General features: G+C 39.7%; 1 protein-coding gene and 1 long non-coding RNA gene across 2 annotated transcripts; both read left to right on the top strand.

Moving 5' to 3' along the window:
* The first annotated feature begins 16,921 nt into the window (after positions 1–16,921).
* LOC110918817 lies at positions 16,922–44,310 on the top strand. Its single transcript, XR_002581562.2, has 2 exons — positions 16,922–17,284; positions 44,093–44,310. It is a non-coding gene; the product is annotated as an uncharacterized LOC110918817 (long non-coding RNA).
* Positions 18,438–20,224, top strand: LOC110918816 (phospholipase A1-Ibeta2, chloroplastic-like). Its single transcript, XM_022163098.2, has one exon. The coding sequence runs from the start codon at positions 18,569–18,571 to the stop codon at positions 20,141–20,143; it is 1,575 nt and encodes a 524-aa protein (XP_022018790.1). The 5' UTR covers positions 18,438–18,568; the 3' UTR covers positions 20,144–20,224.
* Positions 44,311–72,089: the final 27,779 nt, after the last annotated feature.

The raw sequence follows: 72,089 nt of genomic DNA, 5'->3' as shown, positions 1-72,089 counted from the left end.
ATCCATCCAAGGTAGATTCGATACGGAACTGGCCTGCACCGCGTACACCGACGGAAATACGCCAATTCTTGGGTTTGGCGGGATATTACAGGCGATTCATCAAAGACTTTTCGAAGATCGCACAGCCGCTTACTATGCTGACGCAGAAGGGTGTCACCTACCGTTGGGGAGATTCCCAGGAAACCGCTTTCAGTACTTGAAGGATAGGCTTTGCAGTGCACCTATTCTCTCATTGCCAGAGGGCACCGACGATTTCGTGGTCTATTGTGACGCATCGATACAGGGGCTTGGTTGTGTATTGATGCAGCGTGACAAAGTTATTGCCTACGCTTCGCGGCAACTCAAGGTTCATGAACGAAACTACACGACGCACGATTTAGAGCTGGGAGCTGTTGTTTTCGCGCTTAAGACATGGCGACACTACCTGTACGGTACCAGGTGCACGATTTACACCGATCACAGGAGTCTCGAGCATATTCTTAAGCAAAAGGATTTGAACAAGCGTCAACGGAGATGGGTTGAACTACTGAACGACTACGAATGCGCCATCAAGTATCATCCAGGCAAGGCCAATGTTGTGGCCGACGCCCTTAGTCGGAAAGACACCTTACCTAAGCGCGTGCGAGCGCTACAGCTTACTATCCAGTCCAGTCTTCCTACACAGATACGAGCTGCTCAGATAGAAGCTTTAAAACCCGAGAATGTCATGGCCGAAGCCTTACGCGGCTCAAGGCAACGCATGGAACAAAAGGAAGACGGTGCCTACTATGTAACGGGGCGTATTTGGGTCTCACTTTTTGGCGGTTTACGCGAGCTGGTAATGGACGAAGCTCACAAGTCCCGCTACTCGGTACATCCAGGTTCGGATAAAATGTACCACGACCTCAAAACAATATATTGGTGGCCTAGCATGAAAGCCCACATCGCGACTTACGTCGGCAAGTGTTTGACATGTGCAAAAGTCAAAGTGGAATATCAGAAACCCGCAGGTCTACTGCAACAACCCAGGATACCACAGTGGAAATGGGAAGAAATTTCCATGGATTTCGTCACAGGCCTACCTAGATCTCAGCGTGGGAACGATACAATATGGGTAATCGTGGATCGACTCACCAAGTCTGCACACTTCCTAGCTATAAAGGAAACGGATAAGTTCTCCACTCTCGCAGACGTCTATCTTAAAGAAGTTGTTTCGAGGCACGGGGTGCCCACCTCCATCATTTCGGATCGGGATGCACGATTCACGTCAGAGCTATGGCAAGCGATGCGCAAAGCGTTTGGCTCTCGTTTAGACATGAGCACAGTATATCACCCTCAGACGGATGGGCAGTCTGAGCGCACGATTCAAACTCTAGAAGACATGCTTCGAGCGTGTGTTATCGATTTCGGCAACGGCTAGGAAAAGCACCTCCCTTTAGTGGAGTTTTCATACAATAACAGTTACCACACCAGCATTCAAGCCGCTCCATTCGAGGCATTGTACGGACGTAAATGCCGGTCACCTCTCTGTTGGGCAGAGGTGGGGGATAGTCAGATTACGGGTCCAGAGATTGTAGTGGACGCCACGGAAAAGATTGCACAGATACGACAACGCATGGCGGCAGCACGCGACCGTCAGAAAGCCTACGCGGACAAGCGTAGCAAGCCTTTGGAATTTCAGGTCGGGGACCGGGTTTTATTAAAAGTCTCACCCTGGAAGGGTGTGGTTCGTTTTGGTAAACGAGGCAAACTCAATCCACGGTATGTTGGACCGTTCGAAATCACTGAAAGAATAGGCCCAGTAGCCTACAGACTGAATCTACCAGCTGAACTCGGTGCAGTTCACAATGTATTTCACGTGTCAAATCTAAAGAAGTGCCTGTCAGATGAGACCCTCATAGTTCCTTTTAAGGAACTCACTATCGACGAGCGGTTGCAGTTCGTCGAGGAACCAGTTGAAATCACGGACCGGGATGTTAAGGTCCTCAAACACAAGAGAATCCCTCTTGTTCGAGTTCGTTGGAACTCCCGACGTGGCCCAGAGAACACCTGGGAACGCGAAGACCAAATGAAAGAAAAGTACCCCCAGCTATTCGGAACCAATGCAACCACTACTGAGACTGAAGCTACTACTGCGGAATTTCGGGACGAAATTCCAAATCAACGGGGGGATGATGTGACACCCCAGGAAAACCAGGGAACGACATAACTTACCTAGCTTCCTCAGTAACCGCATGCTAAATTTCGGGACGAAATTTCTTTCAAGTTGGGGATAATGTGACAACTCGAATTCCCAAGATTCTATTTCGCATTTATTGCACGTTCTTGTCTTGTTTAGTTGATTAATTTGCACAATTGATTTCTATGGAATTGTATACGTTTTAATTCAACAAAGTGTATTGTGTGTTTATACAAGGTTATGTGTTAATTGTGATAGACCTGTCATATGCATAAATTTGATGGTGAAACTGTGAAACTATTTGAGATGGTGTACTATTGTAAAATATATTAGTTAAGGGTGTAGAGAGCCATTAGTGAACTTAAGCTATACTTAACCCTAAATCATTCACTAAACCTCTCACAAGAATCGAAACACGTACTTTCATTTCTTTGGCTCTCTAGCAATCATCACCATCATCATTGGCAAGCTATTCATCACTTTTGATTCCACATTTCTCTAGGATCATCACAAGGTAAATGATTATTGTTTGTTGATTTCTTGATTCTATCAAATGATTATTGTTTATTGATTTCTTGATTATGTGTTCATGGAAAACCCTAGTTTCTCATGTGATATTCTGTGATTTGATCTTGGATAGTTGAGATTATGACGATGATTAGATGCATGCTGGATAGATTATCATTGTGATGATTGTTGATGTTTAGCATCAGTCGAATAATTGTGATTTCTGCCGTCGAGATGATTGGATTTAGAGTTTTGCTTGAGCATAGGAACGTAACTGCTGAATGATATACGTAACTGTTTTAATCACAAAGGTTGTAGGATTGAAATGTTTGAGTTTTATTGATGCTTGTAGTCTGAGTTTTACAAATGAAAACGGGTCCGACTTTAAGATGTTAATGCAGCCCGAGTTTTATAAGATAATAAAGGGGTCCGAGTTCTTGACACATGAGTTACCCGAGTTTCAATTTAATTAAAAACTGGTCCGATGTATTCAAGGGGTTTTGGTCCGAGTTTATAAGGAATTGTTTGGTCCGAGTTTGTTAGCAAATGGGGTCCGATCTTTTAAACACACTCATGAGTCCGAGTTTCCAAATTATCATGCTATCCGAGTTTGAGAAGCTCACATGGTCCGAGTTTCTTGTTGTGCATGTTACCCGAGTTTGTTATAATGTCACATAGGTCCGAGTTTAGGGCCTAAGGCCAAGGTCCGACCTTCGTAACCCCCACCTAATCGGTCCGAGTTTCACTTTATCCCTGTTGTCCGAGCTTCAATAACCCTTCACCAGTCCGAGTTCTTGTGTTGTGGGTGTCCGACCTTAACCCTAAGACTTATGGACCGAGTTTTAGGGATATCACACCTATCACATTAGTTTAATCAAGGGCCCGGCCTTTCTAATGCATAATCATGTCCGAACCTTGAATGCTCATGGTGTATGATCTGATTGTTAGTGTATGATCTGATTGTTATTATCTGTCAAGCTGTAAAGTGTTCAACACTATCAGATTGTAAAATATTGTGTAGTATGTTAACGGAGTCAATCTATGCATGTTAGTTCTAATAATCCTGATCAACACTCTAACACAGTCAAGTTTACCGGACTGTTAACGAATAACTAAGTCAAAACAAACTGAGAAAAACTATTGATATAAGACTTGATTTGCATGAATGTGATTAGCTACTTATGTGTTATATGATGTTACTTGCGTATCGTTTCGAACATGAACTGATATTACACGTGCACACAATAGGACCTGATTGAATACTTGTGAGTGCATTACATAGCATACCGAGCAAACCAAGGTGAGTTCACACCCTTACTAAGGCATGGGATTCCCAAGGGCTTGGGAATGGGATTGAAGGAATAAGGTTGAATAGATTCGCACTGACACTAATACTAGACTACCATACCACTGTCCTCGGTTGTGCAGGACACATACTTGTGCTATTCACTGTCCTCGGTTGTGCAGGACACATACTTGTGCTATTTACTGTCCTCGGTTGTGCAGGACACATACTTACAATCTACGTAGACTTATACTTACTACTATCCTCGGTTGTGAAGGATACTTATACTTACTACTATCCTCGGTTGTGAAGGATACTTATACTTACTACTATCCTCGGTTGTGAAGGATACTTATACTTACTACTATCCTCGGTTGTGAAGGATACTTATACATACTACTATCCTCGGTTGTGAAGGATACTTATACTAAATTACTATCCTCGGATGTGAAGGATACTTATACTTATTACTATCCTCGGTTGTGAAGGATACTTATGGTTACGAACAGTCTAGTGGTTATACAACATGGGAAGCCCCCACAAATAGAACGTACTATCGGCCCAGTAGAGCCACATGTTACATACGAACTTACTATTACGCATTTACCTTCTGTGAACTCGCTCAACTAGTTGTTGATCCTCTGTTACATGCCTTGCAGGTCGTTAGATACATGAAGCTTGCACAGGGAGGAGCTGGTCGTTGTGGGCTTGGATCGTGATTACCCTGTTAAATACTTTTGATATTCGATACTTATTTACGATGGGTTTTGATTAATACGCTTCCGCTAAACAATGATAACTTTCTTATGGTTTGGAACACCTTTCATATGGATTTGTTTGGTTTAAATGACAATTACTTTTATTATATGTATTGTTCTGTATGGTTGGTGGCTTGATCCTGGTCAGTCACGCTCCCAAGCGGTGATACTCCGCAGGTGGATTTTGGGGGTGTGACAAGGAGGAACAAGTAAGAACGAGGGTTCTATGGTTCAACTTGTTGTCAAAACACCTCGATATAACGTCAAACAATCAGAACAGCCAAGGGTTAGACGAACAGGTTGATCAGGTCAGGATGCTGACCGATCGGACTGACTGTCCGAGCGGACAGCCCAGCCGATCGGACAATCAGCCGATCGACCAGGCCAGCCGATCGGCTAGCACCTGGCCCCACACTTGAACAATTCCATGAAGTCTAGTATTGAACGAACTACTGTTCGATCGGACTATCATCTGATTTGAATTACTCTTCAGATCATGAGATACTATGCTTCAGCACTTAATCGATTTTCAACATGTTCAACGCGTTGGAGTGCCACCCGATCGAACAGCCATCCGATCAGGTGACACCCTGATAAGAACTTGTTTGCTAAAGTACCTAACTAACCGGTTAGCCGGCCGATCGAACGGACCGTTCGATCGATCGACCTGAAAGGTAAAGATACTTCAATGTTTTCAAAATGCTACAACGAAAACTTCAAAAGTCAAACCATCATACACAAACACATCCTTCTCAAAGGAAGAAACAATCCACTCGAACAGCCATCCGATCGGCCTAATGACCGACTGGACAGGCTGTCCGAACGGAATGCCAATCCAAGCGGTCAAGCCTTTCGATCGGACAACCGTTCGCATTGCTTATCGTTATGCTATCGAACTATTCAGGCTAACCCTACTCTCAAGTGCTCCCTTCAATCCATCAATCACTATGAGTATACTTGATCCGTTTTTGCTTTCAGCAGTTTTGGGTGTTATATACGTTACTTATTCTAAATCACAATCGAACACACTACTCAATTACTTCAAACGCTAACCGTTACCGCATGTATTACGTCACTAAATGAATACTTGTTGTTATGTTTACACGTGGAATGCTGTCTACCTGCCTTAACGATGATAGTACTATAGTTTGGATAGTTTGGACTCAGCACCCGGTCACATGGGGGTTGTTAAGGACAATTACTTGCATGGATTACGGTGGTAATCATGTATTGCGAACTGCCTCGGGCAGTCAACCCGCAGTCATTGGTATCGATAGATCCATGTCGATAATTAACATGCTTTGTTTTCCTCTGTGTACGTGCTGGTTATGCGTAAACTATTTCGAACTCTATTATGCTATTATCAAACTTGTATGCTCACCTTTACATTTTATGTATTGACTTTATTTTAACGTATGTGATAGGTGTTTAAGATGCTTATATGCTAGGAAGGCGAAGCTAGAATAAAAGTCTAGAGTATAGTTGTCTGTAGATCTTGCAGCTTGAGTCTCTAGACATAGATAAACAATTTTTATATTTAAATCTAAGTTGTCGGAACAGAATATTTGACTAGATGTTATCTGTAATAATTTGTTTGCTATTTAAGGTACGGTATGGGACGTATTATATAAATTGAATGGTAATGATAGTTGTTATGGAAACTTCTGGACAATTGTTTCGCTCAGTGCCATGCCCCGATGATTCCGCCATCGGTTGGGGTGTGACACTCTTAGTGCTATTGTGATGGATATGAAGCAGAAATTGGAAGGAAGATTTCCTAAAGAGTTTGCTGATCCTCCTAAAGAGTCTACTGCTGAAGAGAGAGAGCAGCAGAGGAAAGAGCATGAGGATGCAATGAATAGGTACTATGAAAGCATTCCTCGTACAGTGAATCAGAAACCAAGAAAGAAAATGGCGGTTATGAGGAATGTAGGAGCTGAGCGGAACTTACAGTTTGACGATAAGCCTGATAGATATGTGATCACCACTGAGAAGAGCAAGAAGGGAAATAGATCGGGTATTAAAAGCTGGGCATACAACGATGAGAAAGAAATGTTTATCATGCTAAGGAAAAATAATGAAGTAGAGTATTATAAGAATTCTAAAGATTTCAACTCCTGGATTCCAGTTGATTTAAGAGAATTGAGCAATGCTGGGTTTCATGATCAGGTCAAGAGTCCAAATTGCAAAATTGGAGTTAACTTCTACAACAGGCTTCAGCAACAGGCTCGAGTCAATTTCAGAGATATGAAATTAGCTGAGTCTACTATTAAGGAAGATGCTGATGTGTTGGATCCTGCAACAGGAAAGCCTTACAAGATTGTAAAGTGGCCTGCGACTAAACAAGCAAATACAGTGCCACTGCTAAAGGAGCTTCCTGATAACACTCTGAAAAGCTTTCAATTTTGGATGTATGACCCTGTTTCTAGTCAAGCTGTGATTGTGTGTGATGATGCTGAGTACAGGTTTATTGACACTCGAGATTTGATGTGTTTCGGTGAAAATAACATCAATCTTTTAGCAAAATCACAAATTCAGAGTGATCCTGAGTACGAGGTGTGTGCCAAGAGTTGGACAGGAGCTGTGGCCCAGATTATGAACTTCAAGTTATGGTCAGGGCAACGTACAAGGGTTGAGACACAGCGTTTTAGTCCGTATGTGGGAAGGAACATACCGATCTTGCCTGAGTTGCAAAGGAAACAAAAGGAACATGCTAGGAAGCAGAAGAGGAAGCAGCAATGAAGCTGAAGACACCAAGTCAACACAAACCTAGGGGGATATTGTAAGGGTATAAACTAGTGTAGGTTTGCGTCTGTCTTGGTTTATTATAGTTGTTTTGGGTTCGAACTGTGTAGTGGGCTTGTTTGTTTGTTTTTATGTCTATGGGGTGTGGGCTTGGCCCAGTGTAAAAGGATCTCCTATGCATGTATAAATATGGGAGTCCTTAGTCAGTTTACGTTGTTGATTCACTAGCAAACTTTGTGCCTTTTGTGCGATTGGAGTACCAGACGATTCTTGTAATCGTGTGCTCTTGTTCTTGAATCAATATACTTTGCCTTTCAATCTTTCACATCTTACTTGTATTTCCGCTACTTGTTTGGTGTTTGATATTCGATTGTATTGTTCCTGGACTTACAGGATGCTTGTGTTTTGCTGCTATGTGGGAATCAAGCTAGGGTGGAGTCTTAGAAACAAACCTAAATAAATCTGAGTTGTCGGAATGGATATTTGTCTATAAGAACATCGTCTGTAATAACTGTTTTATTTTATATGTTTGTGGTATGGGACATGAACCTTTAATATATTATAACTAATAGTTGTTATGGATTCTCCAGGACAATCTGTTTCGTTCAGTGCCATGCCCCGATGTTTCCGTCATCGGTTGGGGTGTGACAGATTGGTATCAAAGCCATAACTATAGGGAATTAGGCAAGACTCGACCTAGTCCGGGTCGATGTCTTAGAAACGACCTAGTCTATAGTCTAAGTACCAACAGACTGACTTGTGCATACCCTGTAGGGGTTTTGTACGAGCTTACTTGCTATTTCTCGCTCGCACTCGCTAAACACTACACTATCACTGCACACTATTTTCGAAAATGAACGAGTGATTAGGTCGAGATTAGGTGTGAAAACCGCAAACTCTCGACCGAATCGCTTGTTCGACCCACATTTATTATGAAACAGGAGAATTTTCGTTGAATCAAGAGTGAAATCTGTACTTTAACGCAGAAATTCCTCGCTACCTCATCAAAACAGGAAAGAAGTCGTTAAGCCAAGGGTGAAACCCGAACTTTGACGACTTATTCCGCTCCATTTTGGTTTTACAAAACTCTTACCAAAGTCTCGACGTACCCCAACGACTTGAAGTCACGCTGAGACTGGAAGGATGCGTGTCGTTTGCCCAAAATCGAGGCAAGAGCACAGTCCCGAAAGCCCAAGCGTGTACCAAAAGCCCTTGTGAATAGTCGAATCACTTTGGTTAGTCGACGTCTATCAAGCCGTAGACAATCTATTTTCGATTTCAATCTCGCAATCACTAATTTTATGTGTTTCAATTTTGAGCCCGCAACTGTTAACTCTGATATTTGTCGTTTTATGTGGATTTTATGCGTTTTATGTGATTTTTCCATGTTACGTGTTTTGATTTTTGGTAATTTATACGCTTTTCGCCTCTCGCTTTGATCGACACACACAAAACGCACTGCACATCTATCTCAAATCGCTAACAAATCGCTGCTACTTGTGGATGATCGCATGCTATGTTACTCGCTTATGCTAAGCTACACGATGTGTACCCGCTAATCGCAATCGCTATTCTCGAACTCGCGAACCCTGAATGATAGGTGAATACGTGCAAATATAGCATGGTTTCTGTGTTCTAACTGCCTTATGTGCCTCTGTGCCCTACGTGCGTACGTGTTTTGTGCTCTATGTGCTTCTCTCCATTCGTGCCTATGTGATTATGTGTTTGTATGGTTGATGTGTTCCTGAGCTTTAGTAGTAGTATGTGTGAGGTGAGATTCGATTAGCGTTTTAAATCCTATGGCGCTGTCTAATGCAGACAATGTTGTCATTTGGATCGTTTCACTCGCGCTCTGCTCGCCGCAATCATGATGACAACCGCATCGCCACCCTCGTCGCTAAGCAAATGGCGAAAGTTATCCCCCAGATTATTAGCGAGTTGAATGAGAATGCTAGCAAGTCTTCTGAAGAGTCCCGGACTGATTCGTCAAAGTCTGCTTTTAGCTTCAAGCAGTCCAAAGCTTGCGGTCTGAAAGAATTTACCGGCGAAGATGGTCCTACGGCCATGTTTCAATGGTTTGATTCTATCGAAATCACCCTGCGCCAGAGTGGCTGTCTTGATAATCTACGTACTCTTAACGCCACTGGCGTCTTCTAATCCCGAGCTCTAGATTGGTGGACGGTCGAGAGAAACAAGCGCGAAAATGATGCAGCTTATGGGCTAACGTGGGATGAGTTCAAGGACATTATGATGCAAGAGTTCTGCCCTCCCCACGAACGCCAAAAGCTGGAGGACGAGTTCTGTCATATCGAGCAAAAGGATGGCGACAATGTTGGTTTGACTGCTTGCTTTAAGCAGCTAAGCATAATCTGTCCTAGTCAAGTTACTACGCCCGAAATCACCATCAAGAAGTATATCCGTGCTCTTCCGGATTGCGTGGCTGATTTCGTTCAAGCTGCAAAGACGTTAACCATCGAGGAAACTTTCTTACTCGCTGCTGAGATCAACGACAAGCTAGTCAAGTATGGTTACTGGGATAAAACCTCCAAGAATCTGCATCAATTTACCACTACTTCAACCGCTGAAACCGTCGTCGCTTCGCAGTCATCAAAGTCCTCTCATCGCAAGAGGAGAACAACAACAACAGTAGCAAAAATTGCGTTGTCACCACTGCTGCCCCTCTCCAATCAGTACCTGCTCAACCGCAACCTCAACACCGCCAAGTAGCGGTACCGGTTACCCATGCACCGCCGGCAAAGCGTGCATACACTAGTCCTCACCCGGCTTGCCCTACTTGTACCTATCACCATCCGGTGGGAATCACTTGCAGATACTGTGTGCATTGCAACATGTACGGCCACTTCATCGCCAACTGCCATACAGGTCCACGTCAAGCCCCAGCTCCAGCCCAAGGGCAAGCTCCTGCTCAACAAACTCTACTTCCTGCTTCTCAAGGCCAGCAAGCGGCTCCTGCACCCACGAACTATGCTAGAGCTTGCTTTGCATGTGATGATCCCAACCACTTCGCAAACATGTGCCCGAATCGAGTGGTGAAGCAAGAGCCACAACAGCAGCAGCCCCAGCAACAGCAGCAACAGCAACAGCAGCCAACTGCCCGCGGACGTACTTTCAACATCAATGTCCGCCAAGCTCAAGCCGATAACAATGTGGTTAATGGTACGTTCCTTGTGAATGGTATATTTGCTTCGTGTTTATTTGATACTGGAGCCGATAACTGTTTTGTATTGTTTGAATTCGAAAAGCTCCTTAATCGTAAGCTCGCCCATCTCCCCTCGATGTTCGATGTTGAAGTTGACATCGGAAGAACCATTACTGTCAATTCTGTTCTTTGTGATTGTACTCTCGAACTCAACAGTCACATCTTTCCCATCGACCTTATTCTGATGCAGCTCGGTAGTTTTGACATCATAGTAGGCATGGACTTTCTTCGCGAAAACCATGCTGAAGCTGTTTGCTTTGATAAGATGATTCGCTTCTCGCTCGCTAATGGTGATCAATTGTGTGTTTACTGTGAAGTCGCGTCGAAGAAACTCCAACTCATGTCGTGTGTCCAGGCTAGCAAGTATCTCCGCAAGGAATACCAAGGTGCCTATAGTTCGTGATTTTCCTCTTGTCTTTCCCGATGAGTTACCTGGCTTACATCCGAGTCGTGATATCGACTTTCGTATCGACCTCATCCCTGGAGCAAACCCTGTTGCTAAATCTCCTTATCGCCTCACTCCGTCCGAAATGCGCGAACTCTCGAGTCAGCTCCGGGAATTGCTTGATAAAGGATTCATTCGCCCTAGCACCTCTCCTTGGGGCACACCAGTCCTTTTCGTCAAAAAGAAGGATGGGTCGTTCCGGATGTGCATCGACTATAGGGAGTTGAATAAGCTAACGATCAAGAATCGCTATCCCCTGCCTCGAATCTATGATTTGTTTGATCAGCTTCAAGGTGCTATGTGTTTTTCAGAGATCGATCTACGCTCAGGCTATCACCAGTTATGCATTCAAGATGAGGATATACCCAAAACCGCTTTTCGCACCCGTTACGGCCACTATGAGTTCGTTGTTATGCCTTTCGGTTTAACCAACGCACTCGCGGTTTTCATGGATCTGATGAATTGTGTGTGTAAACCTTTTCTCGACCACTTCGTCATCGTATTCATCGATGATATCCTGATCTATTCCAAGTCGAAAACCGAACACGCGCAATATCTACGTTTGGTTCTCGAACTACTCCAGGGGAATCGACTCTATGCCAAATTCTCCAAGTGCGAATTTTGGCTGGAGGAGGTCCAATTCCTCGGTCACATTGTCAATCGTCAAGGTATTCACGTCGACCCCACGAAGATCAAAGCTGTTAAGAGTTGGGTTACACCTAAGAACCCGTCAAGTCCGTTCTTTTCTTGGACTAGTGGGCTATTATCGCCGATTTATCGAAGGATTCTCTAAAATCGCCGTTCCGCTTACTTCTCTCACGCATAAAGACAAGCCTTTTGTTTAGGGAACTGAACAAGAGACTACCTTTCGAACCCTCAAACATATGCTCTGCAATGCTCTCGTTCTAGCTTTACCTGACGGAAACAATGACTTTATTGTCTATTGCGATGCCTCGAACCTTGGTCTTGGCTGTGTTCTCATGGAACGAGACAAGGTTATCGCTTAAGCATCTCGTTAGCTCAAGATCCACGAGAAGAATTATACAACCCACGACCTCGAGCTAGGCGCAGTTGTTTTTGCGTTGAAGATTTGGCGACACTACCTTTATGGTACGAAGTGTATGATCTTCACCGACCATAGGAGCCTACAACACATCTTCAGCCAAAAAGAACTGAATATGCGTCAACGCCGATGGGTAGAACTTCTCAAGGATTACGACTGTGAGATTCGTTACCATCCTGGCAAAGCAAATGTCGTTGCCGACGCCCTCAGCGGACGAAGCTATTTGCATAGCGTTCGTAATGTTCACGCCCAGCATCATCTCGAGACTCTTATCCGTGACGCTCAGCATGCCTGTTTTACCAAACGTACTTTGAAGAAGGAAAGGATTTACCATAACGGCGAGTAGTTAGTGAATAAATCGAATGGGATATTCCATTATTTGGACCGAGTTTGGATTCCCAAACGCACTAACTTGCGTCAAACCCTGTTGGATGAAGCCTACAAGTCTCGATATTCCATTCATCCTAGCACCGACAAGATGTATCATGACCTTCGTCAACGGTATTGGTGGCCTAGAATGAAGAAGGATATCGCAATCTATGTTTCGAAGTGCCTGACTTGCTCGAAAGTCAAGGCCAAACAACAAAGACCCTCTGGCTTACTTGTGCAACCCGAGATCCCGATGTGGAAATGGGAAAGCATAGCCATGGACTTTATCACGAAACTTCCGCATACAACCTCAGGTCACGATAGCATCTGGGTTATCGTTGACCATTTGACTAAATCCGCTCATTTCCTGCCGACACGAGAAGACTTCAAAGTAGAAAAATTAGCCCGAATCTACACTGACGAAATTATCTGTCGACACGGTACACCTCGTGACATCATCTCTGACCGTGATGATCGGTTTACCTCTCCTCTTTGGGAAACGTTTCAATCTGCTCTCGGTACTAAGCTTAATCTAAGTACCGCTTTTCATCCCCAAACCGACGGTCAGACTGAAAGAACGATTCGTACTCTTGAAGACATGCTTCGCTCGTGTGTGATAGATTTCGGTGGTAATTGGGACGCTCACTTACCTTTGGTCGAATTCTCGTACAATAATAGTTATCATTCTAGTATATAAATGGCACCATTTGAGGCATTATACGAAAGAAAATGCCGATCGCCGATTGTGTGGCATGAGATCGGAGATGCGCAACTAACCGCTCCCGAGCTACTGCAAGAAACGACTGACAAAATTCTCCAAATTCGAGACAATCTGCTGAAAGCTCGGAGTCGTCAGAAAAGTTACGTCGATAGACGACGCAAGCCCTTGAATTTGACGTTGGCAATCACGTACTCCTAAAGGTATCACCTTGGAATGGTGTGATCAGCTTCGGCAAGAAAGGAAAGCTCGTGCCTCGATATGTTGGACCCTTTAAGATTTTGGAAAGGATCGGCAAAGTGGCCTACAGACTCGAACTACCGGAGGAACTTAGCAACGTCCACCCGACTATCCATGTATCGAACCTCAGAAAGTGCCTAGCCGAGCAGGATTTACAAGTTCCACTAGAGGATCTACAAGTGGACGAAACATTACACTTCGTGGAGAAGCCTGTCGAGATCATGGATCGAGAAACCAAGAAGCTCAGGCGCTCACGCATTCCCATTGTGAAGGTTCGCTGGGAAGGCAAACGAGGCGCAGAGTTCACCTAGGAACTCGAAAGCGACATGAAGGCGAAGTATCCGCAGTTGTTTGTTGCGACCAAAGCCTAATTTTGGGACGAAATTCCCTTAAGTAGGGGAGGCTGTAACACCCCGTGTTTCGAAAGTCAAAGTCAAAGTCAAGATCGAAGTCAAAGGAAGAAAAGATTACTAATTGCGATCTGTCACTCCTTGCTTAATTACTGATTTGACTTCTTTGACTTGTAATCGAATCTTTTATTTGTTTGCTTTAGTTGTATTATGTGGAGTATCTATTAACAATCGAGCTTTAATCAATGTTTATCGCATGTTTTATCGCTTAATCGCTTATCGCATCGCAATCACATTCGCGCCTTGTTTGATAGATTCTTAATATTATTTTACGTGTGTGTGCAATTTGTGTGTTACTTGTGCATGCTTACTTTATGTTTTGTGGCGGTTAATCAAAACGCAATCGCAACTCTATCACAATCGCGATCGAATCGCAAACACTAAACGCAAGGTATTTATAGTGATTGTATGTTAGATATAGTAGTTAGGTTATTTGTGTAACTAATGGGTAATTCTATCACATCGCAACGCTCAACACGCGAATCAAAACGACAAAACTCAACACGCCGGACACTTGGATCGAATGGCCAACCGATCGAGTGGCCATCCGATCGAATTGCCATCCGATCGAGGCGCCATCCGATCGATGGCCAATCCGACCCTTGTGCACTTTCCTCTTTTGGAAACCCTATAAATACCCTCCTGTCACATCATTTGTGATGTGACAGCTCCTCCACTCGACCAGCTCGCTCAAGACCTCCTTTCTCTCGATTTCTCGCGATTCTTGTAAGTTTTTAACCTAAATCTTGTACTTCTATGATCTATACACACTTCTTCGTCACTTTCTCTTTTGAATCTTAACTTCTAACCGTGAAATCAGTGGATTTGAGGTGTCCTAGGGTGATGTCATCATGGGGTTCTTATTAAGTTTGGACTCAGCACCTTTCATGGAAAGGGGTTGTTAAGGGCTCTACTTCACGTGTCCCAATGGGGATATGTGTTACGCATTCTACAACTCGCAGTCACGTCTGTGCATATTTCTCTGTTGATAACCTACTTGCCTTCACTTTGTACATGTTACATGCTGGTTATGCGTAAACGATTTCGAACTCTATTATTACTATTAAACTTATATGCTCACCTTTACACTATGTGTATTGACCTCTATTTTAACGTATGTGACAGGTGTTTAGGATGCTTGTGTTTTGCTGCTATGTGGGAATCAAGCTAGGGTGGAGTCTTAGAAACAAACCTAAATAAACCTGAGTTGTCGGAATGGATATTTGTCTATGAGAACATCGTCTGTAATAACTGTTTTATTTTATATGTTTGTGGTATAGGACATGAACCTTTAATAGATTACAAGTAATAGTTGTTATGGATTCTCCTGGACAATCTGTTTCGCTCAGTGTCATGCCCTTATGTTTCTGTCATCGGTTGGGGTGTGACAGCGGCGGGAAACACAAAGATAGTAATCAGATGATATTCAAAAGCCAAAACATGATCATCTGTTCAAGAAATAAACAGAAGATTGAACCAGTCTCTCCCCAAAGATAGTGAATCTTGAACACCTAATTAGAATATCTGTTCAAGAACAAAGCAAACATCTGTTCAAGACTTGGAACCATTGTTCAAGAAGAAACAACATTTGTTGAAGGCTAAAGTTTGTTGAAGTCAAATGTTTGATGAAAAAGACCAAACATCTGTATGGCCAAACAGATATTTGGATAATAGCAACAGAGGATAGCTTAGAAATTGGTTTCCTAATATAACAATATTTATGTTATCAGTGTTTAGACTAGTTAGAATAGATGATAGGATTTGCATAAATGTTTGTAACATCTGTGTAATCTTTTCTGTTAGTAATGTTAGATGTCACTATCAGGGTGATGTCAGCCAATCTGAACAAAGCTTTCGTACTTAATATTAATATTTATCACACTTCGCCTTTTCACTTGTACAAACAAATTTGTTATGTGATCAGCTGATGGAGAGTCTACAGAGTCAACTTTTGTAAAAAAAATTGTAATCATTGAGTTATAATTGAAAAACAATCGTTAATGATGATTTTCTACTTGTGAATTATATTGTTGTTAATCAACATTTGTTTACAAGTATCAAACTCAGATCCAACAAATACAAAAGAAGACACAGATGCATACAAATATTACAATTTTTACTAGTATATTGATATATTTTTGTTGAAATTTAAAATCAATTCTTTAATTTATTGTAAAAAACCACATTATAACTTTTTTTTAACGGCTTAAATTACACCAATTTTGTCTTTGACGAGACTTGAACCGTAAACCTTAAAGGGGGCAACATCTAAACTCCAACGATTTTGTCAATTGAACCCAACCTCCCACCCCCACGGTATAAATTTTAATAGTTAATTTTTTTTTAACTCGATAATAATTAGAGTTTTCTAAAATGTATGTAAGATTATTCAAGCATAAAAATATAGTTAAATATAAAAACCAAAATCACGTTGGCAGACAAAGACACACAACATACGTGTAAAACGGCGCGTATGCATTTTTATTTTCTTCTATATTGAATCACTATCTGAACTAAAACAAACATAAATAAATAAATAAATAAATAAATAAATAAAGTACAGATATTCAGAGGGGTATATTTGGCATATAAAGTACCTAGGGTGTCTTGGCTGGCTAATCGATGAGGTGTCAGGTTTTATCTAGAGTTTACTTAAATTTTCATCCCATCGTGTGTTACACCATAGTTATGCTCTTATGGTGGTATAACGACTGTCAAGTGACAGGCTGGCAGCCGGCGGTATGATTTTCGGGGGGAACGCCCAAGCCAAACTCTGAAGTCAGCGTAGGCCCGGTTAAGATAACATAGTCTAGCCGGAGTGAAACAACAAGACTCTCCAATTTAAGGAGTACGATAGCTTAATACAAAAAAGTCGCGTTCAAAAAATTATTCAACGTCGTCTTATTTTCACTTCAGACCACTTAATCATTGTGGATCCCATAATCACCCCTGTGTTTTTATTTTTGGAACATTTCATCCATATTTCATTTCTTTTTCAATTTTAGCTAGTCGGTCTTCCATGTTTCGTAGGGAAAATATGTGTTTTAACGGCACCAAAAGGATATACAGAGAAACAACCCTTTTTACTACAACTAGATTTTAAATTTTGAATAAAACCAATGATATAAAAGCTTGTATCTTAGATGTCATCCTAGCAGTGGTGGATTTACGTTTTGGGGATGGTGGGCACAGCGTACACTCACGGCCTCATCCACATAGTGAGTGTGACTGTTATATTCTTCCATCGGTGGTGGGATTTAAAGTTTCTGGTTACAGATCACCGATGCACACCAGGTTTTTCGTGAAATGGCCTCTTTGAAGTCGCCGGAGGAGTTTGGCGCTCGGAATGTTGGGAAACAAGATAAGGTGAGTCTGTTTGGAATTCGTGAACTTATTTTTGTTCTTATCATCAATTCAAGATTTCTAATAGCCTGATAAAAAACCCAAATTTTGGTTATGTTACGTAGTTTTTGTTGGTCAAACTGAGGGTTTAAATTGAGTGGTTGAGTTTCTCAAATGTTGCTAGAAAATCTTAAATCTTGTTAATAAAACTAGGGTATCTATCATCAGTTTAATATCTAGAAAATCCTTAATCTTGTTGGTTATGTTCAGTAGTTTTTATTGACTAAATTGGGCACTTAGATTGAGTGGTTCAGTACCTCAAATGTTGTCTCTTGAATCCAGTTAAGGTTTTTTCCCATTCTGAATATTGATTCTGTGTTGATTTGAGATGAAATCTTGATGATAAATGTAATCACTTTGATATAAAGTTGTAACTTTGCAAGTTTTTTAGATTGTTTTTGAAGTCCATGTGCAAATAGTTCTCAAATTTATGAATTACTAAGTAAACAAGTACAAATAGTTTTACAATATCATTAAGTGGATAAGTATGAACAGGTTTTACCCGTCTTGTTTTGAAACCAATTTCTACCCCCGTCAAAAAAAAAGAAAAATGGATCCATTACTGGATCTTAGCATGGACATGTTATATAAATCATCACAAATATCAATTGACATCACATAAATTTTGATTATTAAGAAATATATATGTATGTATGCACAAGCATGTGTGTATTTTGGTTAAGGTCACACTCTACATGTTTAAGAAAACTTGATTTTTTAACAAAGTTATGTTGCCATTTTTTATGTGCATTTTAAATACGAAATTAGAAAAAAATCAAATTAAGTTAACATACATTCAACAAGGTCAGTTATGATAATATATGATAGCAAGTTTTGGTTTGTAGTCAAGCAAAGCTAATTTGACTAGTGTAACAAGTTACAAACATACACAAACTTATTTTTTTTATAATGTTGACCAAACTTATAAAATGTCTAGAAAAGTCATATCTAGTTTGGGGAATCTTTAATCTTCAAAGGGGCTAAGCGCCTTTACCTTATTTCAAAGGACTCACTTTGACAATTTCCAATATTTGGGGTAAAGATTGAATTTTTTTAATTTTTTGAGATGTAACAAAATTCTGTACACGTTATTAAGTAGCTATATATACCCCAGCAAGCTCCATCCACCCCCACTTTCTCTCAACTAACCTCTGCTTTCTCTTTCTCTCTCTCCTTCAAACACTCTCTCTCTCTCTCTAACATTCAGGTTTTGACTCTCTCCTTTCAAACTTTAATCCTTAAACAACCATGATGCAAATCGGATCATCGGTTCCGGCGCACAATCTTCACATATTTCAGGCAAGATTCGCCGCCGTTAACACTAATATGTCGTCGTCGCTAGCACCGACAATAAAAGCATGTTTATCAAAGACCACCACCAAGCTCACCAGACAACACCTCTCAAATCTTGAAAAACTTATAGGCACAGAGCCTCAAGTCATCAAATCGGAACCAAAAACAGCTCCGACAGATAATGGGTTGCCGGAGAGTAGAGTAAAAGGTCTTTTAGAAGGCCTGAATTTGCCTCAAATTTGGCCGGTAAATAAGGCGGCGGAGGAGATGTCCCCCCGCCACCTTAACCGGCTGCAAAGGTTGTTGTCGAAAAACGGTATTGAATATTCTCCGCGAAACAGTCTGGCTTCGAGGTGGAGAGAGTATCATGGAAGCAATAATTGGGAAGGTTTACTTGATCCGCTGGATGAGAATCTCCGGCGAGAAATGGTCCGGTACGGCGAGTTTATTCAGGCGGCGTATCATTGTTTTCATTCTAATCCCGCCACCTCCGGCAAGGAGGTACCGTCACCCCGGCAAGTGGCTTTGCCGGACAGATCTTTCCGGGTAACAAAGACCCTCTACGCCACCGCCTCAGTTGGGTTACCCGACTGGGTCGACAAGGTGGCGCCGGATCTCGAGTGGATGACTCAGCGCACGAGCTGCATCGGTTATGTAGCTGTGTGCGAGGATCAACGTGAGATATCGCGTATGGGGCGGAGGGATATTGTGATCTCCCTACGAGGAACCGCCACGTGTCTTGAATGGGCCGAGAACATGCGGGACCTACTTGTGAAAGTACCGGGAAAAAGAGATGATAGTTACGGACAACCGAAGGTACAGTGCGGGTTTTTGAGTCTGTACAAGACCGCTGGGTCTCATGTCACGAGCCTGGCAGAGTCGGTGGTTACAGAAGTTAAACGGTTAACCGAATTATACAAAGGTGAAAACCTAAGTATAACGGTAACCGGTCATAGTCTAGGTGCGGCATTGGCTTTATTAGTGGCCGATGATCTAAGCACGTGTACTAATGACATGCCACCAATAGCCGTTTATACCTTTGGCGGCCCACGAGTGGGAAATCGTGGATTTGCAAAGCGTCTTAGTGCCCAAAACGTGAAAGTGCTACGAATAGCGAACTCTCAAGATATTATAACTAGGGTTCCAGGAATGTTCGTTAGTGAAGAACTTGATAAGAAGCTAAGAGAGTCTAAAAGTGTTAACAAAGTGTTGAACATACTCGATAATAACATGCCATGGGCCTACACACACGCTGGAACGGAACTAAGAGTTGACACGAAGAACTCTCCTTATCTAAAACCGGACGCCGACGTGTCATGTTGTCATGACTTGGAAGCATATCTACACTTGGTAGACGGTTTCTTGGCATCAAGTTGTCCATTTAGAGCAAATGCCAAAAGAAGCTTGGTGAAGTTGCTACATGAACAAAATTCAAATGTGAAGAAACTATACACAAGCAAAGCAAATGGGTTAAAGTTAAACTTAGAAAGAAATATGCAAATGTCAAATTGTTTGCCAAGTCCGTCATAACTTGTAAACAAATCTTTTTTCAAGAGGGATTAATAGACTTCTTGTTAATATACATCTCACCGGCCTCACTTTTTTACATTATATATATATATATATATAGTGAAGGGTCTGATTTTCATTGCTTTACAAAGGTTACAAGATACAATATATAGACCCGAAATAAATGAACTAACAAATAGAGACAATAAATACACAAATACAAATATTATCTAACATCCCCCCGTAAGCTGAACGGTGGTGGACCAATACGTAGCATATGTCGAAAAGTATTGAACGGAGACGTAGGAAGACTCTTTGTGAAGATATCAGCCACCTCCTGAAGCTTGGTCGGAACAAATTTAGTAACCAATTTCCCAGCATTGACAAGTTCACGTAAAAAATGATAATCCAAATCAATGTGTTTGGCACGCTTATGAGAAACATGATTTTGTGTGAGAAACAAAGCACTCTGATTATCACATAGTATAGTTGGTCGATCAGGTGGAAGAGCATGTAATTCTTGAAGAAGATGAGTAATCCAAACAATTTCAGCAGCAATGTTGGCCATAGCACGATACTCAGATTCACAGCTGGATCTTGCAACAGTCGGTTGCTTTTTGGCACTCCAAGAAATTAAGTTTCCACCCAAAAAATTGAGTAGACATAAGTAGAACGACACGTTTCCAAGCAGCGAGCCCAATCAGCATCAGAGTATCCAAGCAGCGATGTAGTAGTGGGACGACTATAGTGTAACCCAAAGGCAATAGTACCTTTGAGATACCGAAGAATCCGCTTGACTTCTTTAAAGTGATCAACAGCTTGAGCATGTAAAAATTGACTAACTTGATTAACAGCATAGCAGATGTCAGGTCTCGTGATCGTAAGATATTGGAGAGCACCTACAATGGATCGATAAAGTGTAGCGTCTGAAACGGGTGTACCTGTAGTGACAAAGGAAACATTGGAGCTTAAAGGTGTTGGTACTGGTTTAGCATCCAACATCTTAGCCCTAGTTAGAATATCCATCGTACATTTTGATTGATTCAAGAAAAGACCATTTGAAGTGTAGGTAACCACCAATCCCAAAAAGTAGTTGAGTCTCCCAAGATCTTTGATGGCAAATTCCTTATCAAGATTGGTAACGAAAGATTGAATGGTTTGAGAGTGATTTCCAGTAAGAATAAGATCATCGACATAGACAAGTAAATACATGATACAATTATTGTGGTTATAAATGAATAGAGAAGGATCAACACGACTGCATGTGAAACCATTGTTGATCAGAAACACACTTAGACAATGAAACCAAGCTCTAGGCACTTGTTTCAAGCCATATATAGGTTTGTTCAATTTACAAACATGAGATGGAAATTGAACATCAATAAAACCCTTTGGTTGTTCCATAAAAACATTTTCTGACAGGTGTCCATGTAAAAAGGCATTGTTGACATCTAATTGATGGAGATGCCAGTTGTGAATTATACAGAGAGCAAAAACAGTTTGGACAGTAGTGACTTTAACAACAGGACTGAAAGTATGCAAGTAATCAAGACCCGAAATTTGGGTGAAGCCTTGAGCAACAAGACGGGCTTTGTATCGTTCAAATGAACCGTCAGATTTAAATTTCGTACGAAAAATCCATTTGGAACTGACAACATTAGCATTTGACGGTTGTTGAACAAGGGTCCAGGTATTGTTTTTGATAAGAACGTGAAATTATTCTTCCATAGCATTAATCCATTTAGGATCCTTTGACGCACTATGAAATGTGTTGGGCTCATTAGTTGCGAAGAGAGCACGATGGAGAGGTATCGAGTTCGTGTGAGCAAGGTCAACACGATGTCGTGGTTTAAAGATGCCGGATTTTGCACGTGTCATCATGGGATGAGACGGGAGGGGCGGTGGTGGAGGAATGGATGTGGCCGGAGACGAGACAGCGGTCTCCGAAGAATCATGGGTTGGCGGACTGGACGAAAACTAGATGATGGGCCAGACGATGATGGAGGCAAATCGGGGCCAGAGGAAGACTCAGAGTCTGAGTTATCATTAGGAGCTGGGCCACTAGTCCATTCCTGAGAGCCCAATGCAGATTGGGAAGGTGGACTGCCAGGCGAGGAGCCCACATCAGACTGAGGAGATGGGACTGAGGAGATGGGCCTGAAGAACGATCAGTCTGAAAAAAAGGTAGGCTAACATGTATGGATGCTGAGTTTTTCAACTTTGTACATGGGCTGTTATTTGAGCTTGAAGAAGGAGCAGGGGTATTACAATTGGAGGATGGAGAATTTTGTATAAAGGTAGGAGAGGTGTCGAAAAAGGTAGATACCTCAATCAACTTAATAGGTTTGGTGGAGGTGGTGTTTTTGTCGAACGGAAAATGATGCTCATCAAACCGAGCATGTCTTGTAATATATATCCGTGAGGTAATAGGATCAAGGCATTTGTAACCTTTATGTTTGGAGGAATAGCCTATAAAAACACATGAGATGCTCAGGGGTGATAATTTATGAGGAGTGTAATCATGAAGGCACGGAAAGACACGACAAACAAACGGTTTAAAAAATGAGTAGTTTGGTCGTTGAAGATATAAATCTCAAATGGAGATTTTCCATGTAATAATTTGGACGGTAAACGATTGATGGTAAAAACCGCCGAAGAAAAAGCATCGACCCAATATGTAGTGGGTAATTTTGCATGAAACAACATTGCCAACCCGGTTTCGACAATGTGACGATGTTTTCGTTCAACCCGTCCATTTTGTTGTGGAGTATGAGGACAAGATATTCTATGAAAAGTGCCATTTTGTCCAAATATAGAGCGAACACGATAATTAGTGGATTCGGTTCCACCATCGCTTTGAAAAATTTTAATTTTGGTGGAAAATTGTGTTTGAACAAAGGATATAAAAATGTTCAAGGCATCCATAAATTCAGATTTTGCCTTAACTGGATATAGCCAAGTAAACCTAGAATGATCATCAACAAAGGCCACATAATAACGAAAATTTCCAATAGATGTTATTGGAGAGGGTCCCCATAAGTCACAATGTATAATATCAAGAGGCATAGACGCACATTTATCATTATGTAAAAAAGGTTGGCGTTTCGCCTTAACAATCTCACATGACGAACAAAGTCTCGGTTTGGGTAAAACGAAAGTAAAGTTCACACAACCATTATTTTTAAGTAGAAATAAAGTCTCAAAATTAACATGCCCACGTCTAGAGTGCCACAACTCAAAAGAAGCCTGTGGACAAGAAGATATGGAAACCAAAGCTTCATGAGTCGGGCGAAGAACACAAAGGCCGTCTCACGGCATCCTTGGGCTAGTGTTTTCTTGGTTTGTTGATCCTGAATATAAAAATAAGGATGAGAAAAGACAAATCAACATGATTATCTTCAGTTAATTTGCCAATAGATAATATTTTTTTAGTAATGGATGGCACAACCAAGCCATCATTTAAAACAATATCACCAAAAAGTTTGGTTTGACCAACATGGGTAATGGGAAGAGATTGACCATTACCCAAAAACACCTTTTGATTACCTTGCATTGGGGTGGTATTTTGAAGAAAAGAGGCATTTGGTAACATGTGTGTGGTAGCCCCGGTGTTGGACGTCCAATCAGGGACTGTAGTATATTTTTGACACTGAGCATGGAAGGCTTGTGCCAACTGATCCGGTGAAACGGTGGACTGAGCATAGGATGCAAGATGATAAAATTGGGTCAAGGAATGACCGGGCTTTTGACATAACTGGCAAACAGGCCTATTAAAATTATTGGCAGCAGGCCTATTGGACCTATTACGGCCCTTGTACATATTTTGATTGAAGTTAGACCTATGAGGCCGATGAGTATTATAACGACTGGGCCTGGGAACATATTGGGCTTGTGGAACACTGTTCACAGGAGAACCGCCCACAGTAGGTCTCAACAAATTATTATTGTTGTCAGTGGATGATTGAGCCATGAACGCCATGATATTAGAATTATCATTGGACATTGTTCCATGCAAATTTCTTATAAAAAGCTCATGGCTTTCGGCACTTTCAATAAGGTCAACAAAAGATGGAATAGGACGTACCGAACGAGTAGTTATAGAGAAACTTTCAAAGGACGTACCGAGGCCACATAAGAACCAATGGACTTGATCCATAGCATCAATGGGGTGACCGATAGCCGTCAATTGGTCACAAATAGCCTTGAAGGCCCGTGCAAAATCAGCCACAGATTTTTCACCCTTTCTTAGAGCACGGAGATTGTCCTGGAGATTTTGGACATTTCAACGAAGTCATTGCAATAAGTGGCTTCAATAGTCATCCAGATTTCGCGGGCCGAGGAGAGCCCAACAGTTATGGAAAAAAACTTCTTCAGATAAGGAGGCATTGAGAAGGATGATGGCTTGTTATTCATCCCTAAGCCATGTAGTGTGATTGGGATTTGTTACTTCTTTTTCACCGGACATAATTGTCGGATTCGGTGGTGAGAGAGTTCCATCAACATGTGGCAGCAAATGATGGTAAGTGAGAATGGGTTTCATTTGTGTCCTCCATGATATGTAATTGTTGGGGTTGAGTTTGATGGCGATCATTAGGGCAAGGCCAGTTAACGTAGGATTTGAAGTAGAAGATGAAGACATGATGAACAAGATGTGACAACTGGCACCAAACCGGTAATTTTCGTACACTTTAATAATTATTTAATGACTACAATTATGTGCTTAAATGTCAACATTGTCTGATTACATACTAAAAAAGTGAATTCATGCACGTTTTATACTACAAGAATTACTTTATGCATTAATGAACAGCGTTGCGTCAGAAATACTAGTAAACTCACCGGTAAGACACATTATGTCAACAATTCTGCCGAAAGCAGTTAGACCATAGAATTGGAGCCTAGGCATAGGTCCAACGACAAGAATACATTAAAACCCAAGAGTACATACAAGGGTTAACATATAGGATTCCGGGAAGCTAAAATACGCACTAAAAAGCACCCGAAACGCACTTTAAGTGCAGAATTTTATTAAATTCAGCTATAAATCAGCTTTTAACACGTAAATATTATGCAAAATTCATGATTTATCATTCAGAATACTTCCCTAAGTGTCGGGAATTGAAAGTGTTACAAAAGGGGACATAAAAGACACTAAACGGTGCGATTTAGCACTTTAACGAACCGGTATTTAACCGAACAACCGGACATTACCCGGAACATAAAAATACTACTAGAAGCATTGTTTAATTATTTCTTAGCTAGTTATGATCACTGGACACCCTAACACACACTAAAATATCTAGTAACTAACTACCCTAACTAGATACTTGGAATATGATTACAAGTAACTTCATGGTTCAAAATTTACACATTACCCCCCCCCCCCACCATATGCAAGTAATCGGCCCATATAGTGGCCCCACCTTGATCTTGTGAGATCTTTCTTAATTTTGTGTAATCTCCTAGGATTCCCCCAAGATTTGTGTAAGGATCTTGTCTAGTACTTTACAAACATATTAACCTAAGGTTTTAAGGGAAACATGGTTATTAAATCACATGGAAGATCATAACTTACATTCATCTTTCAGACTCATTCTCCTCCTCCACCCCTCCCTTGCTCACGGCTACAACCCACCACCACACACCACCCATTTTCATTCAAGCTTCAAGCATTCCAAGTGTATCTCAAGGTGATACAAGGTGATTTAGGAGACTCGGTGCTCACGGAACTTGAAGGACCCCTCTTGTGTGCTTTTACCCACTCATCATTCATCTTGTTCTTCCCTAGCTTTAAGCTAGTTGTAAGTGTTAGGATCGGAGGCTCTCATGATTGTGTTTGTTTGTATAAATTGATCATTCAGAGAATATTAAACAGTGAAAAGTGCAGCGGAAATGATTACAAACTTTGTAAACACAATCCAAAGAAGAGAATAGTATGATAAACAATTGCTTCACATTAAGTCAAATGATTGAATTACAAAGCAAATGATTACAAGCATGCTTACAATACTAAGCTCCCCCTCAGCCTAATACGCCAAGGTTGGTTGCACAAGATGAAAGGATTGGACTGGAGAAGAAGAATCTACTCAGTCAATCAAATGTAACAGTACAGGGTACTGCTCCATTTATAGGCAAACCAAGCCACTAAAGCATCTCAGCTGACGTCACCATGAAAGTGACATCTAACAACCTAACAAACTCTATCTACTGATCTTTACAACTACTGCTTTGCTAACTACTGAATATTACATTATATTACATAAAAAGAATAAAACTGCTGCTGCATCATTCCACTGCTGTGAACCCAGCAGTACTTGTCATGATCAGCAGTGCTTGACTCAAGGCAGCAGATTGAACAGCAGAGCTTTTAGTCTTCATCAGTCCTTGAGTAGAATCAACAGTTGTAGGTCAGCAGATGTTTATAGAAGCAGTACTTTGGAGCATATCAGATGTTTGAGCCACATTCAAGGGGAAAGCAAAGAGTAAACAGCTGCTTATTGATAGTCCACTGATGTGATCCGGTTTTGGCTTTACATTATTTGTTCCTCTGGTAGGGTTCAATCCCAACAATCTCCCCCTGGAACAGATATTGCCAAAACCCTTCATTATTCAGGACCTTTATTTCTCACCAAAAGTTCCTTAGCTTGTCTTTTAAATTCAGCTTCAAATTCCTTGGAACTTAGGTCATCTTCATCCCTACACAGTGTAAGTTCAAGGAGATCCTGCAAATCTTCAACACTAAGGCCTAGTGCTTCTTTCCTTGATATGTACTTAACTTCACCATTGGTTCTGACCAGAGTCAATACGTGGGTCTTTTGATCAGACATCTACTTTAGTATTTTTAAACCAAATGGGTTTCTTGGGAGAGATTTATTCTTTGATGAGTTAGGAGATGATGGCCTTGTGAACACTTGCAGACTTTCAGACATTCTTTTGAAGGCTTCTTCAATGACTTTGTTTGCTGCAGCTATGTCTTATGCAGTTTCTTTTTCAATTTGCTCTTGCCTTTCAATTTCTGACATGTCTGTTGCAGTGTTTGGTGATGCAGGTTTGTTTAATACCTTCTTAACAAGGTTTTGAAGATTTGTTAAGCTGTCTTCTTTTAGACCCATTTTCATGATGGTGTCCTTGAAGTACTCTGCTTCTTTTTCTTTGACCTCTTCTTCAGTCAGCTGTTTACCTTCTTCTTGGTTTGACACAAAAATAGGTTTGTCTGCTGATTTGAACAATGTTCTGAGGTTTTCAATCTGCTGTTCAAGCTTCATCATTTGTTCACGTTTCTTTGAAGCACTTGAAACATTTATCTTTCTTTTCTTTAGCCTTTCATAGGCTTCATCAGTCTGCTGTTTTGACCATTTTGATATGGCTTCAGCAGTATCCATTTTTGCATCCACCAGCTCCTTTTTCTTTCCTTTGTACTCAGCAGTGAGATCAGCAATGAGCTTTTTGTATTTGCTCCAGTTTAGAGCATTTTTCTTCTTTGTAGGATCATTCTTGATTCTGTCAATCCTATCAGCCTCATGCTTTAGAGCGACTATTGGCCATCCTTCAAACTGTTTTTCTTCAGTAGGATAGAATTTTTCTTTCATGATGTAGGCTAGATATTGTTTTCTTAACTTTTTGCGTTGTTCAGCCTTTTCTTTGTTCAGTTCTTGTGCAAATTCTTCTATCTGCTTTACTTTTGTGAGGAAGAAATCCAGTCTTTTAGCAATGCCTTCTTCGCTTAGACCTTCACTTTGACTCTCAACTTTAGCTCTTAGTTTAGCTTGCCTTGCCTTGATTTTGAGGTAATCATCCATATCCTCTGGTGCCATGTAACCTATGAGTGAGGAGAATCTTCTTTTTGAAGGATCTTCTTCTGTATAGAATTGCCTCATCTCATTTTTGATAGCTTCAAGTTCCAATGGATATTTTGCAGCATTAGGATCATGTATACCCTCATCGGCAGAGATTGGCTTTCTTTTTCTGTTGTAGAGCTTTGGTTGTGATGTAGAAAAGGTGGGAGCAGTGGTGGATGATTGAATAACAGCTGTTGAAACAACTGGTGTCTCAACCGCTGTTGTCATTACAACTACTGATGTATCAGCAGATGTCTTCTGCTTTTGAGCAGGGGTTATGATGGCAGTTGTTGGAGTGGTGATAAGTGGCTGACTAACAGCAGTTGAAACAACTGGTGTTTCAACTACTGTTGCCATTACAACAGATGTTATAACATCTGTCGTCTTCTGCTTTTTGGCAGGAGGTGATGATGGGTTGGTTGTTTTTTATGGTGATGGTGGTTTTGGTGCTGTAGACACAGATGGTGGTGGAACAGTAGTTGTGGTGGTGTGTGGTGATGTGGTGTGTGTTGATACTGCAGTTTTGGTTTGGCTACTTTCTGGCTCAACATATATACCATCATCAATTCCCTTTTTCTTCCACTTGATCTTCTCCCCCTTTTTGGCATTATCTGAGAAGGGTTCGTTCATGAAGAAAACAGTGGAGGGAACTTTTCCAGAGGCACTTTGAATGTGAGCCTTTATAGCTTTTATATCCGCCTGAGTATCCTTGAATCTTGATTCCACCATATTGGTCAGCTTTTGAACATGTATGGCATGCTGCTGATCTGCCATCTGCTTTTGTCTTTCCAGCAGTGGTTGGAATAGGTTCCATAACTCATTTGCAGTAGGTGCTTGTTGAGCAGATGCTTGAGCAGGAGGAGCAGTTGATTGGGCTTTCTGAGCTTTTAACAGCTGCTGCACCATATCTTTTATTTCAGCAACTGAGGTTTCAAGGTTTTCGACCCTGCCCGTCAATTCCTGATATCTTGAATCATCACCTGAGTTAACAGGATCATCTGAATCCCCAACAGCAGTGGTTTTACCAATGAATGACTTAGGAACAGAGTCCCAAAAGTCAGCCATTGATGCCCCTTGTTCTTGGTACTGGGGACTTCTTTCTTCAGCACTTGATAACCTTTTGATGTTGCCAGTGGTTAAAACAATTTCACTGGTGGTTCTCAGTGGTGCTATTGAAGAAATTGCCTTCAAGGGAGTCTTATGAATGTAACCACTGTCCAAATGTAAACCAGTGGGTTCAACATTTGTAGTGGCTGCTCCACTTGAACTACTGACAGGTATTACTTGTAATTCCTGCAGTGTAACCTCCTCAGTTGTTGCTGGGATAACAAAAGTGTCAACATCAGACCCAGTCACCTGTTGAAGTATGCTCTCAGTGATAGGTGTTTGAGAGGAATTGGTTTGTGTCTTAGTAACATCAGCTGCATGCAACAAAGGTATAGTGGATGGTGGTATTATGTGAGGTGAGGGTAAAGGCGTTGAAAGAGACATGTCCTTGGGATCAGGACTGTGGAAGATGGATCCGAGTGGGTCCAGAGCTTCATATTGTGGTGTCCCTGTGTTTACAACCTGATCCTTTTGTGAGGATGTAGGAGGAGTTTGAGGCAAGGGTTGAGATCTTTCTTCCACCTGCTGTGAGGAAGTAGCAGCAATGGTTATTGGTGACTTTTGTGCTGTCACTGGCATTGTCTCTGGGATCTCATCTTCCAGAGATGCCTTTGTTTTGGGTTTGGTGGGCTTTCTGGATATTTTCTTTTTGGTTCTTTTTGTGGTGGCAAGTGTGGGTTTCAAAACAGTGGGTGTGCTACTTTGATCACCTGGAACAGTGGGCTCAGCAGCAGATACCTGAGGAGCAGTTTCATCTGCTAAATTCTGCTCAGGTACCCCTGCTTTTGTTTTTACAGGGGCTAACATCCTTGAGGAAGTCTCAGGTGTTAAGCCGTTTATTTGAAAAGGAGAACCTTATTTGAGCAAATCTGCATCTTTCTTTTCAAATTTTTGTTCAAGATGATAACTCATAAATCGTGGAAAGAGCATAAATGCTTTGCTGTCAACATTCTTTACCATATCATTAAAAATTTCCTGGGAGTAATTGTAATCTTTATTATTTAAAATAGCATAGCCCAGACATTGAATTTTTAATGGTATTTCATTAAAAGATGTTGTTTTATTTGAAGCACACATCAAAAGTGTGTGAAATAAAAATATGGGTGCAGAAGGAAAATAACCTTTTTGTAAGGTATCCCTTTTAGGTTGTTCTACATATCCCCTGTTCAGAAAATCATTTTTCAACTCGGTTTTTGAGAAAGAAATTTTACCTTTCTGATCATCGATTTTGAAGACCTCTGAAATAGATTGCGGTGTGATTTGGATGGTTTTTCCCTTTATTGAGGAGTTTATGGCTTTGATGACATCATCTTGTTTCTCAAGAGTGGCATTTTTCCAGAACTCTCTCTGGGTTTCTAGGTAGATGGGAGCATCTGTTGTTAACAAAGTTTTATACTTAGATGCAGATATGGTGTCTATGATGGAATTGAAGGTGTCGTCGGTTGTGGGTTTTGTGAGTATTCTCAAATAGTTGTGAGGAGCTTTGAATGATATTTCACTTGGTTCAACAGCCATTTGATTGGCGTCTTTAGGAGCGGATGAGGAAGATGATTTTGATTTTGGTTTCGATTTTGATTTCGTCATTTTTTATGAAGAAGATCGAAGAAAGTTTATGAAGAAGAGTGGGAAACTGCTTTGTGAAGAGAATATTTGAAATTCAATTCGACAGTGTGAGCCCCTGTTTGGGTTTAATCAGGGTTTTATTTTAGGGAAAAAGTGAATGCTGATGTGGCAGCGGTTATAATGATCTGACGGCTAAAAACTGACCACGTGCCAACCCCTGATGGAATGGTAAATAATGGAGGACAGTTGTTTTGACAACCACTGATGGATCAAGCATCAGTAGTTACAACGGTAATGAAATGAAGCAGTGGGTGTATCAGTGGATAGAACAATGATTTTAAACATCAGTGTTCTTGAAAGAACAGAAGTTGACTATCAGCAGTTGACAGATTTTAGAGAGCAGATGTTGAAGCACAACAGCATTTAAGGTACAACAGTGGTTAAAGACAATAATGAGGATCATTAGTATAACAACTGTTTGTGCAGCAGTGTTTTGACTTTTTACAAATAATTTAGCATCTGCTTGTTCAGATGTAGGAATTGATTTTATCTTGTGAAAGCACAATATCTTATCTAACATCTGTTGAGCACCAGAAATGCTATTCTTAACAAAATACATTTTAGATGTATATTATCAAGATTAAATTGCCAGCAGTTATCTACAGAAATTTTCGTTCAAGGTTTGGCCAAATGTCCATTATTCCAGACAGTGGTTTAGCATCCCAGATGATGAAGACATTTCTACTAAAGCTACTCATTTTGTGTCTAATTATTTGAACTAGAACATGAGTATCTCAGTAGTTCAAAATCAATTTGCAATCAATTTTTGATCTGTGACAACCAAACTTGAGCTTAACATGACCTTGATATGTGTGCCATTTCCTTTTGATCAGATTTAAGGATAGTAATTTCACACAAAAGTAAGGAAATTGCATCCTGACCAGAGATGAACTTTTACTATCAAAAATGAGTAAAAGTACAAAATATATTTTATAAAAAGTAATATATATCTGGTTTTATTTAGAGAAAAACACCTTAAAAAAATTAAAGGAAGTTTTGAAAATTATCAAAAGGATCTGACAGCTTTTCAAATAAGTTCATGATCATATCATTCTCAAGTTATTTTGACCATTGTTTGGGGTCATTTTCTTGACAATTGATTGTAAATTTTTCTTTTAAGGACAATCACTGGAGATGCCATAGATACCTGAACGATTCCTGTATTTGATGAAAGCACACAGTTGCATGATGACCACTGTTTACCCAACTTTGACCTCATAAGTGTTTTATGCTTATACTCTTTTTCTTTTGGATTCAAAAGTTTTGAGATAACCACACTTTGAGATTTGTTCATTTTCTTTTTCCCTTTTTACCCTTCCCATTCACATATTCAGAAATACTCACAGGGAGATTTTATTTTGAAGACGTTTAGTCCAGAATCATTTTGAAGTAATGTTTTGAGAGATATGGCCACATTTGTGCATGTTTTATTACCAGATCTCACATTACGTATGATTTGGACAGTTTTGACACCTTATTTTCTTAATGTGTTTTGACAAAGTAGATTTGGTCCTTTTGAGGATTCTCAACCTGCCTTTGAGCACATAAGAAATTTTGACTAAAGCTTTATTTCCCTCTTTCTATGTCAGCAGAACTCTAGTGTTTAGATGAAGATAGGTTTGCTGATCTAAGGTGCATACTTTAGTGTAAAATATGAAAACATCACAAATTTCATAACAACAGTTGAAATCAATTTTGAATGAAGATGAGCACACCATAGTTACCAGATAAGTTTCCAGATCTGGAAACTATGAGTGATTTGTGCATGACATCACCAGTTGTATGAGATTTGTGAATCTTATGACATCTTGGTTGTTTTACAGAGCTTTTGAGTCATCATTTTGAACATGATTTCTCGTTACTCTGTTTTTCAACTGAATACAATCAACCTTAGTATCAATGAATTTTGAGCTGAACTGTTATGTCAAATTGATGGTTAGATCGAATTTGACTGTCCAAGCTCTGATACCAATTGTTAGGATCGGAGGCTCTCATGATTGTGTTTGTTTGTATAAACTGATCATTCAGAGAATATTAAACAGTGAAAAGTGCAGCGGAAATGAATACAAACTTTGTAAACACAATCCAAAGAAGAGAATAGTATGATAAACAATTGCTTCACATTAAGTCAAATGATTGAATTACAAAGCAAATGATTACAAGCATGCTTACAATACTAAGCTCCCCCTCAGCCTGATACTCCAAGGTTGGTTGCACAAGATGAAAGGATTGGACCGGAGAAGAAGAATCTACTCAGTCAATCAAATGTAACAGTACATGCACTGCTCCATTTATAGGCAAACCAAACCACTGAAGCATCTCAGCTGACGTCACCATGAAAGTGACATCTAACAACCTAACAAACTCTATCTACTGATCTATACAACTACTGCTTTGCTAACTACTAAATATTACATTATATTACATAAAAAGAATAAAACTGCTGCTGCATCATTCCACTGCTGTGAACCCAGCAGTACTTGTCATGATCAGCAGTGCTTGACTCAAGGCAGCAGATTGAACAGCAGAGCTTTTAGTCTTCATCAGTGCTTGAGTAGAATCAGCAGTTGTAGGTCAGCAGATGTTTATAGAAGCAGTACTTTGGAGCATATCAGATGTTTGAGCCATATTCAAGGGGAAAGCAAAGAGTAAACAGCTGCTTATTGATAGTCCACTGATGTGATCCGGTTTTGGCTTTACATTATCTGTTCCTCTGGTAGGGTTCAATCCCAACAGTAAGATTCTTATAAACTCTTGTTTACTTCTATTTTTGGTGGTTAAAAGACTTGTTATGTTGAAAATCTTAAGAACACTAAAGAATATGAACATGAATCTTGAACATAAGTCTTACACATAATGAAATAGTGATGAAACTATGTGTTTAGTGTATGAGTGATGATTGTTTGTTGAAATGATGATGTTGATCATCACATAAAGCTTGCTAGATTGTGATTAAACACATGATCTAGCAAGTGGGAGGATGATTATGTAACAACCTAGAATAATCGTCTTCTTGTCTAGTCATGAACTTGATGAATGAATGATTCCTTGGTAAAATAAAAATCAAAGCAAGCTAGTAATCTTGTGAATCTAAGATTCATGAGTGGTTTTTTCTAAAAGAACCTAGTTTAAAATATAATTTTTAGAAAATCTTGGTTTTTACTCAAACTTACACTATTTTTTGCAATGAAATAAGTGTAAAGATACTAGAGAAACAAGAAGATGTTACAAATAAACATTTTTGTAAAATTTGATTTCAAGTTGTAAAGGACCAAATCTTTTAATAACGTGATTTACAAACAAACAACCATGTTTTTAAGGGTATCTAGACCTACTAAATAACATGGTAAGTTACTACAAGTTTTTACAAGAACTTCAAGTTCATGATGTAGTGAAATTACTTGATTTTGACACTCGGAAAGTGTTGAATACGTTGATTATTGATTGTGATGATTTTAAAAGAAAATAAACACATGTTTTAAAAACATGGGAAACCTCCATTTTTAGGGGAGACTCTGTCAAAATTTCTATAAAATTTTGACACTTAGAAAAATATAAGTTTTGAGAAACTTATTCCCTAAAAATGTATCTAAAAATATTTACCAAGGTTTCCCTAATTTTTGTGTAAAATTCAAGTAAAGAAATGATGATTTCTTCAAGGCTAAAATTGATATTAAGTATGTATATTTTTGAGAAAAATATATATATTTATTGATCACCAAATTTTGTGCTAATTGTATGTAGTATGTATTACATGAAATAGTGTATTAGGACTTGAAAATACACTAAATACTTGTAAGAAGTAAAGATACAAAAATACACATACAACATGCTTAGACAAATACAAGAAAATATATCTATGAAAATATATTACTTGATGGAATAAATAACTTGGACAAGTTATAAACATGAAATGAAGTTTTGGACAAAATACATAATTCGGGTGGAAAATACAAGATACTTATATTTATTGTTGAGAAAATAATATAAGTAAGAGACATAGTTAAAAATATAAATTATTTTTAACACAAGAACAAATACACAAAAGATAGTGACTTGTACTTGTGCGATACAAGTCAAGTAACTAACGTTGATAAAACACGTTTAGGTCACGACGCTAGTTAAGCAAATCCGGTAAAGTTTACGACGCAAGGAACGCAAAGTTGTGAGTTCATGCTCCCCCTTTTCTTTTAACCATTTTCAGTTTTATAACTTCGGGGGTGAAATACATGTTATAAACATCACAATGTTTATAAATGGTATGATGAATACAAAAACGAGAAGCACACTTGGTGATAACTAGTACCAAGTATGATGCCTTTTGAGGAATGATACGAGAAATCGTGTCATGAATAGGGTACCATAAGTGTCACACCCCAACCAATGGCGGAAACATCGGGATGAGACGAAGTGTGAAGATTGCTAGAGACTTCATAACACTATTTGTGTCAATATTTAATAAACCGATTTCATTTCATAATTTAATTTGTCAACAATACAAGGAAATTCAAATAACAAGTTCAAAAGAAATACATAACAACATAATCAAAATTGATACAACATTTAAACCTAAACGTCTATATGTGTATCTAGGCATCATTGCTACTTCATTTCATAGCATCATCATCATCAACCTGTAACATGTTAAAATAAAATTCAATGCAAAAGCAAAGGCGAGTACACAAGGTTTAAATAGTATAACATAAGTATAAAAAACATTTTACTCGAATCCACATGGCAATTTGTAAGCAAGGTAATTAGCATGCATATCATTACATCTAAACCCAAAGTGTCCACTAGTATTTAGCATCCCTCGCCACAAAAGTGACGAGACCGTATAGTATAAAGACCTAACAATCCCCCGTCGGGTGGTGTGCTACTCCTATAGCGCTATAATTGTTAAGCGAGGGTATAACATAGTAATGGCATAAAGCATGTATTATCTAGCATAACAAGTAGCATGTATAACGGATTGAGTTCACAAAGTATGTTTAAGTGTGTGTAAGTGTAGTTTTTGTATGGTAACATGTTACAACCCAAAAGTGGTTTAAAATGTAAATGGGTCGAGTGTACTCACAGTTTTGCTAAGTCTTCCGATTATCCAAGTATTGACGAGCGTAAGATTAGAAGGATGGAACACCAATGTCACCCTATATAGGCAAGCGATGGTGCATGAATAGACGGAATTACGACGAAGGATAAGAATTGGAATTTAGAATGTAACGTATATAATTAACACCGCTTATGAAAGAAAACTCTAAATTGATTTCATAAAAAGGGTTGTAGGCGCGTTGTCAAAATAATGAATATATATATTTTTGACGAAAAGCATATTTGGTATATATGTATTTATATTTTGGCGAAAGGTATAAGATATTTATATATACATAGGTATTTTATATAGTTTAAGTAACGTTTCTAAATTAATTCTTTCAAAAGTGTCGTTGTAATGTCGTCCAAAAATAAAAATAATTATACAGTTATATCTATTTTATAAAAATTAGTCGAAGTTGATAGGTTTCGTTTTATAAAATTTACACGTTTTGTTTTACGGAATTCTACGAAAAATGGGCAGAGTCTCCTCTGTTTTTGGACGATCTTGACAAGGCATGTGTTCAAAATTATATGTTCAAAATTCAATATTCAATCAACGGTATGAACTATATACGTAAAAAGTGCCGAAAATGAATAAATAGATAAATGTATCGGTTCGACGTTAAAGTAACATATGCATATATATAAAACATTAATAAAAATTAGTATTGTTTAAATTGTACCGAATCTCGAATGAGCCGTTGGCCCGTTAATCGCCGAGGGTTTGACCGGTTGACTGCTGTTGACCGAAACGGAGCTGAGTTGACCCGGACAATGCTGATCGATGTTGACTTGTCGAACCGAGCCAAAGCTGAGTTGACTCTAGTCAACTGAAATGAACTGAATTGAAATGCGAACTAGATTAGAATGATACTTGAAGTTGTAACTTAAATAAACATAACACACATCGGTTTCTAACCTGAACTGAACCGAAGTTGCTGACCCGAGGCTCGAGTGAACGGAAACCTGAACTTGCGGTTTGGACCTGACCCGAGACTGACACACGATAGTAAAACCCAAATCACAACTGACCAGAAGCTACTGCGTCGCGAAACTCGAACCGGAGCCGAAGCCAAACAGATCCGACGCAAAGTCAGCACCACTACCGCTGATTCTGTACGAGTCGAGCAAACAACTGATTCGACCGACCGAAATCCAAATCGAATAAAAACAAAACATAACCTGGAACTGAACTGAGGACGAACTGACCAGAGCACCGCCATCATCGCTGCTCCTTCCGGGCCGTCGCCGTGCATCGTCGCCGGCCGCCATCGTCGGTCGCCTATGCCATCGTCATCATCTCTCTCTCTCTCTCTCTCTCGATCTCTCTCACTTCCGTCTGTCACCGCCACCGCCGTGTGGCGACGTTGCTGCTGCTGTTCTCCACTACCACCATGAGTTGGTGGCGGTCGGATTTTCAGGTGGTTGGTAGGTAGGCGCCAGAGAAGAAGGGGTGTTGCAGGTGGAAGCTTGTCGGGGGGGGGGGGGGGCGTCTAGTCGGAGAACCGGCACCGGAAAGTCACCGGCAGCCGTCTCCTGCAACTCGAGCCGAGAGAGAGAAAGAGCAAGTGGAGGTGATGGTGTCTGATAGTTGGAACCTCCTTTTTGTGTTACGGAGTGGAACCGAGAGGGAGTGATAAGATCAGTTGTTTGTGTTTTGATTTTGTAGGAATTGTGTGTGTGCTTCATGTGTGGATAGAAGAGGATTAGTGCAGATCTAAGAATTGGGAGGTAAAACCCATACTGTGCAGCTGATAACTTGGGGAACTTAGGGTTCCTCCACACCTAAATACCTAGTTTGGTTAGTGGGCTTGGGCCTAAGGCTCACAAGCCCACTTTGCGTGTTATAAGTGGCCCGATCCCAATTCTAAGACCCGTTTTCGCTACCTAATGTCATGTAATGTTGTAATTTGCTATTGTAGGGTCATAAACATGTAAAATAGTGTCGGTAACCGATTTTTGTCATGTACGACCGTCAGTTGCGGTAAAAATTGCGTAAACGCGTTGTTTTTCGTTTTTTTTATCAGATTTCGACTGCGATTATAAAAATAGAAAAAAACGAACACGTTATTTCTAAAAAAACAAAATACGAAAAGAGCGGAGCGTTACAGTCTCCCCTCCTTTAGAAAATTTCGTCCCGAAATTTATTCAAAAGGAAGACTCGAAAGGGTTTTTGGCAACCGAAGAGGATTGTTTAAAATTGAGGTTTTGGAGTTTGAGACCACAAAGAATAATTGAGATATAAGGGTGAACGATTGATCTAATAAACGATTATGAGTATAAGGGTAGCAGAAGTAACGGATAGACGAAAGTAGCGTGCTAAGAATGAAGTCTCGTCGTGGATAATCGGATATAATACGTTTGTGAGTTGTTTAAAGTTTGTATTAGGTCCATAAAGGTCTGCAAAACACTGAATTTCTCATGGCACGTTTTACGAAATTTTGGTAACATGGTGAAAACACTTATATATAGGAAGTACCAGCGGCGTATCCACCATGTTTTGACCATGTTACGTCCGTTTCGTCTTCGGTGTCATGTTATGTTCTGTCTATTACCATACGCAGTAGCACACTCTATGGTTCTCATACGCCTATCACTATAATCCCGTGTGCACCCGTGATTATTTTGATCGTCGCTTGATCCACATAGCTTGTACTAGTTGTGTATGAATCGGGGTATACACAAAAAGAAAAAAATTTAGAATGTGTACGTACAAGAATATAGTATATAAGCAAGTCCATGTTTATGTATGTGTGGGACCCACGCAAGCGAATCCCTCAGGTTACGCTCGCGTATAGGTACGAATGTATGAATCATGAGTAAGGATGAAAGTATGAGCATAAGTTTAAGTATGAATACGCATGTATGTATGAGCATAAACATAGAACGTGTAAGTAGTATGTGTACAAGCAGAAGCGTAAAACGTATAAGTAGTATGTGTATGAGTACAAGCATAAAACGTATGAACATAGGTGTAGGTATGAAAAATAAATATTGCGTATATGGTGTACGTTGAGGCATTGCGGATTAGAAAGGCTAAGTATGTAGATACGAACGATATAAATGGTGTTATCGCGAGATATCGACTAAAACGTGTATGACGATGTGCATGTATAGTTGTTCCAACAAAACGTTGAGTTTATCGAATCAAAATTAGATTGAGCCTGATTTGAAAGGTAGAACATAGTTTGTATATGTAAAGGAACATAAAGTACTCGTTGGTTATGCATAACGTATTTTGTAACAAATAGAAATGCTAATTTTTTTAAAAGGGTTTACGTAATCCGAAAAATGGTCGGTCCCATTAAAGTCTTCTTGCCCACGTGTTTTGTAAATTGGTGTAGGAAAAAGGTTTTCGTTAAAAAGTAAGTTCGTTTCATCAAAGAAGAAATTATGAATTTAGGAGGTTCTTGTGAAAACTAGGATCCTTAGAAGAGAAATTTAGCCAAAAGGACTTAGTGTTTAAAAAAATTAACAAATGATTTGTTGATGTTGAAAAGGGTATTTGGTAAAACAATCATATAACTTCTATAAGATCTTATAAGTATTTGAGAAAGGTTGGTTGGATTTTGATTAAAAGTAGAAGGTGAGCATGTTTTAGTGATTAAGTCGAATATGAAGTTCATGGGCAAGAGTTTCATTGAGCCGATTAAATTGATAGGTAGCATTTCGTAAGGTTTTGAAGTTCGAGCAATAAAACGTTTTAAGACATGATTATGAATTTCGCGTATATGAGTTGAGTGAAAATAGATTGTAGAATAAGAAGTATGTTTGATAAAACAATGCATTTTGAAATCGGTATGAGTGGGTATTTTGAATAATGATAAACAATTTGGGTATAAAATATGATCGAGTTTGCATAATAAGATATTTTGAAGAGGCGTTTTGGTAACGATCACCTAGGTAAGAGAATCACCCCTAACTCGTTGGTGATGTCGTTTTTTTTTTTTAAGAAAAAGGGAGTGGAGTTAATCGTCAAGGTAAGGAAATCACTCCAATCTTAATGATATGTCCCACTCGTCATTACAAGGAATATGAATTTAAATTATATGAAATCATGCATATATATAAATGTATGGAAAAGGTTCGATATGTTGTGTGTGTGAAAAGAGAAATCGAAAGTAAACTCGATTTTGAAAGATTGCATCGTATAAATAAATAATAGAAACACATGTTTGATCAAAATTTGGATGGTTCCAAAACGGAACTTTGACTAACCAAAGTGGTCGAAAAGTCTTTTGAATTTGAGGAGCATGCTTTGGCCTAATAGGTAAAATACTCTCGCCGACAAGTCGGTTAACGGTATTTACCCTTCCGGTTACTACATGTCCCAAATCAATCGAAATTTCGAGACTTGGCGGGATTTAAAAAAATATCAAGGAGTGGAACTAGTCGCCAAGGTGCGGGTTTCACCCCTAACTTGACGATTTCGTATCCTAAGTGTGGTTGGTACTCATCGGGTCAAAATTTAGTTTCGACATGTTGACAAGGGTCCACTAGAATTTGAAATTTGAGATTTACCATTAAGATGTGGATTTCACTCCTAGCTTAATGGCGATATCTCGTGTAAAAAGAAGAATAGATAGATTGAGAGTCGTTCACCAAATTGTGGGTTTCACGCCTATTTTGGTGAATTCGTCTCATTTGTATAATGCGAGTGTTTACGGATTTAGAATAGTCGAGTAAAATGCATGAGGGAAAGAGTATGTTAAAGGAATAAACAAACAAATTTAAACGCACAATGAAGCATATTAAGAATAGCACATAATGAATGGGACAATAAAACATGTATTAGCACATAATAAAGCAAATATAGCATGCCAAGTGTTAACACATAAGCGACATATATGCTTAAAAGATCAAAAGGGAATAAATAAGAACAAATAAGGTATCATGCAAGTAGTTTCAAGCAAAACATAAGAATAAAGCTCTAAAACTATAGACTAGGCTAAAGCATTCCTACTTTCCCTAATTCCCTATAGTTATGGCTCTGATACCAATCTGTCACACCCCAACCAATGGCGGAAACATCGGGATGAGACGAAGTGTGAAGATTGCTAGAGACTTCATAACACTATTTGTGTCAATATTTAATAAACCGATTTCATTTCATAATTTAATTTGTCAACAATACAAGGAAATTCAAATAACAAGTTCAAAAGAAATACATAACAACATAATCAAAATTGATACAACATTTAAACCTAAACGTCTATATGTGTATCTAGGCATCATTGCTACTTCATTTCATAGCATCATCATCATCAACCTGTAACATGTTAAAATAAAATTCAATGCAAAAGCAAAGGCGAGTACACAAGGTTTAAATAGTATAACATAAGTATAAAAAACATTTTACTCGAATCCACATGGCAATTTGTAAGCAAGGTAATTAGCATGCATATCATTACATCTAAACCCAAAGTGTCCACTAGTATTTAGCATCCCTCGCCACAAAAGTGACGAGACCGTATAGTATAAAGACCTAACAATCCCCCGTCGGGTGGTGTGCTACTCCTATAGCGCTATAATTGTTAAGCGAGGGTATAACATAGTAATGGCATAAAGCATGTATTATCTAGCATAACAAGTAGCATGTATAACGGATTGAGTTCACAAAGTATGTTTAAGTGTGTGTAAGTGTAGTTTTTGTATGGTAACATGTTACAACCCAAAAGTGGTTTAAAATGTAAATGGGTCGAGTGTACTCACAGTTTTGCTAAGTCTTCCGATTATCCAAGTATTGACGAGCGTAAGATTAGAAGGATGGAACACCAATGTCACCCTATATAGGCAAGCGATGGTGCATGAATAGACGGAATTACGACGAAGGATAAGAATTGGAATTTAGAATGTAACGTATATAATTAACACCGCTTATGAAAGAAAACTCTAAATTGATTTCATAAAAAGGGTTGTAGGCGCGTTGTCAAAATAATGAATATATATATTTTTGACGAAAAGCATATTTGGTATATATGTATTTATATTTTGGCGAAAGGTATAAGATATTTATATATACTTAGGTATTTTATATAGTTTAAGTAACGTTTCTAAATTAATTCTTTCAAAAGTGTCGTTGTAATGTCGTCCAAAAATAAAAATAATTATACAGTTATATCTATTTTATAAAAATTAGTCGAAGTTGATAGGTTTCGTTTTATAAAATTTACACGTTTTGTTTTACGGAATTCTACGAAAAACGGGCAGAGTCTCCTCTGTTTTTGGACGATCCTGACAAGGCATGTGTTCAAAATTATATGTTCAAAATTCAATATTCAATCAACGGTATGAACTATATACGTAAAAAGTGCCGAAAATGAATAAATAGATAAATGTATCGGTTCGACGTTAAAGTAACATATGCATATATATAAAACATTAATAAAAATTAGTATTGTTTAAATTGTACCGAATCTCGAATGAGCCGTTGGCCCGTTAATCGCCGAGGGTTTGACCGGTTGACTACTGTTGACCGAAACGGAGCTGAGTTGACCCGAACAATGCTGATCGATGTTGACTTGTCGAACCGAGCCAAAGCTGAGTTGACTCTAGTCAACCGAAATGAACTGAATTGAAACGCGAACTAGATTAGAATGATACTTGAAGTTGTAACTTAAATAAACATAACACACATCGGTTTCTAACCTGAACTGAACCGAAGTTGCTGACCCGAGGCTCGAGTGAACGGAAACCTGAACTTGCGGTTTGGACCTGACCCGAGACTGACACGCGATAGTAAAACCCAAATCACAACTGACCAGAAGCTACTGCGTCGCGAAACTCGAACCGGAGCCGAAGCCAAACAGATCCGACGCAAAGTCAGCACCACTACCGCTGATTTGTACGAGTTGAGCAAACAACTGATTCGACCGACCGAAATCCAAATCGAATAAAAACAAAACATAACCTGGAACTGAACTGAGGACGAACTGACCGGAGCACCGCCATCATCGCTGCTCCTTCCGGGCCGTCGCCGTGCATCGTCGCCGGCCGCCATCGCCGGTCGCCTATGCCATCGTCATCATCTCTCTCTCTCTCTCTCTCTCTCTCGATCTCTCTCACTTCCGTCTGTCACCGCCACCGCCGTGTGGCGACGTTGCTGCTGCTGTTCTCCACTACCACCATGAGTTGGTGGCGGTCGGATTTTCAGGTGGTTGGTAGGTAGGCGCCAGAGAAGAAGGGGTGTTGCAGGTGGAAGCTTGTCGGGGGGGGGGGGCGCCTAGTCGGAGAACCGGCACCGGAAAGTCACCGGCAGCCGTCTCCTGCAACTCGAGCCGAGAGAGAGAAAGAGCAAGTGGAGGTGATGGTGTCTGATAGTTGGAACCTCCTTTTTGTGTTACAGAGTGGAACCGAGAGGGAGTGATAAGATCAGTTGTTTGTGTTTTGATTTTGTAGGAATTGTGTGTGTGCTTCATGTGTGGATAGAAGAGGATTAGTGCAGATCTAAGAATTGGGAGGTAAAACCCATAGTGTGCGGCTGATAACTTGGGGAACTTAGGGTTCCTCCACACCTAAATACCTAGTTTGGTTAGTGGGCTTGGGCCCAAGGCTCACAAGCCCACTTTGTGTGTTATAAGTGGCCCGATCCTAATTCTAAGACCCGTTTTCGCTACCTAATGTCGTGTAATGTTGTAATTTGCTATTGTAGGGTCATAAACATGTAAAATAGTGTCGGTAACCGATTTTTGTCGTGTACGACCGTCAGTTGCGGTAAAAATTGCGTAAACGCGTTGTTTTCCGTTTTTTTATCAGATTTCGACTGCGATTATAAAAATAGAAAAAAACGAACACGTTATTTCTAAAAAAAACAAAATACAAAAAGAGCAGAGCGTTACAATAAGCACCATTAATCATGTACATACTTAGACCGCAGAACAAAAGGTTAGATCTAACGGGTGACCGGGCAGCCACACTCTTGGTGAGAACTAGTACCGAGTAGTGCTTTTGTGTCTCCGTCGTGAATCGACAACTAGAAAAATGCCTATGGGTTGGTGACTTCCTATGTTGTGTCACATGTTAATGGCCTTGCAACCCATTAACAACCCTGATACATACAAGAATACTTTATAGTTCATACCATAAGAATACTTTATTTGTACGAGGTTCGTACACAAGAATACTTTATTTGGTTCATACCACAAGAATACTTTATTTATACAAGAATACCTTATTTACACAAGAATACTTTATTTTTACAAGACACATATCACGTTTTCATACTAAGTATACAGACGTTCAATACAAGAACTGCATGAATTCACACCAACATTATGTTGACGTTTTCCAAAACTCACATGTATTTCAGGTAACTAAAGTGGATGTGCGCACGGTCCTACTCTTGCTCGTGGATGTTGTTTATGTTTACTTTTGAATAAAGTTGTAAACTTCCAGACAATATGTTGTCTCGTGATGTAAACACTTAATCTACGTTTTCAGTAATGTAATGTTTTGGATATTTGAAGTTATTTTTACGGGCATGTAGTATGTTTACCTTTCGTATGCAATGAGAAACTTTCATGATCACACCTCGTGCTTCCGCCTTAGAAAGGGGTGTGACAGATTGGTATCAGAGTTGCGTTTGTAGTGAACCAGGATTCTTTCTCGAGTCTAGACTACAATCTCTAGGATCCTTGCACGAAAACAATTTTTCAAAAAGTTTTCATTGCATAAAACTTCCGCGACATCCACTACCTGAAACTGTTTACAAGAGTCAAGAAAAGACACTACGAGACTTAGGGTGCGCTGGAATAGCACTTGTCCTTGATTAAAGAATTACTTGAGATTATGTGTGGTAATTGATATTTACATATACTAGAAGTAGAATACCACAAGTATACGTGACTTTACCTGAAAACAATGGCCTATCTGAAGGAAGAGATACGAGGATGAAACGAACTGTGCGGACTGTGCAAGGACTTATGTAATTATGGATGTATACATAATTATGGAATTCAGTGCACAGAAATCACAGCAAGTCTTGCCACGTATAGATTCCGTCAGTACAAGAAAAGGTCAAACGTGAACACCCTCCCCCAACCTATTAAATACTCTTTTGGAGTAATGATATAGGGTATAAAGACATGAACCGCCAATGTGAAGCAAGGTGTTTTACCTAATTACACATGCTTGTTGCTGTATGAATTGATTTATACATTTGGCGGATTGTTTGATGTCACTTATGTGGTATATGCCAGTGTATATATATACTACTACTACTGTCTCGTATGACGATATTGTCACACCCTAGCTTTTGCGAAAGCGTGGGTTTATTTGGTGTGACTTCTTAATACCATAGCACAATCATATCAATGCTATATGAAATTTAAAACACATGATAGTCACCCATTCATAAAATTTTAAAAGTTACCACAACAACATTGTTTTAAAAGTTGACACATGAAACAACATACAACCATTACATAATTAAAACATGTTCATACGACACAACAAGAGACTTGAAATAAAACATGGTTTAAGACTTGTAACCCGTCCAGGCAAGGGTCACACTTCCTAAACCTGGATGACCTCATTATTCCCTACACAGCTTGATGCGATTGCATACTTCGCCAGATCCACTAATTTCCTGAAATACATGTAGTTTGAAAAATCAACAAAAAGTTGAGCGAGTTCATGTAAAAGTGAGTATGTATAAACCTTTCATGTATGAATAAAAGTCCCTGGTATGTAGCAATAAGGAAAAAGAGATCACCAATGGGTTGCAAAGCCACTGGTATGTGTGAGAAGGTGCCGGAAAACTCAAACCTAGCAAATTTGTTAACGGGCTTCGGCGGTAAGACACAGTCACCTCTATGGGCCGCCCCGGCCTCACGGGTGTGGGCTCGCTACACCCAAATAGATCTATCACTCTTGTGTCCCTCGGTCCTAACAACGAGTACTAATGGCCTTAAGTGTTGTACCCACCCCTCACATGATCTAGTAGTAAAAACCCTCCCTACGCTAACCATACCATGTAAATAAATGTTTGTAATAATTGTCGCATGTATTTCACCCCCGAAGTATAAAACTGAAAACAGTAAAGAAAAAAGGGGGACATGAACTCCCAGAAGTGCGTAGACTGTAACGTTAGTCTCAAACTCGATCTGCTACGTGACGACCTACACGTACTAATGTCTATTAGACGAACGGGCCGTGCCTTGGCTAAGGGTTTAGTGTTTTGAGTTGCGTTACTTTGATGTTATACTTGTTAAAATAATAATAATTATTTTAACTTAACTTTTGCACTTAGGAAAAATAGTTAGGCAACTATTTTGTATCCACACTTCTTAATTATTTTATATGTGTATTTCCTTCCCAAGGATGGGGATATCTATAGATGTACATTTGTAATTTCCGAAAAATATATTTTAAGTCCCACTTAGAAAAATATATTTTAATCACTTGTCTAAAACATCTTAATTCAAAATATGTATATTTTTCCCAAAAATTTTATATTTTACTTCATAAACTTTCCAAAATAATACTTTATTAAAATATACGTATGAAATTATTTTTCTGAAATATACATAAGTGACGTTTTAGCGCTTTGTATCGCAAAAAAAATCGCGTAACTTAAATATTTAGTTCGTGAGAGTTTTAGTATTATTTTGGAGTTGTAATTTCATGGTATTTTCAAGTTATATTATTTTATCCTAAAAATAACATAACTAGTTCTCAAAATAAATAAATAATCACACAAGGGTTTTAGTATAACATATATATTCTACATATATGTTTATCAAATTTATTTACGAAAATCAACCTCCGGCACTTAGTATTTTTGTAATAAAAATCATGGCGAATTTTATTTTGAAAACCAAGTGAAAAATATATTTGTAAACACTTACTAGAAAAATATTTCCTAACTGTTGAAATTTTTGAAAAATTTCGCCAGAGTTTCCTTTGTAAATGGAGGCGTCCATGCTTACTAGCATATCATTTTCTTTTGTAAAATCATTCAAACAATTATCAATCATCATCATACAATTTCTAATTACCAAACTTGTCAAAAACAAACATAAACCATAAACTCATGAACTTGAAGATTTATAAAAACATGTAGTAACTTAGTAGCATACTTAGTAAGTGTTGTTACCTTTAAAAATGTGATTGGTTCTTTAAAAACTTTATTTTTAAAGAGTTTGCATTTTCACAACTTCTAGTCACATTTTCTGAAAATATTTCTTTGTGAAATTTTCTTGTTACACAAGTGTTTCTACACTTGTTTTTCCACTAAAAATGTGTTTAGTTTATGTAAGATCCGAGTTTTAACAAAACTCATACTTTTCACTTGGTTCTTTCGAAAAACACTCATGGATCTTTAGATCGACAAGATTACAACCTACTTTGATCTTTATTTTTCAAGAAACACTCATTTAATCAAGTTCATAGTTTATGTGTGGATGATTCCATCATCCACAACTTTCATGTCTTGCTAGTTCATGTCTTTAAACATGATCTAGCAAGTCCATATGATGAACTATGTCATTTTAACTAACAAACAACATTCAACAAGCATAACAACACAAATATATCATGATTTCTTCATCATTATAACACTACTTCAACACTTTGTTAGTTTATGTTCAAAACTAGTTATGGTTCTTTAGAGTTCTTGAGATTTCACCATTATTTTAACTATTAACCATCAAAAATATGAAGAAGATGAAGATCTAAGGAACTTACTACTAGCACAAGGCTAGGGGAGTTCAAGAGTGTAAATGTGGTGGATAAAAGAGAATGAGAGCGGTCCTTGAGCTTCCGAACATACCGAGCTTACTTGTAGGATCTCTATCACCTTTGGATGTATGTAGAATGCTTGAAGGAAAACTTGTAGGTGGTGATGGTGGTGTGGTGGTCTTCGGCCGAACACAAGAGAAGAGGAGGGAGAGAATTGCAAGTGTTTGATGTTTGTGAAGTGAGAAGGTAGTGAACTTGGGGTTAATACTTATAACTGTTGGTGCACTTACGTCTGCTGACTACGTCTTACATCGAGTCTTGAAGTTGAACAGATCAAGCATGGCACGGAAACCTAGAAATAGGAGTTTGTAATAGGACCGCTTATTTGTCACTAGGTTAGGTCCGCTTATGTGTCAGTCTTGTTCAGGTTCGCTCATATGGTATGTTGTTGGATCGCTTTTCTGTCACATTGTAGGACCGCTTATACGTACATGTATGTATAAGCGGACCAGCATGTCTATAAATAGGTCCGTAGGAGCGATCAGAAACACATAGTTGAGGGTGTTTGTTCCGGTATGCTGCCGAAGTGCTGTCAAATCTTGTAATCGAGTTGAAGATCAATAATACAGCAAGTTTAAAGTGAATACAGCTTGAATTATTAGTTTCCGCCTCTTAATTCGGATACGAACTTCTCTGAACGACTCAAACAGGTCCGAGAACGATCCTACAATTGGTATCAGAGCTCAGGAGGAGGAGTTCTTGCCATTTTAGCTGCATTTCTTCTGATTTTCTACACTTTCTTCACGTTTTTCAAAATTTTTTATGGTAAAACCAGCTCAAAATTGCACAGTACGCTTGGAATCATGAACTAACAAACCCTTGAAGTTTTCAGATCAAAAATCGACCTAGAAAGCTGTTTTTTTAGGAGGTTCGCTTTTACGTACTCGCACAAAAAGTGACGTCATCAATCAGGACCGCTCCAAATTACCTGTCTGGTTCGCTCCAAGGAACATTTTTGGGTTAGTTTCGCTCGAAAATTTCAGCTTGGATCGCTTTTAGTGATAGTTTCTGGTTCGCTTATTTGTACAATCTGACTGGTCCGCTCTTTAGTCAGTTCATCGGTTCGATTGAAAGACAGTTAGCTCGAAGGGTTATTTGTTTGGTCCGCTTATCTGGTCAAGTCTTTTGGTTCGCTTATCTGGACATTTCATCTAATCCGCGTTTAAGACGCTGATTGGGTTCGCTTTTGAAACAGTTCGCTTATTTGAACAGTTTGTCAAAGTTAGGAAATTGTTGTGAATTTGTGAACAATTTGTAAACGATGGATACTGAATTTTATAACGCTTTTGCTACTCCAACCTCGATTACTCAAAGTGCTTTGATCGACAATGAAACCGGAACGTCTCAAAGACCACCTAAACTCATGGATATTGATGATTATAACGTGTGGTCGGAACGGTTCGGAAATTAGGTTGAAGCTTATCATCTCGATGCATGGGAACACACCGAGGAACCATATGTTAAACCCACAATGAACGATGTTGTAAATGGTACTCCGCTAACACTTAGAGAGATGAGTACTGCAGATAAAAAGAAATATCGAGATGAGAAATTGATGGTGAGTTTACTTCAGTAAGCAATAAAAGAAGATATTTTGATACTGCTTCAACATGACGGAACTGCATATTCAATGTGGACAGAATTGGAAGCAAAGTTTACGGGAAGTGATGATATGTTAAAGAACAAAATGTCTCTCATGAAGAAAGAATTTGATTTGTTTCGGGGATTGAAAAATGAAAACACCAAGCAAATTATTGATAGATATTGTAACTTGGTGAGAAATATGACAAAGTTAGGTATTAAGAAAGATACTGATGAGTTAATTGAAAAACTTGCAGATGCGCTTCCTTATGAAACATGGGGAACATTTTTGATGATGCTGAAGTCCAACAAAGCAGAATATAAAAAGATGAAGCTAGGAGACTTCATAAAGCATTTGGAAGGTCAAGAGATGGAGCAGAGAAAGATCGCTAGGATGAAGAATTACGATGGAGAACAGGATATCAGTCTGCACTACAAGCATGGTGCTACTGATTCAACAAAGTTTTCTCCTAAGATCGAAACTGCTTACAGTGTTAAAGATTTTTCTGAGAAGAAGCCATCTCAAGGATCAAGCAACAGCACAAGATTTTCATCTTTCGACCCTAACATCTCTGTAACAAAGAATGGTAGAAAACTTCAGTGTAACATTGTATTAAGCCTTGAAAATGATCAAGACTACACTGAAGAGATTGCTAAAAATCAAATGTCTTTGTTAGGGATGATTTTAGAGTCTTATAGTTGTTTTGTTGCAGGAAAGATCGGAAATCCAATGATCACGAAAGAGGATTACGATCAAATTGATGCTGAGGAAATGGAATTGATGGACATTAAATGGTGTATGGCAAGTGTGATGAGACGTGCTGAAAAGTTTAAACAAATTACTGGCCGTGATGATTTTCGTGATGCAAACGTTTCAGCTTTGGGTTTTGATAAATCTAAAGTTACATGTTTTCGTTGTAGAGAGAAGGGGCATTTCAAGAGGGAGTGCAAAAACCATGAAGCTACCGGAGCCCAGAACCCTTTCGGAAACAACGACTATCACAAGAAGGCCATCTATCATCAAATCACACCACCAGCACAACAACAGACACAAACAGTTCATGGGAGAGATGTGGTTGATAAAAGAGCATGTGTTGTTAGTCAGGGAAAATATGATAATTTTACCTGGGAAAAGTATCTTCCAAAAGACAGCAAAGTATGCTTGGCTGAACAAGATGATGAGAAGTTGGCAGAAGGTTTTACTTGGGATGATTTTTTTCCAGACCAAAATCTTATGGCCAAAGAGATGTCCAAATACACTTCTCATGCTTTCTTTGCTAATGCTTATGATTTGAAATGTGCAGAACGGTGCAGAAAAGTCATGGAAGCTGCTGAAGAAAAACGAAGAAGGATCAGAGAAGAGGCAGAAGAGGAAGAGAGATTGAAGGAAGAAGCAAAAGCTAAGAAAAAAAGAAGAGCTGAGTTTTTACAACCGAGCAGAAATGTCAAGAAAGTTCCAGAATTTGAAGTGAAGATTGATGCAGAACGAGTTGAAGTTTCTGAAAAGTGCTTAAACTGTGATTCGTTAATCAAACAAAACAATGAGTTGTTGCACAATATTCACAAGTTGAAAGAATCGTATGATACTATGAACAGAGAAATCAACAAATATACCGATTCTGATGGTGAACAAGCTGAAGCTATGAATACTTTGAAGATAGCTTATCTGAGACAGCTTGATACGGCAAACTTTAACATAAAGAAATGTGCAGATCTCGAGCTTGAGTTGGCAACACAAAAGATAGAAACTGAGAAAATTAAGAAATTATTAGATAGTTACTCATGTTCTACTTTTGTGGTTGACAGGATTTATCCGGTGGTGAAAGATTTGAAGACGTTCAAAGAAAAGCAGACATCGGATGAAGAAAAGTGTGTGACAAATGATGAAGAAAAGTTGAAAGCTTCTGGTAAGAAACCAAGTGTATCCTACAATAGATGTCCGCCCCCGGTTGAAAATGGATATTCACCTCGAAATCCAAATTCAGAAAGAGTCAATAAAGCGATCAATTTGAAATGGGAGTCTGGGTCGTCGGATAACTTACCAGAAAGTATTGATGTCACATATACGTCATCAGACACTGATCATGAGTCAAAGTTGATAAAAAGTATGGTCGATCAGGTGTTAGACAGCGATGACAATGAGAAGCCAAAACCGGAGTCCAAACCCTAGTCAAAGTCTGGGTCAAATACGTCAAAGCCGACAAATAAAAAGGATAAACGGGTTTATGATAAAGAATTTTTACTTTCGAAATCTAATTTGAATGATGAATCAGTCAAAGTGGCATATACTTTGAAAGGTTCTGATAAATTATATTCAGATGAAAGTTTTCCAATAAGGAGTGTCAGACTTGAAATGATTCAAAAGGTTTTCAAAATAACGGAAATTAATATTTCTGAAATAAAAGATTTTAATCTTAATAGAAAACCTAAACAATACACTTCAAGAGATCAACAGAGAATCAACAAGAAAATGGGTTACAATTGTGGTTATGGTTTCCAAAAGAAACCAAACCATAATCGTAATTACAAAAAGAAAGGTCTTGGTTTTGTTCCACCGAAAAACTATAAAAATGAGAAAGTGTATAAACCAAAAACAATGTTTGTTGCAGGAAAAACAACAGAAGCTGAAAAAGAAAAATCATTCAGAAATCAGACGAATCAAGAATTCCTTGCTAAGAAGCAAGAGGACATGAAGAAGAAGGAAGATCCGAAGAAGGTTGAAAAGAGATCTTGTTTTCAGTGTAAAGCTGTGGGTCATGTTGCGAAAGATTGTCCAAAGACATTTCGACCAAAACAAGAAGTCTCAAGAAAAATGAAAGAAAAAATTGTTGAGAAGACTGAACTGTCAACCCGGAAGTTCACAGGTTTTGAGAATTCGACTTATGAAAAAGGAGAATCTTCAAAGAGTGCTTCCAAAAGAATAGACAATGCCACAAATCAGAAATGGGTTGTAAAAGGTTCAGGTAAAAAGTCTGGTGATGAATCTGATTCCTTAAAATCAGAGGAGCCACGTGTTGAAAAAAAGGTTGAAAAGAAAGTTCCGAAAGTGGACGATGTGAATTTTCCGCCACTGAATGTTAAAAATTACAAATCTAAAATTGGAAAAGTTGAAATTTCAAATCAATTTTATTCTGACAAGAAGAAAATTGATGTTGAAAAAACTTTTAACGGAAATGTAAAACGCATCTTTGGAAAAATGGTCAGTGGTAAGGCCCAAAGCATTAAGGATTTTTATGCTTCCAAAGGATGGGTTTACAAGTCGGTTGAAAGGAATGATGAAAACGATGAGGTTACACCCAAGGAAGGTCAGGCTTGGGTGGATATATTTTTTCAAGAATAAAATCCTGACTTGCCGGAGATCCCAAGATGGTATTGTGGATCATGAATCGGCATCTTTCTAAATCTGTTTGTGAGGTTTTTGCAGGACTTGCCGGAACTCCCAGGTTTGTAAGCGAGGAGTAGGAATCGGCACTTTGAGAATTCAACCAAAAGATGATAATAGGTTGAAAAACAGGTTTGAAAAGCTTAATTGCTAAATCTACAAGTGATTCTATGTTTGTGGTTGTTATAAATGGTTCAGAATGAGAACTAGTTGATCGTACAAGTGGTTAAATCAAGGTTATTAAATTGAACTTGATTTAATTATCATTCATGAAATTGGTAAACAACGTGATGATTTGAACCCCAATTTTTACAAGTTGTAAACACAACTAAACTTATTTTCCGGAAAAACCATTCTGATTAAAACAAACTTAAGTGTTTTGAAATCATTATGGGAAAATAGTTTTGTTGTGAAGGGGAGTTCTGATGGTTTAAGTCTAACGGATGGAGAATTGAAGTGTTTCGATATCAGTTGTCATGTTCTGTATAGTTTGTTTTTCAATTTTCTTTAGATGTATTTGAATTTTAGGGGGAGTAAGAATTTTTTAGAAAATTCAAAAACATCAGAAAATTTGAAAAAGACAAAAACATGATATAAAAAATGAGTTTTTGTTGCATAAAAGAGGAAATGATAGTACATCAGTGAACTATCACAACATGCTAAAGATTTGTAAAGTCAAAATGTGATAAACAATCTTACTGTGGATGTGTCAGTAGGTTTTCGCACATTTAGTAAATTGAAATGAGATATAAACCTAAATCAAACTTACTTAATTCGTGGGTAACTATTCTTGGATATATGGGTAACCCCCGAAATCTTGTTTGAAAGGTCCCATATTCTGAGATACTAGGTCTTTATGCTCAGTGATGTCTGGGGTATTATTCCGGGACTTCTGCTGTATGGAAATACTGACCTAGTCTCCGAATAATACTTTCTGCTAAAAGCTTTGAAACACAAGCTCGCCCTCAGCAATCTGATTAAACAATAAAATTGATAATCTTTGCTGTTGTAAAAAAGATCCTCTAAAGGGGACCCACCAAAAGTCGAGCCGTCATCTCTCTGCTGAACGGAAGTTCTGACCTGAGCTCTCACGGTTTCGCATTTACCCCTTTACAGATATCAGCTGTGGTATACTCACCTGTAAGACTGAATATTTGGGATCTGGATACGGGAGTATATTCAAGTGGAGTGATACACAATTAAGTTTAAGTCTCTAAAACGTTAATATCGTATCTCGAATCAATTGAAATCTGTGTGAAAATGTAAGTGGACAAACATACTGACAATCTAGGTAAATTGTTTAGAACTTAAAATGTAATCAAGCTTAACGGTGTTTGTGATCTGTTTCATAACTGATATGATCCTCTTGCACAAACTCACAAAAATATTGTCTGTAAATATTTCAATTTCTGCATTTACTTTCTTTCAGAAAATCCAAAAGATTTTTGGTGTGTTTTAGCATAAATTTTGAAAAATCAAAAAGATTTTCGACAACTGGTGTTGAGATGCTGATTTTCGAAATTCAAAGTGCTAAACTTAAAGAACTGGTTTGGGGAGTGTTTGTTTATAGATGGTAAAGTTGTTTTGATAAGAACCAGTAATCATTTCTTGAATGCAAAATCATTATTGTTTTGGTTCAACATAGTTTCTAAATTGTCGAAAATTTTAATCTTTGCAAAAACTTATGTTTCGGTAGAGATTGTGCAGGACTTAAGCCAAATATTGATCCTGAAAGAGAATGGAGTCAGGTATCGATCTGGAACCTGATGGGAGCCTGTTAACGATCTTAGATCCAGTGAAAGTTTGAATTCCAGACTATGATCCCAGTTGTGTGAGAGGGGGAGTCTGAAGACACCGTGTCAACAGCTAAGAGAGAGGAGTTTGGTGATAATGAAGAAAGAAAACGAGGATTCTTGAAGCGACAGATATTTCAGAGGCAGATTGTCGACTGATGAAGATTGTAGATAGACATGTGCGAAGATTCTATGAAGACTCCGTCAACATCTGAGGGGGAGTCTGTTGGTGCACTTACGTCTGCTGACTACGTCTTACATCGAGTCTTGAAGTTGAACAGATCAAGCATGGCACGGAAACCTAGAAATAGGAGTTTGTAATAGGACCGCTTATTTGTCAATAGGTTACGTCCGCTTATGTGTCAGTCTTGTTCAGGTTCGCTCATATGGTATGTTGTTGGATCGCTTTTCTGTCACATTGTAGGACCGCTTATACGTACATGTATGTATAAGCGGACCAGCATGTCTATAAATAGGTCCGTAGGAGCGATCAGAAACACATAGTTGAAGGTGTTTGTTCCGCTATGCTGCCGAAGTGCTGTCAAATCTTGTAATCGAGTTGAAGATCAATAATACAACAAGTTTAAAGTGAATACAGCTTGAATAGCACCGGATTATTAGTTTCCGCCTCTTAATTCGGATACGAACTTCTCTGAACGACTCAAACAGGTCCGAGAACGATCCTACAATAACCTTCAACAAGCTATAGTCTTATGGATAATGTGCTCCTAATGGTTAGACAAGGATCCATTAAACAATTCAAAAAAATCATGGGGGGTGTCCCCACTTCCCATAACCGGTTCGAGGGAGGGGGGTATGGGGTTGGGTTCCAACAATATGGTTACTAATCTAGTTAAGTTTCAATGTTAAGTTAGTGGTTATGGTGTGTTGTTATTTATAAAGTGTGTTAGGGTGTTCGGGGACCCTAACTAGCTCAGAAAAATAAAAACAATGTGTTTGGCAATATTTTTATGTTCCGGGTAAAGTCCGGTTGTTCGGTTGGGTGTTGTCCGTTAAAGTGCTAAATTAATCCATAAGGTGTCTTTTATATTACTTTTAGTGACACATTTAATTCCCAACACTTTGGAAAGTATCTAGGACTATTTTGCCAAGTTTTTGCACTTTACTAGCATAGTTAAATGCTGAATTTTGTGTATTAAGTGCAGAATTCTGCATTTAAAGTGTGTTTTAGGCACTTCCCGGCACTATAACTATCACCTAGTGACGCAGTTTTATGGTCCTCACTTCCCTACACTCCTTACTAGTGTAGTATTCTATTTCTGGCTCATACTGGCCTCAAAAACATTGTCTGTCTAGGTGCTGGCATTGTCAGCATGTCTCTGGGTTATCCGCTCACTGTGCTAACTGTGCTTTGTGCATCAAGTTTGTCACTAATGTTTGTGTGTAATAAATAGAGTGACAGTATAAAATGTGATGCATGTGTATGTATGTAACAGAAAGCAGTTTAATCATAGTTGTAATCAAGCACAGTCATTAAGCACAAATTAAATATTAATTAAGTGTACGGATACTTGTAAATGTGAGGGCTGTCACATTCTCCCCCCGTTAAGAAAATTTCGTCCCAAAATTTTAGGTTCTGCTTCTAGTTGTAGGGGGTTTGGGAAATAAATGGGGGTATTTCTCCTTCATACGATCCTCACGTTCCCACGTGAATTCTGGGTCGTGTCGTGCATTCCATCGAACTTTGACGAGCTTGACACTACTCCTGCGTGTCTTGTTAATGTTCCAATCAGTAACCTCAACTGGTTCCTCGACAAAGTGGAGCATTTCGTCGATATACACTTCGTCAGCAGGAATGACAACTGTCTCTTGAGTCGGACTCTTTTTCAGGTTTGATACATGGAATGTATCATGAACGCCATTGAGTTTAGCAGGTAGGTCCAACTTGTATGCTACAAGCCCAATCCTTTGCAGAATTCTAAACGGGCCAATGTAACGTGGATTCAGCTTCCCACGCTTTCCAAAGTGCGCCACACCCTTCCAGGGTGAAACTTTCAATAAAACCATATCTCCTACCTCAAATTCTAGAGGTTTCCTCCTTCGGTCTGCATAACACTTTTGTCGATCGCGAGCCGCCTTGATGCGCTCTCGGATCTGTGCAATCTTGTATGTCGTTTCCTGGACCAATTCCGGACCAACTAGTTGTCTATCACCTGCGTTAGCCCAGCAAATCGGTGATCGACATTTGCGTCCATAAAGAGCTTCGAACGGTGCGGCTTGAATACTTGCGTGATAACTGTTGTTGTATGAAAATTCGACCAATGGTAGGTGAGTGTCCCAACTTCCACCTAAATCCATTACACAAGATCACAGCATGTCTTCTAATGTCTGAATCATTCGTTCACTTTGTCCATCAGTTTGCGGGTGAAATGCTGTACTTAGATTCAGCTGAGAACCAAATGCCTCTTGAAAGGACTGCCAAATCCTTGACACGAATCTTCCATCCATATCAGAGATGATTAAGAGAGGCACTCCATGTCGTGCAACGATCTCTCTCATGTATATCTCAGCTAGTTTGCTCGTGTTGTCTTTTTCCTTGATTGGCAAGAAGTGCGCATATTTCGTCAAACTGTCGACTATTACCCAAATAGTATCGTGGCCTTTGGGTGTCGTTGGCAATTTCATTATGAAATCCATTGAAATCTGTTCCCATTTCCATTTGGGTATTTCAGGTTGCTGCAGTAGACCTGAAGGCTTCTGGTATTCGGCTTTCACTTTGGCGCACGTTAAACATTTACCAACGTATACCGCAACATCACCTTTCATCCTAGGCCACCAGTAGAAATCCTTAAGGTCTTGGTACATCTTATATGCTCCTGGATGAATCGAGTACCGTGAATTGTGAGCTTCATCGAAAATAACCTTTCTCAATCCACCGAACAAAGGAACCCAAATTCGTTTCATGAAGCACAGAGTTCCTTCCTCATTTGGTACCAACTGTTTCTCCATCCCACGGAGATACTCGTCCTCAATATTCCTTTCTTTGAGAGCTTCTCTCTACGCAGCACGAATGCGCAAGCAGAGGTCTGTCTGGACAATCATTTCCAAAGCCCTAACTCTTATGGGCTTGATCCTTTCTTTAGACTTAGGGCATCGGCGACCACATTCGCCTTCCCTGGATGATACTTGATCTCACAATCATAATCGTTCAACAGCTCAACCCAGCGTCTTTGCCTCATGTTAAGCTCCTTCTGGTCAAATATGTGCTGTAGGCTCTTATGATCAGTGAAGATTGTACATCCCGTACCATACAAATAATGTCGCCAAATCTTCAACGCAAATACCACTACGCCTAACTCCAAATCATGCGTGGTATAATTCTTCTCATGAACCTTCAGCTGGCGTGACGCAAACGCTATAACTTTTTGTCGCTGCATCAACATGCATCCTAAACCTTGACGCGAGGCGTCACAATATACCACGAAATCGTCCGTTCCTTTGGGTAGTGATAAGATTGGCGCATCACAAAGCTTGTTCTTCAGCAACTGAAACGCTTCTTCTTGTTTGTCTCCCCAATCGAACTTCTTGTCTTTCTGCATGAGGGAAGTCAAAGGTTGAGCGATTTTTGAGAAATCCTCAATGAACCTTCGATAATAACCAGCCAAACCTAAGAATTGTCGAATCTCCGTCGGCGTCTTTGGAGTTTCCCAGTTCTTTATCACTTCGATCTTTGTGGGATCTACATGGATTCCATTTCCATTAACCACATGTCCAAGAAATTGGACTTCGCGTAACCAGAACTCGCACTTCGAGAACTTGGCATACAAATTCTCCTTTTTAAGTAGCTCCAAAGTAGATCTTAAATGTTGTTCGTGCTTATCCTTCGTCTTCGAGTAGATCAAAATGTCATCAATAAACACAATCACGAACTTGTCGAGGTACGGCTTGCAAACTCGGTTCGTCAAATCCATAAAAACGGCTGGCGCGTTTGTCAACCCAAACGGCATCACCAGAAACTCGTAATGTCCATATCGAGTTCTAAAAGCAGTCTTGGGAATACTTTCATCTTGTATTCTCAACTGATGATAACCTGATCGCAAATCGATCTTTGAGTAGTAGCTTGAACCTTGCAGCTGATCAAATAGGTCATCAATTCTCGGCAGAGGATTCTATTCTTGATAGTCAACTTGTTTAGTTCTTGGTAGTCGATACACATACGAAAACTACCATCCTTCTTCTTAACAAACAAAACTGGAGCTCCCCAAGGTGAGAAGCATGGTCTGATGAATCCCTTGTCTAACAACTCTTGAAGTTGCGTCGACAACTCCTGCATCTCCGAAGGCGCAAGTCGGTAGGGTGCCTTAGCCACAGGCGCGGTGCCTGGAACTAAGTCAATGTGGAACTCGACTTGTCTTTGCGGCGGTAACCCTGGTAAGTCTTCTAGAAAGACTTCAGGATATTCCTTTACAACGGGGATGTCTTCGATCTTTGGCTCAGCAGCTTCTTTATCCATGATGTGTGCCAAGAAGGCAACACATCCCTTCTGTAAACACTTCCTAGCTTTCAGACAGCTAATGATTCTCAGAGGCGTATCACGCTTCTCTCCATGGACTACGATCGTCTCTCCATCTTCTATTGGGATGCAGATGGTCTTTTCGTGACAAACAATCTCGGCTTTGTTGCTTGACAACCAATCCATCCCTACCACCACGTCGAAACTTCCCAACTTGACTGGTAGTAGATCCAAAGTGAACTCGCGTTCTCCTAGCTCAATTACACATCCTCGGACAACTTCATTCGCTTCAACTAGCTTTCCATTAGCCAGTTCAATTGAGTACGGAATGTCTAACTTACTAGCAGTTAACCCAAGCATATTCTTAAAATCTAACGATACAAAGCTATAGTTGACACCAGTATCAAACAGAACAGATGCAAAGTGTTGGTTTATAGGGAACGTACCAGTGACAATGTTTGGATCCTGGCACGCTTCCCTTGCTCCTATTGTCACGGCCCCCGACCCGGTTTGACCCGTTTCAGGAGCCGCGGGACAGAAATCCCGTGATATTTATTTATGTGATTTTAGCAGCGGAAATTTTATCATCAAGATCGTTTTAAAGCTAAAAACTTTTCCCGATTATTTTATTTCACAATTCGGGATAAAACCCCGATAATTTATAATAATAAGGTTTTTACTGAGAAATCTTTATTTTTACAAAACATATTTCTTTATTTTATAATGAGCCACTACTTTAAGCCTGCACTGCTTCCCAGCACTTTTCCTGAATTACAATAGATCACCTGAAACATGTTTGAAAAAGGTTTTGTCAGCGGGGAAATACTGAGTGAATCATTCAGTTTACTAAAATGACTCATTTGTTATAATTTACAGTATTAAGAGTTTTTACATATGTTTCTGATATCTACCAACTACCCACAGTATTTGTCACTCGACCGGATCTATGACTGTGGTCATATCACCATTGGCTGCCCCAATGAATGACGTATATCACTTAATTTTAGGTTCGCCCACCTAATGTAATTAAAACAGTAGTAATGTGCACAATACCCCACATACTGGCTGTAATTTGGTGATTACATAAACTTAACCACTGTAATTTATAATTCTAAAAATAATTTGGAGTATTGTAAAACAGTTGATAAAAAGAGAATGACTCACATTGCAGATTTAACAGGGCAGAATATGGTTTAGCCTTGTTAACCTAATTTAATAATAATGCACACAAAACCGGGTTAGTGATCAATACAGCAGTTACGATAACTCACGAGATCAAATTCTCACAATGTAACACCCCAAAAACATAAACCCGTATATTATAAAGTTCAAAGAATAGATAAACAAGAGTTTACCAACTAGGAATTTAACCTAGTTAAATTTCAAGTCTTGAAATAATGCATGTTATGGTTAAAATAATTAAAACTAAAGAAAAATCATAGTTAAAGGGACTAAACTTGTCAAAACTCAAAATTGTATTACTAATAGTAACAAAATTAAGCCAAACCTCCCAAATTGGGAGTCTGGTCGATCAAGAAACAAGCAGGGGGCGACATCCCCATATCCAAACCCTAACTCAAGCAAAATCTCTTCAATTGAAGCCCTAAATCAGTTCCAAATCGAGCTCTAATCACATATTAGTAAACACCTCGTTGTGAGGATCAAAAGGCAGGGAGTCCGGTTCCTCTAGCGGGCAAGCCGGAGGGGATTCACGAGGGAAAGGCGCGCTTTAAAGGTATGAAATTTATCGTTTCATTACATTATACATATTGTAGCTTTATGAGTTGGATAAAGAGGAATGAAAGCATGATGACCGAGAATTTCCATTATGTCATGAATTTGGCTATTGCCCTAAACAAGTTATAAACATGAAGTCGAGCGTCCGCAATGTGCTTGTACTCCGTACCCAAACGGGTCAAACAAGTTTTGGTAATAAACACGAAGCATGACTTTATTATATTGTGCGAATAATACATGAGGTGTATGCTGTGTAACGAACACCATAGACAAACTTATAAGCCTTGTCCTTTTATTAGATGATAAGTTTTGGTTCTGATGCATGATCATAGTGCGAAAGATCAACTAGAAGTCTTGCAATTAGCGTGAATGTTAATCTCCGTAACATGCCCAATTAAGTTATAGTTGAGTAATGTGATAGCCTATATACAAATACGAAGAATTAGCCCAGCCGTTTAACGATTCATACGAAAGTATGCTGTTTCGACTCATAATGAACCAGCAAAAAACTGCATTTTTAAACAAGGGAGTTATGTGCAGAGTCCACCGTAAATTACGGTAGCACCGTAATTTACGGTGACCTGCAAGTCTTTTACGGTGAATACCTACTGAGTTACGGTAGGTCCCAAATGTCCAGAAGTCACCGTAATTTACGGTGACACCGTAAATTACGGTGGAACCCTGTTTGATAAAAATTGTTTTGATCATTTTCTTGAATCAGTGTTCGGACCTGGTTCGAATACGTAATTTCCAAGAGTGATAGTACTAATGCTTGTTTAAAATGTTAGTTCTCAGGTACCCAAGTAACGGATGAAGATCAAGCAAGCGAGCCGAACCGAACACACAACCTTTTAGAACGCTTCCGCAATTATGACTTTTGTTTTAGATACTAAGTAAACTAATGGTAGTTATTGTCTTGTATGGGGTTTTATAACAACAATACATGTATGTTGTAAAATTTTGGGTTTAAACTATGAAAGTTTTTGTAAAGTCGTCATTTTGGCGTTAAATGCAAGGTTTTTAGGTTGTTAAATTTGATAATATAAACTGGGTCTTACAAGTTGGTAATCAGAGCTTAAGGTTGCCAATAAGTGTTCGGTTCAAGCTTGATCAACATCCGGTAAGAGTAATTGCTTAAGTAAAATTTAAGGAGTATAGAAATAAGTCACGAACAAATATGCATGGAAAAGAGTGTGTAAACACACTCAAACACAAGAAAAGCATGAAACAAGAATAATAGAATCAAGAGTGTGTAAGCACACTCAAACACAAGAAAGACATGAAACAAGAATGATTGAGTCAAGTTACGAACTTGACCAAATCAAAACAAGTAAAACATGTATTACAAATGAAATGTTTAACAATGTATGTAAACATTTCAGTATCAAAGATGGCAAGCGGAGGTGATGGTGATGCGGTGCCAAGAGTCACCGAACAAATGAGAATAGTGATTGCCGAAGAAGTTGGAAAGGCGATCGAAAACAGTTTGTCGAACTTCATTGATAAAATCCAAAATACGGTTTTATCAGTGGTAGAAGAGAGAATCAAGAAGCTAGAAGATAATTCAAATCTAGCAAAGGAAAAATCTGGGGAACGAAAACCTTGTTCATACAAGGAATTCATAGCTTGTAAACCACCTATATATAATGGGGAGGTTGATCCAATCATGTGTCAACGATGGATAGGCGATATCGAGGGAGTATTCGAGAGAACCCACTGTGACGAGATTGACTACGTAGCTTATGGCACGGGTCAGTTAAGAGGTTAAGCGAAAGACTGGTGGGATAATAAAAAGAAGGAAATTGGAAGCGAAGCGGCCAAGGCCATGACGTGGGAGGAGTTTAAGACACCGTTTCTTAAACACCATAGCCCCAAAGCGGTTATAAACAAGATCAAGGAAGAGTTCATGCAACTCAGACACAAGGGTGAATCCATAGACAAGATCACGGGGGTGTTTATGGACAAAATGAAATTCTGTGACGATCTGATAACGAACGAAGAACAAAAAGTTTATTACTACCATAACATGCTGAGCGCAGAATATAGACCCTTACCGAGATTGTCAATGCTGCTCGGGAAAGGGAGATTGAGTTGAAAAAGAGTATAGAGCGGGGTGAACAAAGGGCACAGGATATAAATCCAAGCCCTACCAAGAAAGCAAGAACGAATGAAACGACGAAGAAATCATATGCGAAGGGCGGTACATCAAGTTGCAAAATCTGCGGCAAGAATCATAAGGGTGAATGTCGCTTCAAAGATAAGCTTTGTCCTATATGTCGAAAAACGGGACATATGGCTATATCATGCCCGGAAAAAGTGACCGTTTGTTACAACTGTTACCGAACGGGTCATAAAAGATCGGAGTGCCCAGAATTGGCGGGAAAGAAAGAAGGGCAAGACTCAAAAGGTGAAGCCGCAAAAGCCAAAGCAAGATCCTTTCAATTGACCGCTGCTGAAGCAAAGGTCGAACCTGACGTGGTCTCAGGTATATTCACTATAAATTCAATTCCCGCACGTGTGTTATTTGATACTGGTGCGAATAAATCCTTTGTTTCATATGGGTTTATTCGACACCCTTCATTTGTTCTAACAAAATTACCTATACCTTTAGAGGTAGAGATAGGTAATAATAAAAGCTTTATTGTCTGTGATGTATGTGAAAACTGCACGATGAATATTGATGACGAGGAATATGCAATAGACTTGATCCCGATGTTGATGGGAGAATTCCAAGTGGTAGTGGGAATGGATTGGCTATCCCGTTACCATGCAAAAGTGGTTTGTTTCCGAAAGGAAGTAAAACTAACGTCTCCTAGCGGAAAGCAAGTTACGATATATGGAGAAAAGGGAGGTAACCCGGTGATATGCACAATGCTAGAAGCTCGCAAACTCATGAAACATGGATGCAAGGCCTTTATAGTATATGCGAGCGAAACGGAAAAGGAACTCCTCAAAATTGGGGATGTACCGGTCGTGCGAGATTATGAAGACGTGTTTCCGGAAGAACTACCGGGGATACCGCCAGAACGGGAGGTAGAGTTCGGAATCGAGTTGATTCCGGGCGCGAAACCCGTGGCCAAGGCGCCATACCGACTTGCACCGTCGGAGTTACAAGAATTGATGTCTCAAATTCAGGAATTTCTTGACAAGGGATTTATCCGACCGAGTGTGTCTCCGTGGGGCGCACCAGTCTTATTCGTGAAAAAAGAAAGATGGCAGTATGCGCATGTGTATCGATTACCGGGAGTTAAACAAACTCACGGTGAAGAATCGATACACACTTCCAAGAATTGACGATTTATTCGACCAACTGCAAGGAGCAAGTTGGTTTTCCAAAATTGATCTCCGATCCGGTTATCACCAATTGAAAGTCAAGGAGGAGGACGTACCTAAAACGGCTTTCCGTATGAGGTACGGGCATTATGAATTCCTCGTAATGCCTTTCGGATTGACCAATGCGCCCGTGGCTTTCATGGACCTCATGAACCGGGTTTGCAAACCCATGCTAGATAAGTCGGTAATTGTATTTATCGACGACATTCTGGTATATTCAAAGAGTGAAGCCGAGCACGTGTGTCATTTGCGGGAAATATTAGACACACTCAGACGAGAGAAGCTGTATGCAAAATTCACGAAGTGTGCTTTCTGGTTACGGGAAGTACAGTTTCTTGGGCATCTTATTAGTGCTGATGGAGTACTAGTAGATCCGTCAAAGATAGAAGCAGTGACGAAATGGAGCCCTCCAAGAAATCCCTCGGAAATCCGAAGCTTTTTAGGGCTTGCGGGATATTATCGGAGATTCATACAGGATTTCTCCAAAATTGCCTTACCATTGACCAAATTAACTCGTAAGGAGGAAAAATTCGTGTGGGGCATTAAGCAAGAGGAAGCTTTCCAAACACTCAAGGAAAGGTTGACCCACGCTCCGGTACTGACCTTACCGGAAGGGACTGAAGACATGGTGGTTTACTCGGACGCTTCTCAATTGGGGCTCGGATGCGTGTTAATGCAACGAGGCAAGGTCATCGCCTACGCCTCGAGGCAATTGAAGATTCATGAAAATAAATATCCGGTTCACGACTTAGAATTGGCAGCGGTGGTGTTTGCCTTAAAGATATGGAGACATTACTTGTACGGAGTAAAGTTTACAATCTTTACCGACCATAAAAGCTTGAAATATTTCTTCGACCAGAAGGAATTAAACATGCGGCAAAGGCGGTGGTTAGAAACCGTCAAGGACTTTGATTGCGAAATACATTACCACCCCGGTAAGGCCAATGTAGTTGCCGATGCGCTGAGTCGCAAAACAGATTATACCCCGATACGGGTACGATCGATGCAACTGGTCGTGACTTCAAGTTTACTAGAACGAATTCGAGAAGCACAGAACGAAGCTGTAAAGGCGGAAAACTGGAAAAAGGAAAGGATTATTGGCCAAGTTAAGGACCTTGAGGTAGGCAGTCACGGCCTAAAAACTCGTTTTAATAGAATCTGGGTTCCTAACACATGTGGGGTTAAGAAGCTTCTACTTGATGAAGCTCATAAATCCCGTTATTCCATTCACCCGGGAGCGACCAAAATGTATCATGACTTGAAGCAAAACTATTGGTGGCCCGGAATGAAGCGAGACAGTGTGAAATACGTGGAAAAATGCTTGACATGCCTACAAGTCAAGGCGGAACACCAAAAGCCGTATGGTAAACTCCAACCGTTAGAAATTCCGGTTTGGAAATGGGAGCAAATCACGATGGACCTATTGACCAAACTACCTAAAACAAGTCGTGGTTTTGATGCTATTTGGGTGGTCGTGGATAGGTTAACTAAAAGCGCCCACTTTATTCCGATTCGTGAAACTTATACATCTGAGAAAATGTCGGAGGTATACACCAATGAAATCATAGCAAGGCATGGGGTACCGATATCCATTGTATCAGACAGAGATACTCGGTTTACTTCGAAATTCTGGCGTGAATTCCAAGAACAGATGGGAACTAAATTGTTCCTTAGCACTGCTTATCATCCACAAACGGATGGGCAGAGCGAAAGAACAATACAAACATTGGGTGATATGCTACGGGCTTGCATTATTGATTTTGGGGGTAGTTGGGATGTCCATTTACCCTTGGTCGAATTCGCATATAACAATAGCTATCACGCGAGTATTAAAATGGCCCCGTATGAGCTATTATATGGCAGAAAGTGTCGGACTCCGGTATGTTGGGGAGAAGTGGGTCCGCGAGGGCTAGCACCAACTGATATAATCCGAGCTACAAATGCGAAAATCGACATAGTTCGGACGCACTTGAAAGCGGCTCAAGACCGGCAAAAGGCATACGCAGATAAAAGAAATAGGCCAATTGAGTTTCAGGTTGGCGATATGGTCATGCTAAAGGTTTCCCCATGGAAGGGTATTATCAGATTCAGAAAAAGGGGGAAGTTAAGCCCGAGATTCATTGGGCCATTTAGAATCCTTGAACGAATTGGTAAGGTAGCTTATCGACTTGAATTACCCGAAGAGTTGAGTGGGATTCATAACACATTCCACGTATCACATCTCCGGAAATGTTTGGCCGACGAGACCGCTCATGTCCACTACGATGATATCGAGGTGGATAACAGTCTCAACTATGCAGTAAAACCGATTGCGATTTTAGATCGTAAAGAGAAAAGCTTGAGGAACAAAGTGATACATCAAGTCAAGGTCAAATGGGACCACAGAAAAGGGTCAGACACTACTTGGGAACCCGAAGAGGAGATGCGGCGTCTCTACCCTATATTATTTGGTACGTAATTCAGTTTCGGGGACGAAACCCTTTTTAAGGGGGGTGGACTTGTAACACCCCAAAAACATAAACCCGTATATTATAAAGTTCAAAGAATAGATAAACAAGAGTTTACCAACTAGGAATTTAACCTAGTTAAATTTCAAGTCTTGAAATAATGCATGTTATGGTTAAAATAATTAAAACTAAAGAAAAATCATAGTTAAAGGGACTAAACTTGTCAAAACTCAAAATTGTATTACTAATAGTAACAAAATTAAGCCAAACCTCCCAAATTGGGAGTCTGGTCGATCAAGAAACAAACAGGGGGCGACATCCCCATATCCAAACCCTAACTCAAGCAAAATCTCTTCAATTGAAGCCCTAAATCAGTTCCAAATCGAGCTCTAATCACATATTAGTAAACACCTCGTTGTGAGGATCAAAAGGCAAGGAGTCCGGTTCCTATAGCGGGCAAGCCGGAGGGGATTCACGAGGGAAAGGCGCGCTTTAAAGGTATGAAATTTATCGTTTCATTACATTATACATATTGTAGCTTTATGAGTTGGATAAAGAGGAATGAAAGCATGATGACCGAGAATTTCCATTATGTCATGAATTTGGCTATTGCCCTAAACAAGTTATAAACATGAAGTCGAGCGTCCGCAATGTGCTTGTACTCCGTACCCAAACGGGTCAAACAAGTTTTGGTAATAAACACGAAGCATGACTTTATTATATTGTGCGAATAATACATGAGGTGTATGCTGTGTAACGAACACCATAGACAAACTTATAAGCCTTGTCCTTTTATTAGATGATAAGTTTTGGTTCTGATGCATGATCATAGTGCGAAAGATCAACTAGAAGTCTTGCAATTAGCGTGAATGTTAATCTCTGTAACATGCCCAATTAAGTTATAGTTGAGTAATGTGATAGCCTATATACAAATACGAAGAATTAGCCCAGCCGTTTAACGATTCATACGAAAGTATGCTGTTTCGACTCATAATGAACCAGCAAAAAACTGCATTTTTAAACAAGGGAGTTATGTGCAGAGTCCACCGTAAATTACGGTAGCACCGTAATTTACGGTGACCTGCAATTCTTTTACGGTGAATACCTACTGAGTTACGGTAGGTCCCAAATGTCCAGAAGTCACCGTAATTTATGGTGACACCGTAAATTACGGTGACACCGTAAATTACGGTGGAACCCTGTTTGATAAAAATTGTTTTGATCATTTTCTTGAATCAGTGTTCGGACCTGGTTCGAATACGTAATTTCCAAGAGTGATAGTACTAATGCTTGTTTAAAATGTTAGTTCTCAGGTACCCAAGTAACGGATGAAGATCAAGCAAGCGAGCCGAACCGAACACACAACCTTTTAGAACGCTTCCGCAATTATGACTTTTGTTTTAGATACTAAGTAAACTAATGGTAGTTATTGTCTTGTATGGGGTTTTATAACAACAATACATGTATGTTGTAAAATTTTGGGTTTAAACTATGAAAGTTTTTGTAAAGTCGTCATTTTGGCGTTAAATGCAAGGTTTTTAGGTTGTTAAATTTGATAATATAAACTGGGTCTTACAAGTTGGTAATCAGAGCTTAAGGTTGCCAATAAGTGTTCGGTTCAAGCTTGATCAACATCCGGTAAGAGTAATTGCTTAAGTAAAATTTAAGGAGTATAGAAATAAGTCACGAACAAATATGCATGGAAAAGAGTGTGTAAACACACTCAAACACAAGAAAAGCATGAAACAAGAATAATAGAATCAAGAGTGTGTAAGCACACTCAAACACAAGAAAGACATGAAACAAGAATGATTGAGTCAAGTTACGAACTTGACCAAATCAAAACAAGTAAAACATGTATTACAAATGAAATGTTTAACAATGTATGTAAACATTTCAGTATCAAAGATGGCAAGCGGAGGTGATGGTGATGCGGTGCCAAGAGTCACCGAACAAATGAGAATAGTGATTGCCGAAGAAGTTGGAAAGGCGATCGAAAACAGTTTGTTGAACTTCATTGATAAAATCCAAAATACGGTTTTATCAGTGGTAGAAGAGACAATCAAGAAGCTAGAAGATAATTCAAATCTAGCAAAGGAAAAATCCGGGGAACGAAAACCTTGTTCATACAAGGAATTCATAGCTTGTAAACCACCTATATATAATGGGGAGGTTGATCCAATCGTGTGTCAACGATGGATAGGCGATATCGAGGGAGTATTCGAGAGAACCCACTGTGACGAGAATGACTACGTAGCTTATGGCACGGGTCAGTTAAGAGGTCAAGCGAAAGACTGGTGGGATAATAAAAAGAAGGAAATTGGAAGCGAAGCGGCCAAGGCCATGACGTGGGAGGAGTTTAAGACACCGTTTCTTAAACACCATAGCCCCAAAGCGGTTATAAACAAGATCAAGGAAGAGTTCATGCAACTCAGACACAAGGGTGAATCCATAGACAAGATCACGGGGGTGTTTATGGACAAAATGAAATTCTGTGACGATTTGATAACGAACGAAGAACAAAAAGTTTATTACTACCATAACATGCTGAGCGCAGAATATAGACCCTTACCGGGATTGTCAATGCTGCTCGGGAAAGGGAGATTGAGTTGAAAAAGAGTATAGAGCGGGGTGAACGAAGGGCACAGGATATAAATCCAAGCCCTACCAAGAAAGCAAGAACGAATGAAACGACGAAGAAATCATATGCGAAGGGCGGTACATCAAGTTGCAAAATCTGCGGCAAGAATCATAAGGGTGAATGTCGCTTCAAAGATAAGCTTTGTCCTATATGTCGAAAAACGGGACATATGGCTATATCATGCCCGGAAAAAGTGACCGTTTGTTACAACTGTTACCGAACGGGTCATAAAAGATCGGAGTGCCCAGAATTGGCGGAAAGAAAGAAGGGCAAGACTCAAAAGGTGAAGCCGCAAAAGCCAAAGCAAGATCCTTTCAATTGACCGCTGCTGAAGCAAAGGTCGAACCTGACGTGGTCTCAGGTATATTCACTATAAATTCAATTCCCGCACGTGTGTTATTTGATACTGGTGCGAATAAATCCTTTGTTTCATATGGGTTTATTCGACACCCTTCATTTGTTCTAACAAAATTACCTATACCTTTAGAGGTAGAGATAGGTAATAATAAAAGCTTTATTGTCTGTGATGTATGTGAAAACTGCACGATGAATATTGATGACGAGGAATATGCAATAGACTTGATCCCGATGTTGATGGGAGAATTCCAAGTGGTAGTGGGAATGGATTGGCTATCCCGTTACCATGCAAAAGTGGTTTGTTTCCGAAAGGAAGTAAAACTAACGTCTCCTAGCGGAAAGCAAGTTACGATATATGGAGAAAAGGGAGGTAACCCGGTGATATGCACAATGCTAGAAGCTCGCAAACTCATGAAACATGGATGCAAGGCCTTTATAGTATATGCGAGCGAAACGGAAAAGGAACTCCTCAAAATTGGGGATGTACCGGTCGTGCGAGATTATGAAGACGTGTTTCCGGAAGAACTACCGGGGATACCGCCAGAACGGGAGGTAGAGTTCGGAATCGAGTTGATTCCGGGCGCGAAACCCGTGGCCAAGGCGCCATACCGACTTGCACCGTCGGAGTTACAAGAATTGATGTCTCAAATTCAGGAATTTCTTGACAAGGGATTTATCCGACCGAGTGTGTCTCCGTGGGGCGCACCAGTCTTATTCGTGAAAAAGAAAGATGGCAGTATGCGCATGTGTATCGATTACCGGGAGTTAAACAAACTCACGGTGAAGAATCGATACACACTTCCAAGAATTGACGATTTATTCGACCAACTGCAAGGAGCAAGTTGGTTTTCCAAAATTGATCTCCGATCCGGTTATCACCAATTGAAAGTCAAGGAGGAGGACGTACCTAAAACGGCTTTCCGTACGAGGTACGGGCATTATGAATTCCTCGTAATGCCTTTCGGATTGACCAATGCGCCCGCGGCTTTCATGGACCTCATGAACCGGGTTTGCAAACCCATGCTAGATAAGTCGGTAATTGTATTTATCGACGACATTCTGGTATATTCAAAGAGTGAAGCCGAGCACGTGTGTCATTTGCGGGAAATATTAGACACACTCAGACGAGAGAAGCTGTATGCAAAATTCACGAAGTGTGCTTTCTGGTTACGGGAAGTACAGTTTCTTGGGCATCTTATTAGTGCTGATGGAGTACTAGTAGATCCGTCAAAGATAGAAGCAGTGACGAAATGGAGCCCTCCAAGAAATCCCTCGGAAATCCAAAGCTTTTTAGGGCTTGCGGGATATTATCGGAGATTCATACAGGATTTCTCCAAAATTGCCTTACCATTGACCAAATTAACTCGTAAGGAGGAAAAATTCGTGTGGGGCATTAAGCAAGAGGAAGCTTTCCAAACACTCAAGGAAAGGTTGACCCACGCTCCGGTACTGACCTTACCGGAAGGGACTGAAGACATGGTGGTTTACTCGGACGCTTCTCAATTGGGGCTCGGATGCGTGTTAATGCAACGAGGCAAGGTCATCGCCTACGCCTCGAGGCAATTGAAGATTCATGAAAATAAATATCCGGTTCACGACTTAGAATTGGCAGCGGTGGTGTTTGCCTTAAAGATATGGAGACATTACTTGTACGGAGTAAAGTTTACAATCTTTACCGACCATAAAAGCTTGAAATATTTCTTCGACAAGAAGGAATTAAACAAGCGGCAAAGGCGGTGGTTAGAAACCGTCAAGGACTTTGATTGCGAAATACATTACCACCCCGGTAAGGCCAATGTAGTTGCCGATGCGCTGAGTCGCAAAACAGATTATACCCCGATACGGGTACGATCGATGCAACTGGTCGTGACTTCAAGTTTACTAGAACGAATTCGAGAAGCACAAAACGAAGCTGTAAAGGCGGAAAACTGGAAAAAGGAAAGGATTATTGGCCAAGTTAAGGACCTTGAGGTAGGCAGTCACGGCCTAAAAACTCGTTTTAATAGAATCTGGGTTCCTAACACATGTGGGGTTAAGAAGCTTCTACTTGATGAAGCTCATAAATCCCGTTATTCCATTCACCCGGGAGCGACCAAAATGTATCATGACTTGAAGCAAAACTATTGGTGGCCCGGAATGAAGCGAGACAGTGTGAAATACGTGGAAAAATGCTTGACATGCCTACAAGTCAAGGCGGAACACCAAAACCGTATGGTAAACTCCAACCGTTAGAAATTCCGGTTTGGAAATGGGAGCAAATCACGATGGACCTATTGACCAAACTACCTAAAACAAGTCGTGGTTTTGATGCTATTTGGGTGGTCGTGGATAGGTTAACTAAAAGCGCCCACTTTATTCCGATTCATGAAACTTATACATCTGAGAAAATGTCGGAGGTATACACCAATGAAATCATAGCAAGGCATGGGGTACCGATATCCATTGTATCAGACAGAGATACTCGGTTTACTTCGAAATTCTGGCGTGAATTCCAAGAACAGATGGGAACTAAATTGTTCCTTAGCACTGCTTATCATCCACAAACGGATGGGCAGAGCGAAAGAACAATACAAACATTGGGTGATATGCTACGGGCTTGCATTATTGATTTTGGGGGTAGTTGGGATGTCCATTTACCCTTGGTCGAATTCGCATATAACAATAGCTATCACGCGAGTATTAAAATGGCCCCGTATGAGCTATTATATGGCAGAAAGTGTCGGACTCCGGTATGTTGGGGAGAAGTGGGTCCGCGAGGGCTAGCACCAACTGATATAATCCGAGCTACAAATGCGAAAATCGACATAGTTCGGACGCACTT

Source organism: Helianthus annuus, chromosome 16, assembly GCF_002127325.2.
Source record: "Helianthus annuus cultivar XRQ/B chromosome 16, HanXRQr2.0-SUNRISE, whole genome shotgun sequence".
Taxonomy (NCBI): Eukaryota; Viridiplantae; Streptophyta; class Magnoliopsida; order Asterales; family Asteraceae; genus Helianthus; species Helianthus annuus.
Note: the sequence above shows the minus strand (reverse complement) of the source record. Positions and strands in the feature narration are given on the sequence as shown.

Coding starts and splice junctions, on each gene's coding strand:
- LOC110918816 (XM_022163098.2), top strand. CDS start 18,569: ATGATGCAAATCGGATCATCGGTTCCGGCGCACAATCTTCACATATTT.